Genomic DNA, 67,205 nt, shown 5'->3' on the forward strand with positions numbered 1-67,205 from the left:
ACACATGATAATGCATGATGTACCACACATCAATGTCCAACAATTTTCAACTTTCATTTTCTTCCCTCTCTTCAAATCTCAGCCACTCATTTTTTTTCTCTCATCCATAAATCATTTTTATTTCTCTAACTCATTCAAAATCTTTTATCTCAAAAACCGTACATCGATAAATTATAAAAGTTATATGAGTATTCTTAAAATTTCATGCTCTTTCATTAGAGACGTCATTCGATATACTTGCGTCGAATTTTTAAATCCGAGGGTGAAACTCGTACGGCAAAGGCATTTGGCTATCACACTCTATGACTTATCACCTCATATGACCTATCACACTCTATGACCTTTCACCCCCACCATCTCACCACCACAATGCGTGAGTACTTTACTCTCGTTTAAATTAATGAATAAAAGAGATAGATAGTTTGAATAAATATGGCTGAAAAGTATTTTAGGGATATAGTTAAGAATGTGTTGAAAATTAAGGTTATTTTAGGTATTTTAAAGGTCATTAGTTGAAAAGAGGGAAGAGTAGTTTGTTTTATAATAGAGTGTATAGATATAGATATGGGTGAGATTGGGTCGGTTTGTGTAGGTTTTGCCTTAAAACTGAAACACAAACCAAAAGTAGTCGGTTTTTGAAAACTAGAAACCATTCGATTCGGTTTTTGTTCAGTTTGGTTTTTTGTTTTTTCATTTCGGTTAATTTGGGTCGGTTTTGGTTTTTTTTTTTTTTTTATATAATTTTTTTTACTTGTACTACTAACTTGAGACTAGGATGTTATTTTAGTCGGAATTGGTGTTGGAATAGGATAACCGACATTGACAAAAGACTCCAAAAATAATACATTTACGTGCTTCATCAATATCAATTACAGATTATTGGAGAAAAAAATATTGACACACTCATGGTTTATGTTTTATGCGTCTTTTCCTCCAAATGAATTAAATTTCATTTTTTAATAAACATGTTATATACAGTATGAAACGAACAAGACTCGAAAACCAATTAAAACGGAAAAGTTGGAATTTTTTTTTTTTTTACACACAGACTAATACTCCACAAACTAGTCTACAACAGACTAATACTCCACAAATTAGTCTACAACATTCTAATACTCCAAAAACTAGTCTACAACAGACTAATACTCCACAAACTAGTCTACAACAGACTAATACTCCATATACTTCTGCACAAACCCATTTCGACCCAAAAATTCATTTCCACATATTAACAACTAGTAAAACTAATCACAAACACATTTACAAACTTGCTAAAACCTACCACAATACAACTAATCCATCAACAACCAGAATTCGAAAAGCATTTGACCAAGCATAACCATAAACAAATGTACCAAGACATGACCATGAACAACCAAATATACCAAGAGCCAAAGTCAAGAGGGATTACTAAAGTATCTATACAAAATGATCCATTCTTCATGAATGGCTATACCTTCAAGTCTTCCAAAGAAACCTTAACTTCAAACTCAAATCAACAAACCTAGTTTCTTCTTCCGGAACCACCTATCAAAATGGTAAACAACTAAAAAGTAAGCGAATGCTTAGTGAATAAACTTGCATACAAATATATATACGAAGGAGGGAAAAAACACAAAAGACTATCGCATGTAGCCAATGATACCGTCATATCATCACTTGCATACTCACTTTTCCGCTAACAAAACATACATGGATCCATATACGCTAAACAATAATCTCAAGAGGTTCTTAGGCCTCAAAGGTTCTTAGGCCTTTATCTCATCTCAACTATGGGGTTCTTAGACCCCGACCTCAAATTAGGCCCTAACGCCGAATCGATTACCACACATGGAATCCACCATCGTATGGTAATTGACCCACCGCACATATAAGAGTATGCAAGAGTACTCACCTCCTCCGCGACTAACAACAATCAAGAATGCCACAACAAGTGCAAAGCTTTCAACCTAACAAATCAACACAATATACATAAGACTTTATTCACAAAACTTGGCTAGCTCACATAGCCACTAACAATTCACTAGCATTCCTATCCATTCAACTCATTCTCTTTGAGTTGGCTCAAACCCAATTTCTTTTACAAAACTCTACCTTTCAAAATGATCAATCACAATTATCTATCATTTTGCTAAAAATCTCATTTTACCACCATCATGTGGCCAATTCATCTTTTTGCTCAAAAATATCAAATTCTCATTTTAATCATAAGGATCACTAACAACTCAATCATTAGCCTTCCTAAACCCAAAACCCAACCCATTTGTCATTGAGTCACATTTACATCAACAAAGCCATTAGGTAGTTCAACCTACCATTTTCATCAATATTTCAATAGCTGGTGAAAACTCAACTTTCTCATTAATCAAAATCATCACATCAACTTATCAAATTCATAATCTTACTCAACAAATAACTCAATGACAAACTAGGTTATCTAAGGAATTGGGGAAAAATTACCATTATCCAATATCTATCAAAAACCCCCCAAATTGGTTCTCTCCATTGACCCTAAATCAAAAAAAAGATAAAATCTAGTTTAGGAGAAATCAATACCTCACAACAAGGAGCTAAAACAAGACTTAGATGAAAAATTCTTATCCCCTCCTTTTTCTCCCTTGAATTTTCGGCCACCACTATCACCACCACAAACCCTAACTTTTTAATTTAGGTTGATTATCATTGTTATTTGGAAGAATTTGATTAATTAAGATAAACACTCTTGAAGAATTGAAATCACACTACTAATCTCCTTCCTTTTTCCTTCTTGGATTTGACCATACACCACCACCACACACACTATTAATTTCAATCTTTTCAATTTGAAGATGAAAGGAAGATTATTGTTAGTTGTTGTATAATGATTCTAAAATTAAGTTGAAATGGGGTATGAATTGAAAGGGAATTTAGATAAGAAGGTAGGAGGAATCAATGAATGAAAAAGAGAAAATGAGTGAGTCATAACAAGTACATGGCTGGCACTCCTCCTGAGTGCCACGCTTCAAAACACTTTTTGTGGGTATTTTACCCGCTATCCGCTAAAGTTCCAACTAAATTAACCCCCGACTCAAAAATAAAATACTAGGAACTTAATTTAATGTCAAAACTACAAAGAGGGGTTAATTTATTTATCTTTAAAATATTGGGGTGTTACACAGTATGAGAAAAAAGAGAATTTGACAAAGGTTGGAACGATCATTTTGAAAGATATTAATCAAGAGAAAGATAAATCTAATGGAATTATACAATGTTAGAGTAATATTGACATCACAATTCACAACTATACTACAACATTAAAAATATAAACTAAAAGAAAAATATATAACATCGGTTCAGTTCGGTTTTTGGCATATGAAACCGAAACCCAAACCCAAACCGATCTGTTCAGTTTTTAAAAAAACCAAAACCAAATCAATGGATTTTACTCGGTTTTTGGTTTTATCTATTCAGTTTTTTCGGTTTTTGGTTTTTCGGTTCTTGCTCACCCCTAGATATAGATATTCATTACTATATGAAGATTTACATAAAGGACCTTGTAAATTCTTCGTATTACTTATCTACACCTTATAATTTCATCAACCCCCAAACCAAAGGCTGAACCAATCAACCAAAGCTTAAACCCTAACCGCTGCTTCAATAACGATTCTGTATTTTGGGTATGTAAATTCATCCTTTAAAAAAACTGCTTGATAAGTTAGAATTAATTACTGTAATACTTCATTTATCCAGCATTAAATATTTACTTTTTAACTTCTTTTTTTTTGTGTGTGTGTTTTATATAAAAATTCGATCTTTTTTGTTCAGGTAACTTTTACTTAGGCCAGTGATGTCAGTTGCAGATTCATCACCAGCATTAGAGATTTTAGGTAGCTTTTTTATTTTTATTTTTACAGTGCTGTTATTAATAGTTTTATGATTAGAGAATACATTTTTTTGAGCCTGAAAATCATACTGCTTATGATGTATTCATATTTCTATTCAACTTGCAATGTTATAGAAGACGAAACTTCTCGGTTGATAAGCTAGGCGTTTTAGTTGAACACGATTTATTCGACTATTTTTATTGTAACTTAAGCGAGGTGGTGGGGGACATGGATTAGAATCCCAGTCTCATGTGGCTGTGTTCCTTTTACGTTATTTAGCTCTCCCATGTTGGTTGTTGGACCGGTCGGTGGGGGTTGCTGATGAGTCGGATACCCTTTTTAGTTTAGTACAAACAGGGTCGTCCGTGAGTTTTTGGAGACCATATGCAAAGTTACAAGAAATACGCGAATAAAATTTTTGAGGCCTAAAAGTTATGTTGTTATATTTTAGTTGAATTACAATTGGACTACAAGCTACTAATATTTTGACCCATTAATCAGTATTTGTTGGGAATTTATCTTTCTCGATTAGATACAGTAGCGTTCTACCTCCACAATGCAACAACGGAAGCAATATAACAATTTGTGTAGGATCGTGTGTTCTTATGTAGTTAGAGGGTGACAGGGAAAGGTCCCGGCAATCTGGAGTCCCTAGATTGTGCACATGTCACACAAATCATTTTAGATAACTACTTTTGTTTGCTTACTTATATTTAGTATGCTGCTTTTGTTTTTGTCACTTATTCTGTTATTGAATCTTGTTTTGGTTACCATTTTTCTCAGTTAGAGAGCCAGCGGGTTTTTCTATATGGAACGGGCCCCCTTTTAGTAATAATCAGCCTAGTATAAAGCTCGATAAAGTTCCCTGTACGAGTGCAAAATTTAGCGATGATGGATCCAGACTCATGGTGATAAAGTCCGAGTCTTCTATTAGCATCTTTGATTGTAAAACCTTGAAAGAAATAAGAGCTTTTGAGTCCCCCAACATTCTTGCCGCTGCTTTATCTCCATGTGGGACTTATCTTCAGACCTTCCAGAAAGCGGCGTCACCACAAGAAAAAAATGTCACGTTATGGAAGGTAGAGACAGGAGAATTAGTTTATTCTTTGTCTCAGAAGAACATTACTAAGGCAACATGGTAAACTTTTGTGCTTCTTATTTTGGATTCTAAGTCATGAACAACTTCACTTGTGATTGACGTAAATTTTATTCAGGCCAACAATCAGATTTAACTCTGATGAAGCAGTTGCTTCTCGTATGGCAACAAATGAGCTTCAGTTCTTTGATGCTGCTGATTTTTCCAAAGGCATTGTACACAAGATTAGAGTTCCTGGAATAGCTTCAGCAGAGCTATCTAAGAATCCAGGATCCCATGTGGCTGCGTTTGTTCCAGAATCCAAGGTTTGTGTCTAGCATAGTCGCATGCATTCAGAATTATGATTTTTTAAGCTTCTATAGACCGGGGCTTCAACTATTGATGTTTTTCATTAAACATTGTTATCTGCAGGGAATGCCTGGTAGTGTTCAGATATATGCTTGTGCTCCCGGTTCCCAGACTGAACCCATTACTCGAAGGAATTTCTTCCGGTGTTCATCAGTGCAACTACATTGGAACCTCGGTTCGACAGGGCTTCTGGTTGTGGTGCAGGCAGATGTTGATAAAACCAACCAGAGTTACTATGGAGAAACAAAGCTAAATTACTTGACATTAGATGGCTCTTATGACGGGCTGGTATCACTACGTAAGTTTGTAGTATATCTTATAGACAGAATGTAACATCCCATTTAGGATATGTCAAGCAAATAATGAATTTATATGTGATGGATTGCTGATTAATTTTGTGCAGGTAAAGAAGGACCTGTACATGATGTTCAATGGTCGAGCTCGGGAAAAGAGTTTGCAGTTGTTTATGGAAGTATCCTTCTCTATTATTCTAAGCTACTTGTGTATCTGATTTTCTGATTATTGCGATTTGATATCATCATATTGCAATAATCATAAATTTCTATCTTTGGATAAGCAGGTACATCTTTGATGATCTAATTATGTAAGGATCAAACAACATTTTCAGTTGAGCTTTATTTAAGAGTTCACAAGATCCCAAAATATCATAGGCTGCCAATTACTTGCAAAATTGCGAGTATATAATAATTACAACTTGAAACAGCAGAAGCCCATTTATCACTATCCTACAACCCTAACAGTTGATACCTGAATATAATTTTTAACGTCCCATAATCATTTCCAAATACAACTACAAATCGGAAATTGAGGATCATGTTTTACGTGTTTCACCAATCTTTATCCTAAATTTTCTCTTATTCTCTTTTTTTGTGTTAATCATATGTAACCACCTCCCATTGTCACAGTATCTTAAATGTTGGAAGTACTATGTCGGGTTACAGCATCTTTAATGTTGCATATTGCCATTTCTACCACTTTTGTGTTTCCTTGACACACCACAGCTATGCCGGCAATGGCAACAATATTTGACAAGAAGTGCAAACCTCTGATGGAGCTTGGGGAAGGCCCTTACAATACCATTCGTTGGAACCCAAAGGGAAGGAGTATCCTTTAAAAATATAGTTGTGTTATCTTTTGTTGATTTCCGAGAACTTATGATGCATTTTGCTTCGAGAGCTTGTTGGCCTTAATCCGTTTGTTCTACAGTTATATTAGTGGCAGGTTATGGCAACTTACCTGGTTATATGGTATGTTTACTAGATGGTTTATCAGTCTTTAAATTCTTGGGATTTCATGAGTATTGCTATATTTTCACTTGGGAAAGTTGCACAAACTAGTAAAATACTAGCATAAATGTTCCACCTAGGTCAGTGTACTTGGTTAGTTTTTAATTTTGTAATTAAAGACATATTTTGATGAAAAGTATGTTTTTGTGTTATTTCTATTTTACAAGAATGTGTCAAAGTCTTCCTTGTTAACTTAGTTGCACATGGAAGGCATTTGTTTTCTAAGACAAAGATAACCAAAAAAGTATACTTTTAATGACCAAATCTGAAGAAAATTATGTACACTGATCCAAGTGGAACATTTATCTAAAGTATTATGGAAAGATAACAAGGTAAAATTGCATATGCCCCCATTATCATTATTTACAAATCTAGTGTTCAGCCTACCCAATTTTTTTATTTGTTACTGTTGAAGGGTGATATTCGACCAGTAATCAAACATTTTACTTGTACCATTCACCAAATCAAATATTGGAATTTTGTTGGCATATCCTCTATGCGTATATACTGGATTATGGCATTCCACAAGGATATTGAATATATTCCTGCACTGGCAACTTTATGATGGAATAATGCTGAATGATAGTTAACATCAAGGGATGCATGCAATAGATCTCCTATACTCTTTTTCCTTGTTTTAACGTGCATGCCTCTGGTACTTAGGTTTCTGACTTTAGATGAAACTTATGTTTAAATGCGACATTTGGTCCTGTTGTTGATATCTTATAATTTATGTCCTGCTTTTTTTTTTCTTTTTTTTTTTTTTGCTTTGTAAGGTATGAGTTGATTATAACCAACACAATTTGGAAATTTAGTATGTTGCAAGTCCTGATCACTATTCTTCATGATTATTACCACAAGGGTGGTAAAGACTTGGTCTCTAAGGGTGAAAACACCTGAAGGTCCTAAGTACGAAGCCTAGCAGCAAAAAAATGTACCCCTATGTTGACTCCGGATCACCATAAGTCCATAACAGGAGGTTGCCCTAGGATTAGTTGGCTTAAAAATGTACCCCTATGATGCCGAGGTTTAATACAATATATGTATGATCGCTTCTGGTTATGTAACCAACTAACTTATAATAAAATTTTTAGGCATTTTGGGACTACGTCGACAAAAAGCAACTTGGGACCACCAAGTCTGAATGGTCAGTGACCAGTGAATGGTCCCCTGATGGACGCTATTTCTTGACCGCCACAACAGCTCCAAGGCTGCAAGTTGACAATGGGTATGTATCTGATGACCAGTATTTTGCAACTATAGAAAGCCATTTGAAAGTTTATTACAGCAGTAGTAACGAGTTTTGCTGCTTTTTAATCACCGAAAGTGGAATTTCATCTAGAGAGTTCAATTTCAAAAGCCAGTAATAAATGTCGTAATTCTTTTGTTACTGTTCATTTTATCTTAACTTCATTCAACATGAAGTTTGCATCTATCAAAAATTTAAATCTACATAATAACCATTTGATTTTTTAATGGCTACTGTGGTCGTTAGTTTGATTTGTATATTCAAGATGAAATTTATGAAATCAATACTACTACAGTACTGGGTGACTTAGTATCTATTCTAATTCAATCTGCTAATGCTTTTATGGTCGTAGGATAAGAATTTTCCATTACAATGGAAAATCATGCTTCAAGAAAAAGTTTGATAAACTGTATCAGGTAAGTTTGTTTGGTTATTATATCCATCTATGTCTGCAAACTTTTGCTTTTTTCTAACTCTTCTGAAGTAACAGGTTGATTGGAAAGCAGAGTCAGCTGATAAATTTGGCGAAATTGAAGAACTTGTCAAGTCTGTTGGCTCATTAACAGTTGAAAGCAAACCACAAGGTTCCGTATGCGTATATTTTTATATTCTTTATTCGCAGCCCGAATGTTTGCAAGAACTGAAAAGTTAATAATTTATATTATCATTCAGGACAAGGGTCAAAATCTTCCCAGACCCCTGTGAAACCGATCAATCCTCCTGTTCAGAAGAAACCTGCTGCATATAAACCACCTCATGCAAAGGCTGCAGCTGCCAAAGAGGCAGAGGTTTGACTCAATACATTTAATTTAAAGTGTAACTTAACATCATGAAACTGTAGTTTAACAATTGTAGTTTAGTGGAAATGGCAAATTAACCCATTTACTTGGTAAAAAAATGATATGAATCTGTAGGAAGAAAATGGGCCTAATGGGTCCAAATGTTTAAGGGCTGAATGGGTCAAGGGTTAAGTGTCGTTCTAATAATTAATTATAGTAATGTCTTGGTGAGCAAGTTAGGTCATGTCTAGTGGTACTTTAAATAAGGCGACAGCCAATTGTTTAGGGTATGGGAGAATATTATAATTGTTCTTAGGAACTAGGGGCCACTGGGGCATTAATCCAGATTATCTATCTCTTTTCTTGTTCTTTCTTTATTGAATAGTAAAAGGGACAAGAAGTGTTTTGGGGCAACCAAATTTTACTCTGACCGCACCCACCAATACTAAAGTTAGCTATTTTCACCGTTACTTGTTCCGTTCATTTGACTGCTCTAAATTGTAGTATGTAGCAAGACAGTATCTCATAGTCCGTCCTAAAATAAGTGAATTGAATATGATCTTTAATGGTTTGAGCAGCAAATATATAAAACTTTTTATTGTATATATTTGGACCTTTGTGGTATTTCTGACCTGATGGTATTTCTTTACGCAGCTCTTTGGGGGAATCAGCCCTTCAGCGTAAGTACTTTATTACTAAGTAATATCATTTATCTATTTTTCATTAAAAATTGGCAAGACATTGATGCTTCTCCCTGTATATAATACGCCGGTTCTCTAACATTATTCTATAATTCATGCAGAGAAATGAGCAAGAATGCATTAAAAAACAAGAAAAAGAGGGAAAAACAGAGGGAGAAGAAGGCTGCTGAAGCTGGTTCTGCTGCAGACTAAAAACAGAACAAAGGGTTTTGTATCATTAATTTGAGATACGTAAGTCTTCTTATCTTAGGGCATTTGGACAATTAGCGATCACAAATCTCAGTTGCCAGCTTCAGATTTGTCACTTCTGGCTCTTCAGAACAAGTTTTTTTTTTGGTTATTTAGAATGATCTAGGAACACTGTGTTTTGACCTGAGCTCAAACATGCTACATATACCAATATACCAATACATTTATATAATAACTCTTTTGGCAAAAACTTTATTAAAAATGCAACTAACAAGGCGCTAGCTGCAAACAGTTACATAAACAAAGTAATCTAGATAGAAACAATACAACTAATCTAGACTCATCTCAAAACATTAACTGTGAGGATCACAAAAGGAGTGAAAAAACTCGTGCCAATTACCAAGACACGAGAAAAACTCCCAACCAAACAAAGGCCGAGCCACCGGTTTTCACTTCGTGTTTTTTTGATGTAATTCCATAGTTTTAGAATAACTCTTGTTCTGATTTGTTAGAAAACATAGTTTTAAAAGATTAAGGAATTATAATTTTTTCTTAATTATTTGCAATATCTTGAAGTTTTAGAATTGTGGAGTATTAAATACAAAAATATGGTCCTTGGGATTTAGCCCAACCGAACATTTAATGCCCCTTATGTCTTTCAGCCAAATATTGGTCACGGGTTCAAAACCCTTGAAAGGCATATTCGGAAGTTCTTGCCAATGAGGTGGGGCATGGGGGTTTTCTCTAGCATTTAGCTAGTTTCCTCCAGACGGTAGTGTGACTTTCACCGCCAGTCATTCCCTCAGATTGACTGTGCTGGTGACGTGGTCCATCTCTACCGGACGATGAAGAGGCATGCCGCTGAGTCCAATCACCTCTGCTGTTCAGAAAAAAGAAGAAATGAAGCTTGGATTCTTAAAGAATTCCAGCTAATCATTTTAAATAGAATTGCGGAGTAATTTAGGCAAGTTTTATACATTTTAATAAATCATATTCTTCAACTATAAGCCTGTTCAAGATATCAACTCAAATGGTAGTGACCTGTTGCTTGCAGTGGCTCTCTCGAGTCCAGATCCCAAGATGGATCACAAACCTGCTGATTTGCTCCATTGCGGTGCTCTTACATAACTTTATTCCATCTCCTAGTATTTAATATGGCAAAATGAAGCATCAAATGCTCCAAAGCACTTCAAAGGGTCAATATGACTTCTTACCTGAAAAAGCTTGGAACTTTCACCAACTTAGTGGTCAAAAACTTGTATCAGAAGTGGAGGCCGGGATAAATATCGGCCTCATGTCTATAGTTGGCGGTAGCAAGATCTAGCTTCTATAGTTTCTGTGTCAGTCCCATATATGGAGCGAGGCCTAAAGGCTGACATACGTTCCGTAAAAACCTTTCGTCTATAAAGCCAAAGTCATATTCCGGTCGGAGTTATTTCTGGAATGTAGTGTTCTAATGAAAATACGTTAAAAAGAACAGCTCTGATCAGTCTTGATTAAATGCTAGTCCTTGCAAGCTATATACTTTGTAAACTCTAAATTAACATGTGGGTTTTTTAAAAGTTCTTTTTGCATTTTTAGAAGGGGCAGTCCAATAAATAAATGTCAAAAATTGAACTTGCGATTCACCACAACTGTCACTGGGAGGCAAAAGTTGAATGTACTTTTCGGTGGAGGGAAGGGGGGCCATAGGGTTTCGATAGGCGTAGCTAAGGCCAACATTGTAGAGAATATTTGGTTATGAATTGTTTGCGATATGATTCCTCATGATAATCAAAAGTTGAAACATAAGCTTGAAGCTTGGAGGGAATACCAATTATGTATAGAGAAAAAATGTAAAGAGAAGGAAAACGATAGAAAGAGGGATCCATGGATCAAATATCCTTGATATCTAAAGAATTGGGAATTAATTCATTTGTATGGTCCATACTCCATAGCCTTACAAATTGAATCTTAGAATCATAAGAATTAACAGAAAAGTTCATTTTCGATTATACATGACTATTTATTCAAGCTTTCTGCTAGATGGTCTGTTAATGTGCATGATATTAGCTTGAAAATGTCACAAGTCTTGAAGACTTGTGCGAACACTCAAAATCTAATATCATGTTTTTGAGTGTTGGCACAATTCTTCAAGGAGCAAATATCCAACCCGAATGTCATTAACTGTTAGATATTCTATGATAACATTACAAACATGTATTAGCGTAACATATTCTTGTGTTCTCTAATAAAATGAGAACCTTAAGCCATTTTCTTAATAGAAGACAAGAGGAATAATGGAGGGAGGAATCTTAGACTTTGAACAAAAAAAATAAAGAATGTTTTAGCCAATCAAACACCACAATTCCCACTTTCTTCATAATTACGAGTAATAAATATCATCTACAACCAACACCATTAGTTGCAAAAATATTCTCACAATGAATAAACAATAACTTGGTAAATATCCATCTTTTTCCATGCTATAAATGCATGAACATTCTCTTGTTGAAAGACACAAACAAAGAGGGATGGATGCATTTAGAAAAGTAGAAGAAGATGACGATAGGGACATTAGCTTGAAAGATTTGTCTAAGAAGCTACAAGATTTTGCAAAGGCTAGGGATTGGGAAAAGTATCATACTCCGAGGAATTTACTCCTTGCCATGGTATTTCCTTAGTCTTTATTTGTGTTTTTAACTTCTAAGAAGTTTGGAAGTGCATAATTTTGGATTTTACTTTGAACAACTCTATAGCGCACACACTAAAAGGTCTATAGCTCTCCTTATGTATAACATTTTATTGTATGTTAAGTAGTGATTGTCGAATTTGCAAGACAAGTCATCTAAAACAAAGTCAAAATTCCATTTTTCTTTTCCCCACTCGTATTATACATATGCATAACGTGAATATGACATTTTTTAATTTGTTTGATTACATGAATAAAGTTATTTTTTTAATGCATATGGCAGATTGGTGAAGTAGGGGAATTATCAGAGATATTTCAGTGGAAAGGAGAGGTGGAAAAAGGATTAGAAAATTGGGAAGAATCAGAGAAAGAACATTTGGGAGAAGAACTATCAGATGTACTTTTGTACCTTATTAGATTAGCTGATATATGTGGCATTGATCTTACCAATGCTGCTCTTAACAAAATCCTTAAAAATTCCATTAAATATCCACCTCCTGACCCGCTTTTCATCACTAAAGGGGAACAATCATCAAATTCATAATCAAATTGACCTCATTTCTTGTTTTCATGTTTTGTGCAAAGTGCACACCAAGTTTTGTTTTCAATGTTTACGCATGAATAAGTTATGTATGGATTATCTGTTTCTTAGATGTAGACGACATCTTACTAATCTATTGTTGTATATGGTGCCAGTTAGTGTATGTATAATGGCCAGTGATTTTTACACGTACAATATTTATTAACACACGGAAACTACATGTAAAAAGACAATAATAGCCTTTCATGATATTTTAGTGTTTCATAGTTTATGCGACCGCAAATGGGCACATACCCATTACGTATACATGTGTAAAACGAACTGTTATCTGCCGGTTAATTACAAATTTTTCATGTTATCATCTTTTTTAGATGCCCATATTTTCATATTACAACCTTACGAGTATTTAAGGCGCACAAAGTTTGTATATTATAATCTTTGGCCCAATAGATGTCATATTAAAACCAGTTTCCAAGGTTAAGTTTGGATTGTTAAATGTTTTTCAAAGTAATAGAATTTGATAGAATGAAATATGATGGAATCACATTTAGGTAAAATTGAATCTGACTTCTACACTATGTTTGGTATGCAAACTTTTTCCAAAAAGCATGATGCACATATTGAAAATGACATAACTAACCTTTTTCTTAAAAAATAAAATAAGCAAACCTAGCCCCAACATCACTTTTATATGAAGTGATTCATCATTATAATCCACTCTCATTTTTTTCAAATTTTATCTTTTTTCCCCATCCATCGAGCAACAAACAAGTAAGTCAAATGATTAGTCACCATGGCCTATCTTTATGGCTTACAGTTGTTGTTTTGAGATACTGTAATTGAGAGTGAAGGAGGTTGGCCGGTTGGAATCACAGTGTTGGTGTGTACAACTTCCCCTTTTTTACTTTATGTTTAAGTTGTGCAGTGTTTAAGGTTGGAATCACACGACTCTTTTTTTGGACAACACACGTGTGGTAGTGGTGGATGGTGGTAGTTTTAGAGGAAGGTTGGGCAGAGGTTGACCGGAAGCTGCAGTGGTAAATAGAGATGAAGAAAATGTTATTTGTAAGGATAATGTGATCTTTTGTAGTACCTAAGTCTTGATGGAATTAAAATGCATTACTCCCAACCAAAGAATTAGATTCATACAAAGAAATAAATGTTTACGTGAATTGAAATCCTTCATATTTTAGCAACTAAACAAGTAAACGAAATGGAATCAGATTTCAATTGCGCCTAGTTCATTCAAAATCCGTGAAACAAATGTGCCATTAGGTTTCATTTCTTTCCTTTCTACTATTATCTTCTCCTATATTTCCTTTTGTCTGTTTTTTCTCTTCTTTCCCTCTTCTTCAAATTAGCACCGCCACCACACACACACACATATATATTTAACAAAGTCACCACAGCCTCTTCCTCTATTGTCGACGACTGATCAAAAAACATAAGGTTTTGCTCAGGCAAAACAGAAGATGTATATACGTTTTAGGTCAGAATCGAAAAATTATGACCGTTGACTGTTGAACGACATCGACCGATTTTAGTCTAAGTCACTTTGACTCAAACTGGCATTGTAGTGATAAACTTATAGTTTATCAGTGAATTATTGAAGTAAACAGCTTACAACAAAAAAATCATTGTTCCACCGTCATCAGATCTGCTAAAAAAATTCAAGATCTGGCCGGCGATCAAAGATGGTTTCTACTCATAAAGCCCAAGTCAAAAGAAGTCCATGAACCAGAACCTCCGGTTCTCGGTTAGAACGCCGGTTACCGACTAGGTGCCGGGTCACGGCCCGATCGGTCCAACCGGTCGGTCCAGTCCGGCCAAGAAAAACATTGGATTTTAGGCTATAATACAATACATTTTCAAACATTTACCTATGTTCGTTTGACATACCAATTTAAGTAAATATATGAACATGAGAAAGGAAAATGTGATGAAAATTCCAAGATCAGCGAATTTACGTGCATTTTTTAGCAGGATAACATTATTATCTTTTAAAAAATATGTTTTTCTTATTGATGACTGAACGCAAAGAGATTATGAAACCGTCCACATTTAATATAGTCCAAGTGCACATGTGTCACTGCATATACGATGTATCTAGAATAAGAGTAAACTTATACAATTATTATCTTAGTTATGTCTATAAAACAACTTTTATCACTGACCTAGCTGCGGTTCACCTTTCTTGGGGTGGCAAATGCTGGGAACCTACCTTGTCCTTGCCATGACCATACTTGCACTTAGAACTCGCCTAACGTGAATAATTATCAAGATTGCTTTTTTCAAGCTTGAATTTGCCATATTGAACGATAACAGAGGTTGGACACTGCCCCATAACTGCTTAAACCGTCTTGTGTTTACTATATGAGGTTTGAATGTCTAAGTCAATCATATAAACTATGTCTTTGTATTCAAGTTGTAAGAATCAGCCTATAGAACCGAAATGGAATCAAATTCCAATTTCACCAAAATTCTTCACAACCCGCAAACGAAATGCAGCTAAATGTAAGAGTAAGTAAGTAACAGCCCGTCGTTTAGAGTTTTTGGGTCTCAATATAACAATGTATAAGGGTTGAGATATTGACAATTTTATTCCTATTTACAGTAAATAAAAAAAAACATAATTCCAAACTCTATTTAAGACTAAACAAAAAGGGTTTTGCTAAACGAAGCCGTAAGAACTTTGCATTAATTAGTTGTATACTTACCTTAAATTTAGGAGTGAGTTTTTAATATAGAAATGTACCGTATTTTTATGAACGTTAAATGAAACCTGAAAGGTTTTTTTTTAGCATTTTCCAAAAGGAAAAATGGGGACTTTGGCCACCAAGATAGAACCTTTTGAGCTACGCAAAGGTGTTGTCAAGTCAACCATCCAAACCGCCCGCTTAAATTGTCATCCCCTTGTTTCCAAATCAAGTGAAGACATGAACGTTCTTATTGAATCTGGCAGGATGGTTTTCTGAATCTGTGACACGATTTTGCAAAAATTAAACACTTAAATCAGGTACGCCCTTTTTCTAACGCCCTATGTGCGATCGCCGATCTGTACTACTTTTTACCGCGTTCGTAGATCGTGGGGGGTTTAGCGTTTTCTGTGACTATCTCTCACAATCAATCCCCATATCTATATAATACACACACACACACACACACACACATATATATATATATTACTGTAGCAATAATTAAATTATATACAATAATAATATAAATAGTTAGAAGAAATGGGGAAAAACGATTTTTTAACACCAAAAGCAATAGCAAACAAAATCAAAGCAAAAGGGTTACAAAAGCTTAGATGGTATTGTCAAATGTGTCAAAAACAATGTAGAGATGAAAATGGATTCAAGTGTCATTGTATGAGTGAAAGTCACCAAAGACAGATGGAGGTTTTCGGCCAAAACCCGAATAGGATAGTCGAGGGATATACCGAGGAGTTCGAGAGCATGTTTTTGGAACATATGAAGAGGAGTCATAGGTTTAGTCGAGTAGCCGCGACTGTTGTTTATAATGAGTATATTAATGATAGACATCATGTGCATATGAATTCGACGCAGTGGGCTACGTTGACTGAGTTTGTTAAGTATTTGGGGAAGACGGGGAAGTGTAAGGTTGAGGAGACGCCGAAAGGGTGGTTTATGACTTATATTGATAGGGATTCGGAGACCCTTTTTAAGGAAAAGATGAAAAGTAAGCGGGCCAAAGCGGATATTGTTGATGAAGAGAAACAAGAGAGGGAGATTAGGAGGCAGATTGAACGTGCTGAGCAAGGGAATGGGGGTGTAGGGGATGTGGGTTTGCAGAGTGACGAAGCGAGGTTGTTGGTGAGAGATGAGAATGCGAGTGAGAAGAGAGTTAAGTTGAGTATCGGTGAGAAGAAGAGTGTTGGGAAAGAGAAGGGTGAAGGGGGTTCGAGATTTGTATTTGAGGAAGTGGATGATGTGCAGAAGAAGGTGAAGGATAAGAAGGGGAAGACGGGTGGTGGGTCGGCATTGGATGAGTTGATAAGGGAAGAAGAGAAGGCGAAAGAGAGGAGTAACCGGAAAGATTATTGGTTATTTGAAGGGATCGTTGTGAAGGTGATGAGTAAAGATTTGGCAGAGAAAGGGTATTATAAGCAGAAGGGTGTTGTTCGAAAGGTGATTGATAAGTATGTCGGGGAGATTGAGATGGTTGAGAGTAAGCATAAGCTGAGGGTGGATCAAGAAGAGCTTGAGACAGTTATTCCGCAAATTGGTGGGGTTGTGAAGATCGTGAACGGTGCGTACCGTGGGTCGGATGCGAGGTTGGTGTCTGTAAATACAGAGAAATTTTGTGCCAAAGTGCAGATTGAGAAGGGTATTTACGATGGGAGAGTTATCCAGGTGATTGAATATGAAGATATATGCAAACTTGCTCAGTGAAAGTATTGTCTCTAGCAGGTAAAGCCTCATAAGATTATTTGATGTTTGCTTGATTAAGTTATTTGTTTCTTGTCACAAACTATTAGGGATTGTTTTTATCGGTTTTTATTGTTGATTGTAAGTCTTCTATATCAACATGTTCATAAGCATATGATTTTCTAGTATATTAATAGCCGTGGGTTTGAATAGAGAGGAATGCATTAAGCATAAAAATTTTAGTAATTCAGTTATCCCTTTTTGATCTTGAGTGTGCATTGCTGACATAGTTACTTACATCAGCATTTATGTGACTGTGCTAATGTTAATTTATACTAACGGTTCAGGTCTTGATATTTGTTCACTTTGCAAATTATGTCGATTAATACATACCATAATAGTATAATACCTTCACCTCATTCATCATAACTTATTCTAGACATCTATAGTCTGTGACTTTCAAGAAACTTGGGAAAACTATGGCTTATTTGTGACAACTCAATCTTCACCTCAATACTTTGTGTACCTGTTGATATATGGAATTTGGATATTATTGTGTCTTATAGGAGTTGCAGATGATTTAGATAGAGACGTATGACTGACAATATAAGTTAAAAGATGAAGAATTTTGTTCAAACAAAGACTCTGAAGATGGAGAGATGTTCAAAAAAAGAGGAGATCCTATGCAGGTGCCATCCTCTTTCCGGTAGGGGTACCGACAACAGTATTGTCATTTATAATTTCCCAGTTGTTGCACTTGTCACTCACTACAAAATAGTAACTTCTTTCCTATTAATGTGAGTAACTGTAAACTCTATGTTAGTGAAAAGGAGCACGAGACTGTTATCTAGGTTTCATTTCACATAGACGATTGTAGCTTTGAGTTTTGATTTCTACGGAGTTGTTGCGTCTTATTCATCCAGGGAAATGAACCTAGTTTTTGTATTCCATACCAATTGTCAGATGTTAATACTTATGATTTAAACATTAAGGAGTAGTCGCCTAGTTGGTTATTCTCATGAAGATTGTGTTTATGATTGTTTTAGAGTTTATTGATTGTGTCACCGCTATTGGTAGTCCTGAAATAATTGAAAGTCATTTAAGAGTACAGTTTCAGAATAGTTTGTTTATTTAAAAATGTATTTTTGTGCACCCGCAAGTCGTAAATCAGTGCCATGGAAATGAAGAATCTGATTTATCTGTAGTGCTTGGATATTTAGAGGCCAAGAATTGGGTCTTTCTAGAAACTAAGATTGTCCTAGTTTTTATACTGAAGAGCTTCTCTAAGGCAAATGATCTTTTGCTTAGGTAATTAATGAGCTTTTTAGTAGAATTGTTAACTTGTGGTCATTAATACCTTGAGCCAGTTTACCCAGGGAATTGAGTTAACTTCTGTACAAGTGATTCAATGATTAATGATCTAGTGGTTGGATAAATGTAGAAGGTATGCTTGAGCTGGTACTTGCTTGTTATTGAAATTATTTTTGTTTATCGTAAATTCGTAATCTTCATTTAAGTTTGAATTGTTGCAGTTCACTTGTATACAATCTCTCTTAGGTTGGTGTTGAGTGTCGGAGTGACCGGTGAGAAGCAATCAAAATCACAAACAACCGTTAGCGTATTGCATCTTTTATGTTTAGTAAAACTCCTTGCGGAATAGGTGGAACACTTCTTATTTGGCTTTTGAATAGATAGCTTGACTCAATGAAAAACGATATTTTGAATTAATTTGGATATAAACCCTTGACTCCTGACTAGATCGAGACTGGGATTTTGAGAGTATATATTGCTGCATAAAGTTTATGAATAATATTATGTAAACTAATCAAGAGAGAATATAAGGACTTAAAAGAATAGTGTGATAGTGGATTAGGGAGTGACGAAACTTGAAACAAGTTCAAGCAAAGAGAGGTTCAGAAATGTACGGCCACTCTGCGAGAGGCAGGACAATTGCCCGTTGTAAATGCTTTCAAAGTGTTCAACAATGGTGATGGGCATTGATAGATCTGATACACAACTTGTTTTGTAACACCTAATCCCTTCAACACCGTATACGAATTCAATAGGAATGTAGTTTCATGCTGTTTATTAACTTTTTTTTATCCAAAGCTGTTAAACTCGGCAATGAAGGGGGTAATGAGGAAAGTCACCCAAAATTTTAAACTGCAATCTTGAAGAAAAGAGGCTTTAGAGGCTCCCCAATGGTTCGTTATTTGGCTCGTTGACACACAGGGACGAGTCCACACCGTTGGGTGGGACTCGTTCCCCTCTCGTCCGCCTCACTCGTCCGGTGGATTAGTCCCTGCAGGGACGAACGTTTCTCTTTTTTTTTTTGAATGCAACGGATAGTTGCAAGTTTCTAACATTGGCAAAACAGGTCCCTTAATGTCACCTTTGTATCAATTTGGTTCTTAGAAGTGTCACCTTTAGTCCCTTTAACGGCTACTTATTTTGTAAAAATCGAAGACATTTTATTATCAGAACACATTTTATTATCAAACGACATTACATGATTAAAAGACATAATTAAAGAACAAATTACATGATTAAAACACGAAATACATAATAACGTTTCGGTTACTCGTCATCATCTTTGACTGACATTTTCCCGAAGCCACGATTAGCATGTTCGTTCAGCCACCACTTGTCGTGTTGGGGGCATTTGACTTCCCACGTTGATTTGTCTTCTCCGCAGTTGTCGTGGTACGATTCGGCCCAAGTGCATTGGTCACCCAACGTGTGACCGGCCTGAAAAATATCATCGACCACCCTCATGACCTTCTTGCTCTCATCCTGCAGAAACAATGAATATGTCTCTTCGTGTTTTGAGACCTTGCGGCCTGGTGCTTGTAATGCCTCAACCTGCTGCTCGCATTGTCGCATTTTCTCTCGTAGGTAACCGATGACCCCAGTGATCTCAGTTTGAAGGAGGGTGTCCTCTTTGATATCAACCATGATTCTTGTTTTCATTTCATTTTCGGTCAGACGAGGTCGGTGAACATTCCTTTTTGATGATAAGGACGCCATTAACTTAGAAAGAGTGAGTGGGTTTGTAGAAGAATGAAACCAAATTGTGCTATGGCTTGATATTTATAGAATGAAACTGAAGTGTAAATATTTTTGAAATTTTGGCCGTTGGAGGGACTGTAAGTGTAAATTATTTTGTTTTTTGAACGTTGGGGGAGCGTCATTTAGTTTACCTATAAATACTGGCCTCTTTGATCAAACATTTCTGATAAAATCACAAACATCTAAATGACTTCTTCATCAAGACCCCCTATCCAAATACTAGCCTCTTTTATGCGTGTTTTTGTTTTATTTTTAAATAAATTGTGCACTGTTTCAAGTACTGTAATGTTTATTTTATAAATAAATTGTGTAATGTTTTTATGTGTGAATAAAGTGTTTTTTATTTGGGTATGTTTTAGTTTGTTATACTTTCAGAGGGTTAAAAGTGTAAAATTTGGATAAATTTGTAGAATTAAATAATTGGTGGGTCCAAGACTAGTCTTTGATGGATGAGTCCATTGGGTGTATTTTGGGGGGATTAGTCCTTGGAGTGTTTTTTACTAATGTGGCGCTGACAGGGACTAGTCTTTGGTGAATTAATGCTTACCATTGGGGAGTCTCTTAGTACGATAGGACAGGTTATTGTACAAACAGTTAAAGGGATTGATTTACATCTTTCCAGGCAAGATAAATTGTCTACTTGTTGGTTACAAGTTTCTGTGGGGGCATTTTCTTTGAAATGGAATTTGCCTAGCCAGTTTTTAAGGAGTAATGCCTTAATCGAACATCAAAAATATATATTTGAATAATCTTTTAATACAAACTTTTCCAGACTTCTTATATATATGAGTTTTGTTAATGACAGCCCTTAGGGCTGTCAGTATTAGTTAATTTGATGCATTAAAATTTGTACTTTGACATGCGAAAATTCAGGGGGGCGGTTATTGATATATAAAGTACTACTCTTTATGCATGTAATAAGCTGTTAATGACAACCCTTAGGGCTGTCATTATCATTTTCCTATATATATACACACACACTAAATTTTAGACTCGTATCAAATAAATGCTTTTATAATATTATCAATACAAAAATTAGTATATGGAACAAAAAAAAAAATAAAAATACTTATACGTTAAAATGTAAAAGTTATTTAAAAAAAATTGAGATATTAAAATGTAAATAATGAATGCTAAATTATATCAAGGTTTTTCTTTCATACAAACTCTCTAAACAAGCATTATTTTAACCTTGATTACACAATTAACTAAATTCTTGTTGATGTGTTGCAAAAAATAAATTTTATCAAGGCTAGATACAATTTGTGAATATTTAAAGCATAATTTATCCAAATTTATCGGTTTATTTAAAATAATAGTCAATCCAAATTTGTGAATACAATCTTAGTTTAATCACATGTTGAAATTTTGGAAATACATTAATATATATTACTGTATGAAATGGTGTATATGATATATATCTAGATTTTAATGAGAATACATATATTGAAAATTAATTATTCAATTGATAATGTCGTTAGTTTTGTTATATATTTATAATTTATTTTTTTAACAAGCTATTGTCAATAAGTCTTACAACAAAAATAATATAAAATAAAAATGTTAATATGAATATTAATTCATATTAATTTAAATGTTATAAACTCTCTAACTTTTAACTATATTTTGTTATTAGATGGACATTATGCAATAAAGTATTAATTATTTTTAAATTGAGTTAAAGTATATATTTGATGATGAAAAAACAAAATGTGTAATTAATTGTTTTTAAATTGAGTTAAAGTGTAAATTGATGATGGAAAATCAAAAAGTGTAAATTGATTATTTATAAATTAGGTTAAAGTGTAATTTGGTGATAAAAATCAAATAGTGTAAATAAATTTAGACATGTGTTGATTTAATTAATTTTGAAAAACTGTGGGTTGTGATTGATCAATTGAGGTTAAGGTAATTGTATGTATATATTAAGATTAAGATATATATATTTATATATATCAACTTGGGTTTGGAAGTACGAAATGTACACCTGTTAAGTGAATAATATCCCGGACCCAAAAGATTGTTGATAATAATATAATCATATAAAAACTTATTTTGATTGCATGATATATATCCGCATTCAAAACATGAAATGATTTTTTCATTTATACATGCAGACATATTTAAATGTTGAAAAGCAATAATTAACTTTGAAAATAGATTCGAAAATAATTGTAGCGTGCTTGAATAGAAATGTTTGCACATACAATTCATTTCTATAATTTCACACGGAATGTCATGGTGTCATTTTCATTTTTCAGTTCACATACAAAAAGTCATATTTGATGACTATGCCATCAAATGCTAATATTAGAGCTTGTCATAATATATATATATATATATATATATATATATATATATATATATATATATATATATATATATATATGCATATATGCATGAGCTATATGGAAGAAAAACGAGTAACAACATATAAGGTGTGAACTTTTATTCTCTCTTTGAATATAACAATATTTTGGGTATCTCAAAAAGAGAGGATACAAAACACAAAATACTCCGTAGCGAACAGGTACTAAATTTTTGCCAAAATCTAGAACATTATTCTTTGTGTTATCCCAAAACAATATTCGTGTACCCAGACAGATAGGGTCGAACGGTTGTTTTCGGAAAGTAATATCACGATACAAAAGGATATCCGGTCATTGATTTCATACACCGGCGATTTATTTCTAACTCTTGTTATAGTTTCCTCTAAAGGATCACAGACACAAGAAGGAGAAATAGATCAAGTTTCCCAGCAGTTACTACTTTGTACCGCATTTGGGAACGCGCACGTAGATCGTGGGGTGTTTAGCGTTTTCTGTGACTATCTCTCACAATCAATCGCAATATCTATATAATATATATCACTGTAGTATTAACTAATTATACGATAATAATAATAATAATAATAGTTAGAAGAAATGAAGAAAACCGGGTTACAAAAGGAGTCGGCCGGGAGCATGTTGAAGGAACACCTGATGGGGGGTATAGGGGAAATGGCTGGCGAAGCGAGGATGTTGGAGAGAGTTGAGAATGAGAGTGAGAAGAAGAGTGTTGGGAAAGACAAGGATGAGAAGAAAGTGAAGGATAAGAAGGGGAAAACCTCGTAATTATTGGTTAATGAAGTTCTTTTTTTCTTGTAACAAAGTATTAGGGATTGTTTTTAATTTTTTTGTATCAGTTTTTATTGTTGATTGTATTTTGAAGTCTGCTATATTCTAGTAATTCAGTAATCCCTTTTTGATCTTGAGTGTGTATTGCTTACATAGTTAGCATTTGTGCGACTGTGTTAATGTTAATGTTTTTATACTAGCAAATGGTTCAAGTCTTGATATTTGTTCACTTTGCAAATTATGTTGACTAATATCTTCACCTCATTTATCATAACTTATTCGAGGCATTATTTTATTGTCTGTGACTTTTAAGAAACTCGGGAAAACTAATAAATAGTTCATTTGTGACAACTCAATCTTTGCCTCAATTTTTGTATACACCTGTTGATGTTTGGATAAAATTGTGTGTTATAGGAGTTATATTTGCAGATGATTTAGCTGGAGATATATTATAGACGATTGAAGCTAAAAGATGAAGACTTTCGATCAAACAAAGACTTTTAAGATGGAAAGACGTTCAATCAAAGAGGAGATCCTATGCGGGGGCTATTCCTCTTTCCGGTATGGATATCGACAATAGTTATGTCATTTTAATTTTCCAGCTGTTGCACATGTCACTCACTACAAAATAGCAACCTCTTTGCTATTAATGTGGGTAACTGTAAATTGTAGCTTTGAGTTTTGATTTCTATGCAATTGATGCTTTTTATTATTCCAGGGTAATGAATCAAGTTTCTGTATTCCTTATGAATTGTCAGATGTTAATACTTATGATTTAAATATTTAGTAGTTGGTTATTCTCATGAAATTAGTGTTTATGATTGTTTTAGAATTTATTGATTGGGTGACTTGGGTCTTTCTAGAAACTAAGATTGTCCTAGTTTTTAGTAGAATTTTTAACTTGTGGCTGTTAATACCTAGAGCCAGTTTACTCAGGGAATTGAGTTTGTACAAGTGATTTAATGATTAACGATCTAGTGATTGGGTAAATGTAGAAGTTATACTTGGGCTAGTACTTGCTAGTTATTGAATATAATTTTGTTTACCGTAATTGTTACAATTTCCTTATATACAATCTCTCTTAGGTTGATGTTGAGTATGAAGGTGACCGGTGAGAAACAAACAAAATCACAAACAATCCTTACTTGTTTAGTCAAACTGCTTGCAAAATAGGTGGAACACTTCTTATTTGGATTTTGAATAGATAGCTTGACTCCATGAAAAACGATATTTTGAATCCATTTGGCTATAAACCCCTGACTCCGGAGTAGATTGAGGCTGGGATTTGAGAGTATATATAGCTGCATAAAGTTTATAAATAATTTAAGGTAAGCTAATCAAAATAGAGAATATAAGGACTTAAAAATAGTGTGATGGTGGATCAGGGGAGTGAGGAAATCAGAAACAAGTTCGAGCAAGAGAGGTTCAGAAATGTACGTACTATCTGCACGAGGCAGGACAACTGCCCGTTGTAAATGCTTTCGAAGTGTTCAACAATGGTGATGGGCATTGATAGATCTGATACACAACTCTGTTTAGCAACACCTAATCCCTTCAACGTCGTATTAGAATTCAATAGGAATGTATATTCATGCTGTTTATTAACTTTTTTTGTTCCAAAGCTTTTAAACTCTGCAATGAAGGGGTAATGAGGTCAGTCACCCAAAATTCTAAACTGCAATCTTGGAGAAAAGATGCTTCAGTACAATAGAACATCTTATTGCACAAACAGTTAAAGGGATTGATTTACATCTTTCCGGGCAAGATAAATTGTCTACTTGTTGGTTACGTATTTCTGTGGGGGCATTTTCTTTAAACTTGAATTTGCTTAGCCAGTTTTAAAGGAGTAATGCAACATCAAAAATATATATTTGAATAATACTATAGTATGAACTCTTCCAGAGTTCTTAGATATATATCAACTTGGTTTCATCCTTACCTGATTTTGTTTGTTAATTTATAGCTTATATCTGGAAATGAAAATGCAAGCAACAATCAGAACCTGTAACAACAGTAACTACTCAAATTCCAGGGTAGAGATCCAAAAATGGTGGAAACTTAGAACCTCTGGTTATTGCAACTGCTGAACTGCAATACCTAGAAATTGTGGCAAAACGGGTAGGTAGGTAACGGGCCAAAAAATGACTAGTACCAAACTGGGTAAGAGTTTATACGGGTTAAAGTGTGTCTGGTTGGCTACTTTCTTCCATCTTGACACGGCAACCAGTTTGACTCACCCATTTTATTTTCTTTCTATGTTTTGTCTTGTCGATGAGAAGAAATTACGTTTGGCATGGGTTCTCTAAGATTACGTTTTCTATGTTATGTATAGAGTCTTCAAGTTATGTTGATCTCTGTTAGTTTATTATAATCTCTTCAATTCATGTTGCCCATGCCTCCTTGTTCAAGAAATCCAGGCTTATTGCTTTCAAGCTTCGTTCTGTTCGTTCCTATATATATTGTGATTTTCTGGTTGTTGGGCAAGCAATCGTTAATCTCAATTATCGGGGATAACTAGCGTGTGGTTGTTTGGCGTACAACCTTAGGTAAACGACTATCAAAATTATCATCTAGTGGCTATATCTGTTTTTCTGCTGAAGGATAGACCCTTATATGATTACTGTGATCTCACATGTTATATTGAAAATGTATGTAGTTTAAAGAACGTACAAGTACCAAAAGTTGTGAAATTGAAATGTTATCGGCAGACTATGGTGTAGTACCACCATTATGTCATTTTAAAGCCTCAAAGGTACTACTTAACTTTGTTAGAATCGGTGGTTGTTGCCAGTTTAATCTATATTTTGGCAAAATTAGGTACAGCCATCTCGTGTTTTATATCATTTCAGTAACTCCAAAAGGGCCTGCTGTTCAAGTGTTCATTTTTTTTTGGTTGGTCCTCGTCAGTTTTTTCCATCATTTTCTCAGAACTGCTCGATTAGTTTTTGGACTGTTTGCATCGACTCCTGATTTGAAAAGTAGATGGAGCCTAAGCTTCATTGTCTGTGGAGATGTATATGAGCATCTGTGCTAGTATTAATTATAAACTTTTGGCTCTCAATAGCACTGTATTAGTTTATGGCCTCTGCAGAATCCTTTTTAAACCTGTGCACATGGTTTGTGACTCTCTGGTTACAGATTGTTGGATCTTTGACGATATTTAGTTTTCGTTGTAGAGAGAACACCCATAAACATGCATCTTGGAACTATCAATCAGAATTGATGATTTAAACTGTGGTGACTTGAGATTACTGGATAATATTCAAAAAATGGATTGACTACCACTGCTGGGTTTGAGTTTGGCATTATAAAATATGGGAACTTGGTTGTGATTTCAGTTTGTTAAGTTTACTTCAATGCTGTACAACTCTGTTTTTTGTATAATTTGATATGGTTATATAGTACAACTTGCCCATTATGACCCATTAGAGTTAAAATACCCATTTGACCCGATAGTGATTCAAAAAAAAAAAAACAAAACAAATTTACATAATAGTATACTTACAATGAAATATACTTAGCTGACCCATCTCATGATCACCAAGTAGCCATCTGCAGACCGCAAAGCACCAAAACAATAATGCAAGGAAATGGAACACCATGTTAAAACCAACACATTACTCCCCCATTATATTGAAGCCACCTTTTTTACATCCTTCTGATCATGCTGTACCCGCAATACTGAAGTGGAAATCCTTCAGCATTATTGTGACCCAAGTCTGCAGAACAGATTAACCCAAATCACGACACGTCGAGGTAGCCATTTGTATCGCCCTTACAATGACCCATTCCATCACTAGAAAATAGAATGAGAACAGTTACAGGTGTCCAAGCGCTTATTAGATTCACTGTTTAAACATTCTACAAGCACACAAGATGCAGACGACTTCCGTAAAGGTCAAGTTCAGTTTCCACATATGCCATATGAACCATTACTGGTTTGAGAGGCATATCATGACCCCCTACCCGCAACTATAAATAACCAAATTGATCCTCTTTCACATTGGACTGAACTTCTGCATCCAACCTCCTTCCAACCCACAGCAGCCGGAAATGACTTTTAGGGGAGGTTTATGACAGCATCTGACTTGACACGTATACTCCATGTTATAGCCCAAAGAAGCACTACCGAATTGTGTACAGTATAGATGGTTCCCATCTGGATCACATATCAGGAGCCAAAGCTCGTGGCAGCTAAACTTGTTTCGTCAACCAAATAAAAGACAAATATTTTAGTAAAACAGACACACAAGATATAACGAGTTAAAAGAGGATTCTGTGTTTTAAGAGTTTGATGGCTAGGAATAAAGAGTTGCCTCTCGACAGCTTGTAAATATGTATACCTTGACTAATGTAATCATATTAGCTTCCTCATCAAAGCTCGATTAAAACGTGTAATTAGAGTCTAACACTCTAATTAGCATTGTGAATAAAAACAAAAACATAAACCTTAATTTTTAAAGACAAATGGTCCCGTAGCTCAGTTGGTTAGAGCGTTGGTCTTATGAGCCGAAGGTCGCGGGTTCGAGCCCCGCCGGGACCAAAAAATTAGGAGATTGATATTTTAGTCTTTTACTAGCCATCTGAAGTCATCATCTGATCCAAATCCATTTTTATTTTTAGCTTATCACATAACAAACATCATAGTATCAGACTAACATATTCAAAAATTAGACAGAAATCCATTTAATTTGTTTTTATCACACAAGTACACAGCAACATCACAATTACACTTTTAAAACTTATAGATATGATATTTTGTATTATAATAATTAAAATTGCTCATTATATCTTCACAACCAAGTTCGGTAAAAAAAAACAAGATAATTGACCAATTATTAGCTTACACCAATTTTTTTCGAACATTCAGTCGACATATGACATTGGGGAAACCTCACCGTATAATGGTGAAGTTTTGCACGTACCATTGACAATGGGATGTTGACAATGGGCCGTTATAGATATTCGGATGAAAAAACCCAAGACTTGTCATCCCTAAAGATCAAACTCAAGACTTTATATAAAACTTGGAAGATCTGTAACCAATTGAACTAGTCATCAACTCATTGTTGGCTTAACCACTTAATTACTACTAAAAACATATAGACGCAAATAAGAATAAATATAAAACAATATAAAGTCGTCATCAATGATAACACACGAGTGTATATTTTAATACACGGATTTATATAATAATGATATTATCATGTGGTATTTTTAGTGGCTATCGATGATCATCGTTCGAAATTTCTAATGTCGATTGTTTATTTATTTGCCCATATGACATTTTTATAAGCGTATTTATCATGTTGATCATTAGGGGTAACCATAGGTCGATTTGGGTTGGTTTTTTCCTAAACCTGAAACTTGAATATAAAAATAAAACCATTGGAGTCGGTTTTGGTTCGGTTTGATTTATCGGTTTTTCTGTTCGGTTTGGTTTCGGTTTTTTAAAAAAATATTTTTTTATGTATTATGTTATAAATTTAACTTTCAATTATTAAAAAAAAAATATGATATGTATAAACTAAAATATACGTATGTTTGCTAATTGTATCTTTTAAGTGTTATTATCAATATAATCTTTGATAAAAACAAATTGATTATATTGTTCATTTTTATCTAAAACATACAATTTATATAGATATATATCCTAGAAAGGCAAAAACTTTAATTACATTAACTTATTTACTAGTTATAAGTAATAAATATACATGTAATAAGATATAAATATAAAATAAGTTAAAATAAATTATGTTCGGTTCAATTTGATTTGATTTTTGATCGGTTTTTATGCATATGAAACCGAAACCTGAAACCAATCCATTCGGTTTTTAGAAAATGAAAACCAAACCAATCGGTTTCGTTCAAGTTTCGCTTTTGTCAGTTCGGCTTCGCTTTTTGTTTTTCCAGTTCGATTTTTGCTAACCCCTAATATTGATAATGTTGTCCCATAATGGAGGCTTATTTTTCCCCAAATGTTGATTTTTATAAACGTATTTTTATAAATTTTCGCTTGATTGGATATATATATCTTTCCTGACTTTACATATCCCGGCTTGATAGTATCCATATCTACTCCATATAAAGAAAAAATAACCCCCATTTTAAGCATATTAAGCATTTTTAAATTTTTTTTTCATAATACCCTAATTACCCTAACAAATCAAACACAAAATCATGTCACTCTCTCTCAGACATACACTGATATACACACATCGACACCCCCACCGCCACCAATCCTTGCTAACACCGCCTCCGTCGTCGTCATTGAGTCCCCTCCACCGCTATCACCGCCACTACGACCTGTCATCGCTGCCGCCGCCATCATTTTACCGCCACATTGTGCAAGTAGCTTTCTATATAGATAAATATAGTTATTATAATTAACTAACTATTATTCTATTGTAATTATATATGGATTTATACATCATTTAATATACAACTCTAACTTTAATTTTATTTAGATTATTTGTATTTCATTTTATCAACTTTTATATAGTTTTTTTAATTTGAAGTTATAAGAAAATTTTTGTTACATTATATACATTTATTAGTTCATTTTATAAATAAATCATTATCCCGCGTAATACGCGAGATGAACATATTCAACTAATGACATTTTAATGTTTTATAATACTATATACATGCATAAGTATCGAAAAAACGTATCAAATATTTATATGAATATCTATGAATCAATAACTCTTTACATATGATACTGAAAATTTAAATATATTTTTGAATGGAAAGAATGTAGAAAGTAGATGTGAATTATTACTCCATTCTCGCATTGAAAACGATTGTGGAATATTTCAAATAAGTGATATAAAAAACACTATAGCGATCACTTTCGATGAACGCCCCTAAAATGATGTAATATCACTACGACAAATAAGTTGAATATCCACACATATATATCATATATCCACAGTTAAATGTGACACAGATTAATAGTTAGTGTAGATTAATATTGTGTGATAAATTAAATATGAAAGTTCACCCCTAAAATTGTAGAAATTTAAAAGTCAACACGTCTTGACATTGATAAATTTATACAACTTTTAAGTGTGGACTATTGTAGTTTATCATATCTATTTTTATACACTGAAAAGTGTGGATTTTTAAATATAATATAGTTTTACATACTTATCAGTGTAAAAACTTCTATAATTTGTTTAAAGCCAGCTAATTACATAAATAATTGTTATATATTTGTAGTGTATATGCAATAAGTGTCTAATTATATAAATACACGTAATGACCATACATCTAATAAAATATAAGAGACAATCTTCAAAATACAAATTCTTGTAAAAAGTTAGACCATACATCTACTACTAAGTAAATGTTTGTTTGTTTTTCTTAAATGGTTGAACTTATTAGTTTATTAAACTTTTATAAGAAATACTATCAGTTTTGAGAAATTAACATAGATATGTTTCATTGGGATGTATATGTGTTTTGTCTATTTCTTATCCATCATTGAAGTTAAAATTTTGATAAAGTTTAAAAATTTTGAGTTTCTTTCTTATGAATATAAATATAATTACGTAAATACTCATCATAGGATATCAATATTAATGAAAATACAATTATACAGAATATATATACTAATATGGTTAAATCCAACAATTATAAAAATAACAAATAAGATTATAATATGAATTAATCAAAAGAAAGATTGACTATTAAATATTGATATAGAAAAAAAATAGCATGCGTTTATAAAGGATAAATCATAGTTCTATTAAGTTAGTGAATTTAGGATATAAATTTAAAAAAGTAGGTGATATAGAACTTTGTTCATTTGAGTCTTAAATTTTCTTTGGAAACTAGGGGACAAATCTTGGTCAATGGATTATCCCCTCAAAAATAAATCCCGACCCTTGATATCCTTCCCCTTCCTCGTCGTCACCTTCCCCCCAACACACACACACACAAAATCTGCCTCTTTCTCTCCCCGCTTTTCCAGCGACGGGATCTTGAACCACCGCCGTCTCCATCTTTATCTCTGACCGGCGACAGCGACCAACTCCTCCTCCTCCTTCTCCGGCGATACAACCGTCGGAAAATGCAACAAACTTCGCCGGAAAACTTCAAACGCCAATATATCATTCGTTCCTTCGAATTAGAACATCACACTTCTACCAAAACACTCACAATCACACTGCGAACAAACCTTGACCAGAAATTAATCCGATCTATACTCGCCGGAAAACTTGAAAAACTCACCGGAAAAATTAAAAACACTATAGCTGTGTTGTTTCTTCGAATTAATGCATGAAACTTGTACCAAAACACAGTTTTTGAGCTTGCCGGAAAAATCAGTGTCGCCGAAAAAATCAGAATTCACCATCTCTTGGATCGCCGCCCATCAAATCCATACCATTCCCATATGCGTCCCTTGACGGTCAGTTTAGAACGGATAAGGGCCTCTGGCCCGTTCCGTATCCACCCGAAAACGAAATTGATTAGCCGGAGAAGTCGCTGGAGAAGATTCGACGGCGTTAGTGTCTTAGTGATTACCAATCAAGCTTGATTTAGCTTGACCAATCAAATATGATTAGAAAATATCGCCGGAGTAATTCACCGAAGTAATTCGCCAGAGTAATCAATCAAGCTTGATTGGCTTGACCAATCAAATATGATTGGACAATGTCGCTGGAGTAACCAATCAAGCTTGATTAGCTAGACCAATCAAATATGATTGCACAGTCGCCGGAGTAATTCACCGGAGTAACCAATCATGTTTGATGGGATTTTGATGATGGTTGATCCAAGGGCTGAGATTAGTCCCTTGGTTTCCATCATTTTTAAAGGATCCATATGAATTCAACCCAGGTGATATAAGCAAAACAATCCAAGGGTTGAAATTCAAATTTGACTTTCATCTAAAGGCTACGATTTTTTTAGGAATGAATTTAGGATGTTGTTTTATAATTATAGGTAGATGACAATGTCGTGAACTTTCTGTGCATATTACACTAGTCAAAATCTAGTTTATCTTCTAAGATCAAAATTCTTGATTTACATATTATTATGGTATATATACACTAGAAACATATATGGAGTATATAATGAAATTATCATATAATAAATTAGTATTTCAATTTAGTTATATATGTAGACATTTCAATGGTTTGTTTTCAATTTATATTTACTCCAACTAATGGCAATGTGATAATTTATCATGGTTTATTTTTATTTATAAATAAGAAAATACAAATGTATTGAAAGTCGTGAGAAAAAAAATTCTTTTCATTGACTACATCAACTTCACATGGATCATGCATTGGCTAGGACAATTACAATAAAAAGGAAAGATATGAACTTTAGTAATTTTTTTGTGTTTATTTATTTCAATTTTATTGGTTAAATAAATTTTTGATGGATAATTAAAATATAAAAAGAAGTTTTTATTAGCTAGAAGAGCTTTACATATTCTTTAACTGTCAAACTCTTATTAATATCATAATTTACATACAAATTAGATTAATTAGAGAGTGAAAATAATGATAAATTTACAATACTTTTTACTCAATTATAACAAATATACATGTTATGATATACATTATTGTGAATGACTAAAAATTATTATATTCTATGAATAAACTAAGTCCTCTAAAATCATACTTTAATAATAAACTTTAATAGTCCTTAGATTGCTTTCCATTTAATGTTAAATTTCTGTCCGTTGGATTAGTTTTAACCAATAAAATTAAAATAAATAAATACAAAAGTAGTTACCCATAATTTTCATTCTATTTTGGTGATTCAAATGAAATTGTTTTGGCTAAAGAAACTTTGTGTTTCTAATTTTGTTGATATCGCTACAACCAATGAAATTAAAACAAATAAAAATAGTTATCAGAATTTCTGATATATTTTTAAATTTGATAATACATGTAAATTTTTTGGAGAAAGTTTTTAAAAAATAATTTGATCCCCATTAAAACTAACTTTCTTTTTTGGAGAGTTTACGGCTTAAGTACAAAAAGTCAAGAACTGATTTGGTATCAAGAAAATCCTGTTAACTTTAGGTAGATGCATGGGATGGTGGAAAGTGGTCAAAGAGCCTAAACATTTGGCATTCAGATGCGACTAATTTGTTAGAGCAATATGGCTGGTTAACGGGCAATGGTGCAAGTTCAATTCTCTATGTTGTGTTGATTATGTAAGTACTATATATAATGGCTTAGTCAAGTCAGTTAGCAATAACGAAAAGAAAAAGAGATGGTTGGATGGAGTTATAACAACGACAGTTTGGTGTATATGGCTTGCAAGAAATGACGTTATTTTTTATAACAAACCACCTGATATTGTTGTAGAAGTAGATGATTCTTGATAAAGGTCCTATTTGCGAATAACTAGTCGGACAAAGTGTAATCTTGTATAGTATAACAGAAGTATGGTATGAACGGGATATAAGACTAATGGGAATTGAACATTAGGAGAATGTCTCTCTTCCAATCAAATATTGTCACATGTTATCCAATCATTATGAGGGGCATTCCCCCCATTCCCTTGGATTGGGGAATGCCTTTTAGGGGCATTTCACTTTTTTTTTATAATTAATACGAGTATAATTTATATTATATATATTATTATAAACTAAACTTTATATTTTTTTTAATAAAGTTATTTTCATTAAAACTACTTAATAAAAATTAAACTACAAATACATATATTTTCGGTTTAAACAAAATATATATATATATATATATATATTTGGGAAAAGTGAGTATGGGTTGTTCCCCATCTAAGTTTAGATGGGGAACCCCTCACACACAAATATTTTAATAATATTTGTATTTTAAACAAATGATGGGGCCCCCATGATATTCATGGATTAAAAAAACAAATTGTGAAGGGTTCTCCATCTAAGCTTAGATGAGAGACAACCTCATACTCATTTCCCTATATATATATATATATATATATATGGAAGCCTTAAAATAAGAACCCTTAAATTTATAGGAACCATGAAAACCATTTGAAACCATTAGATCTAACTAATCAAGGGTGTATAATGATTAATGGCAATGATGTAATTTATGATAAACTAATAAATGAGAGAACAAAATAAAACGCGTCCGGGGTTATGAGTGTCAAATCACAAATGATTATTAATACATATTCAAATCAAATTATATCAGATCATTAAATATAAAATGCCTTCAAATTAGGATTTTCAAATTCAAATATTCAATCCATTTTCCTACAAACTCGTGACGACCAAAGGAAGTGATATTATTGAAACCTTATTAAAAATGAAAAAAAGCACAAAGACACGTTATATCAATCTATATGCATTTGATTACATGAGCTCAGTGTCATACTCGAACAAGAATTTTATTTTCATTTTTTTCCGCGTTATTCATATACGGAGTATGAATTTGTTTGTCTCATATTAATCATCTTGGTTTGCTCTATGATTTTTGTGGTAAAACTTGAATGCATGTTTCCATCATATATGATGTTATTAGTTTTGTGATTACGTTGTTCATTTATGATTATTTGTTCACACGTAATTACTTTGTTTAAGAATGTGATTACTTTGTTCAAATGCCGTACAATGTGGCTATCAAATGTTCATATGTGATTAGGATGGACCGAGTACTCATATGGTTTTTCCGCAAGTGATTATATTGTAACATCCTGAACTTTTTATTAAACGGTTGACTTGAGTCATTAAGTCAACAATACGTGTCTGTTAAGCCTATAAATAATTTAATGACTATATGTGTTTAATGTGTTATACGTGTAAAGCTTTAGTGCCTTAATGATTGATGTGTTAAATTGTTTAAGATATGTTTTATATGCCTTTTGACGTGCTTGAAGTGTTTAATGGGTTGTATGTATTCTCCATAAGTGTTTTGAGCTAAAAATGAGTCGTTTGGAAGCTTAGGGACTAGTTTTGACTTAGGGTTAAACTCAAAAACGGGTTAAGGGTCTTGTAACCTATCATTAGACTCATAATACAGAGATTATACTCTTCCTTTGAAGCCCTAGTTGTCCCCTTGGTTCCATAGCATTCTATTGTTCGATTTCATCGTTATTCAGTTGATTCGAGAGTGTTTTGATCAAGTTTTTGCATCCTCTTTGTAATCTCCAGGTATCCAAGGTATAATAACATTGATTTTATGTCCTTTCAATCATATAATCATATCCATAACTGGTCTAGGTTATTGGAAGATCAATTGATGTCAAAAAAACGTGTGTTTTGATCGATTCGGTAACCTAAAACGTTTGTTATTGTGATGCAAATCAAGAAAGGATTAATCAATGATTTCATTGCATCATTATGGTCTTAAAATGGTGAATTTTGAGGTGCAAAAGTCGTTCATAAGGTTTGGGGTCATTTGGGGTGTGTTTGGTTAAGTTTTGAAGGTTAAACAATGAGGTTTGTGCAGATTCGGGGCTAGCTGCTACGCAACTAGAAAACAGTGACATATAGCTACGACGCAACTTGGTAGTTGCGACACAATAGCGACAGAATTTTCAAATGGCCATAACTTTTGAACCGTAACTCCGTTTTTGACAAATAAGCTATCCACGGAATCGTGAGAGAGTCTACTTTCTAATGGAAATGCTTTTAAAAGATGATGATGATGTCAAGTTTCCAGAAAGGTTAATTTAGTGAGTGAATGTCGAGTTCCGTCGAGTCATGTAAGCCCTTAAGTATTAAATGAACCTCCGATGCATCAAGCATTGTCATGAGTCATGTATATAGGTATTTGGACTTGAGTCATGACCATAAGTAAGTGAGTACTTGTTAGCTCATTATGTTGTCTAATGATTATAGGTAGTCGGGAATACTTGCAAAGCTCGGTAACTTACGTTATCATTTGTTGTACGCTTCTACGAGGTAAGATACATGACTTTTCTCACGCTGGAGGCACAACAAAATGTGGTTTTCTATAAATAACCTCTTAATCGGATTATCTTATGTGTGTTGGGTTTTCCGGGTTATGCGGGAGGTTATGTGGTAATATATGCATGTTGAAATGATTTATGTTGATATGATGACGTTTAAAGTAGAAGTATATATGTGCATATGAAGCATGATGCTTATAATGACGTTGCTATGATATGTTTAAGATATGTGTTGTTGATAATGTCGTTGATATGCCTTAATGTTGATATGTGATGGCTTGTATGTGGGACTTAAGTATGACATGTCTAGTTCACTAGACACACGTGGAAATTGCTATGAGTTGTGCACGTTAGTGGGATTAAACGTTAAAGTAGATGTGGGATTACTTAGGTAATGAATATACCTAATGTTAAAGTAAAGTGTGAAATGTGGGAAATCGTTCTAGCATTAGTGTTAGTGCGTAAAAGTAAGAAAGATAAATACGTGGGAAATGCTATAGCTAAATATGTGAGATTGACGTGGGAAGTGTTAAGCTTAACCCGTACTAGTTGTAATGCTAGTGCGTAAGACGTGGGAAATCATACTAGTTGTAATGCTAGTGCGTAAGACGTGGGAAATCGTGCTAGATGTAATGCTAGTGCGTAAGACGTGGGTAATCGTGCTAGATGTAATGCTAGTGCGTAAGACGTGGGAAATCGTGCTAGTTGTAATGCTAGTGCGTAAGACGTGGGAAATCGTGCTAGATGTAAAGCTAGTGCGTAATATGTAAAGATGTAAGACGTGAGAATAAGTCGATTAAGATAGACATATGAATATGTGAGAAAGATGTACATGTAATTTAAGACGTGGGATTACAAGGTGATGTGGGATTTAATAAGATGTGTTGAGACGTGTGATAAGAACGATGCATAGACACAATTAGGAGTATATGTCCTACATGTGCTATGCATATATGTGCGATATGGTTATGTGTGATATGTAAGACGTAAGATGAAGTCGATTAAGCTGATTAAGATGATAATAAGATATGTGTGGAAGAAGTATATGTGCTTTACATTGTGAGACCATCATGTGACGTGGGAATATGTGCTAATATGAATACGTGTGACAAGTTTATGCGTGATTTGCCAAGATATGATATGAAGTTACGTTTAAGTGGTAAGTCTATGTTGATATGATATAAGATACTCATTAAGATGTGGGTATATGATAATATGATGTATATGTTGATATGAAATGAAATGTGATGCAATGTGGAAAAAGGGAAGTATGGGTTGATCTATGATAATTGTGAATGAAGTGTAATGTGATCATGTTTTGATAAGTATTATGAAAGTAAAATGAAGAACGTTTTATCAAAACTTAGCTAATTTTATTAGCTAACACTTGCTTTTATGAAAATGTTGTGTCCTCCAGGATAAGCAGGTTTGAGCTAGGAAAGGATTAGCTCGGTGAGATGGGTAGATGCAATAAAGAAGACTAGCATAGTTTGTTGTATGCTTAGACTTCCCCTTTTAGCCTTATGTCTTGGCTACTTTCGTTCATGATTTATGAACATGTATTAATGATGACATTTATGTTGGTGCCATAACTTGGATTTCATTTATATTGTTTTGATGATGCACGTTAGTAACACCATTTTATAAAGGTACCATCCGGTTACGGATGGAGCAGTTTTAAGGTGATCCTTTTCCGCTACTTTTTAAACGTCGTTTGGCAAAGTTTTTGAAATCCAGGTTCTTAAAACAACGGGTGTTACATAATACAAACGAATTCGTATATGAGTAATGCGAGTTTGTTCGTATCTGATTATCTGTTCAAACGTGATTAGTTTGTCAAATGTGATTATATTGTTCATAAGTGATTAATATAAGACTATGTTCATCTGTGATTATTTGTTCACACGTGGTTAATTTGATCAAATGCGATGCGGGTATCAAATGTTCATATATGTGTAATTATTTGTTCACACGTGATTAATTTGTTCAAATGTTATTGCTATCAATGTTCATAGGCGATGGAGAATTTTTTCAAAAATATAACATAAAAAATGTTCTCACATATAGACAAACAGATTCATATATGTGAAATGCAGGTCTGTTCAAATGCAATGCGACTAACGGAATGCAAAGAGACTTGCATAATCTTCAAATGGTTCAATGTCATGGTCTCCACCATTAATAAATGATACAAATCATCAACGTCCAAATTATCATGTAGTTGGGTTTCGGATTCACTACCATTCACCATGATTTCATTACGATAAAATATGTATCATTCACGTGAGTTTTCAAATTCACTGCCGTTCATCATATTTTATGAATGGAATTTAATTGATAATTGGCTAGTATTTTGTGTTTTTACTTTTTAGTTGTGAGCCTATGAGATTGGATGGGGATATGAAAACAGTGATATTGAGGGAAATAAGGGAAATCTGATACATTATGTAACTGATAGAGAAAATTATGGGGCTATTTTTCGTTTTTAATAGTTATTAATATAATGATGGATTAATGAAGTAAAGTACAAGATTACCCTTTTTATTATCAGTTATAAAAAAAGTTCTTAAAGTTCCTACGAAAAGAGGGGTTCTCAAACTAAGGAATCCCTATATATATATATATATATATATATATATATACTTCCGATTTAAAAAAAAAGATAAACAAGAATACATACACACACACACACACACATATATATATATATTCGGTTTATATCACAAAAATAAACAAGAATTTACCAAACATGTCGCCTGGTGTTTGACCCAAACCCGACGGAGATCCAAAACTGAAAGCATCTTGTTGAATCCACAACGTACTTTGTTTGGCGGAGTCATGGGTGATCCGATGTTCATGCCACCAACTATTTGAATAAAATATGTATTATTATGAAGATTGGGATCATTTAAATCTGGTTAGATGACTTGTCGTTGGGTGTTTTGCGAGTTTTGGTTCGAAACCGGGCTAAAACCCCACTGGTTGGGAAACATTTTGAGAATTAATGGAGGTGCGTGATATGGGTTTTTGAAAGAAAAAGATAGAGATAGAAGATTGATAGATAGATATTGTTATGGGTGAAATTTCTGGTTTCAATAGCCTCAAGGTCCAAAATATTGACATCTCAAGATCTTGAAATATTACTTATTAATATTGTGCTAACGATATGTTTCAGATATTATTGTTATTTCCACATGAGATAAGTGTGCAGATTCTGGAATATTCGACATGGAGCCAAGAAGAATACCTCTAACGGTATAAATTGAATTTTATACATGGATAAACTCATCAACATGCAAAGAAGACTTAGTCTGCCAAGATAATCGGACTTTAAGTTGATTTCAACATGAGAAGAAAAGCTTCAACGATCACTTGACTGAGCAAGATCCTCCACAACGTTCAAGTACTGAAGACCAGGAAGATCCCTACAAGATCGCATAGTTAGTTAGATCTTAGGTCAATATAAAGAATGAGGCTGATCGATCATAGGCATCATATCTATTACTTACTGCTCATTACTCACTTGTATTCACGCATACTACTCTCATCGTTCTCATCTCCATTCTATCACTTAGATACATCGATCAACCGAATTCCACCCTTGTAATCATTTAAACAATCATTAATATGAGAACAAAGGCAGGGACGATTGTTTCCTCCCGGGGTTTTTATGCCGGCAATCCTCAAAGAATTAAGGGTTTTTCCTCATCAACAAATACCGGTGTTCTTGTTCTTTACTCTTTACTTTTATCGTATTATTTTCTAGATCTTTACTTTTATCTTGTTAATTACTATATCTAATACTCCCTCCGTCCCACTAAAGTTGTCTACTTTTAAATTTTCAAAGTCAAACTCTACGAACTTTGATCATATATATTTTTAGTTGTGTTATATAATAGTTGATGAAAGCTATACCAATGAAACACACATCTAAAACACAATCAATCCATATAATTTTCATCAAATATTACATAACACAAACAAAAATATTTATAGTCAAAGTTCGTAAAGTTTGACCTTGAAAATAATAAATTGGACAACTTTAGTGGGACGGAGGGAGTATATAATTAGCATTATATTTTGTTATGATCTTTGTTAATTTGCGAATTCAATTGACCTTCTTCCTTGTTTAGTCGACATAATCTTTTATCAAGATCTTTTATTTTACGCATATTTGAAACTCAACATATTTTACAAACCCTTAACCTCATAAACGAAAGTTTGGTTACATTATTGATTTAAGTCTTCATCATAGATTATCTTAGGTAATTTTTGACCAAAACAGATATGTTTTATTATGTATATATATATATATATGAAGCCATGAAGGTAATATATAAATTAGAAAAAAAAATATTTTACTCTCTTTTTCACACTTCTGATGCAGTCATAGGTTTGAACTTCACAAAATTTCCAAAACGCATAACGCGTTCGAAATGAGCCAGGGTACGCGATTTAAGGAGGCGCAACACCTCCCAGGGCCGATATGAGGCGTTCCAGAAACGTTCCGGAAGAAAAAAAAAACAAAAAATAACGGGCAACTGATCAGTCTAAGTCGCATTAATGATCAGGTTTCTCCAAATTGATTTTCTTGTTGCAATAGATGATCTTGTATCTTTTTCTTCTAGACCCGTAGCAACAATCGTTGCTAGAAATTCAACCCCATCGCCATGGAAGTAGGAAATCTGAATAATATAGTCGGTAGATTATGTGTCAAACATTGTTGCTAGGTAATGTTTTGGATTTGAAGATGGATATTATATATTTTGTTTGTTTCAATTTGTTTTAAAGGATGATGTATAAAAAAAAGATTTATATATGGCGAAAGTATAGGTAGTGCATGTCATACCGATGTTAGGTACCGTTGTACAGAGGATTTAACATATACATTTGATATATTTTAAAGGGCAAAATTGATTTTCCACCATGTTGGTGAAAAGGTATAATGTTTCTAAAAAAGTAAAAAAAACACTACTCCAAAAGTTTTTTAAAAAAAGGGCTGTAAAACAAGCTCACGAACGCACCCAACAATTCCATCGGTGTAACAACACCTATTACCACTCCATTAGCTTCACCAATACAAAAGGGGTGGGTCTAGAGTTTACGACCATACCGATGTCCACCCATGTTGAATTTCGTATGATACTCCAAGTGGCGGAGCCAGGAATCAATGTTTTTGACTCATTGTAGAAGGTCGTACTATATAAACTTCGAAAAATATTTGGTCGAGCTATAGAAAATCCGTTACGTTTACGCCTATTGGGGGAGGCTTGGCACCACCCAGCCCCCCTTTGTCTCCGCCTCTCGTACTCTTGTGTTGTGGTGACATGACAACAAATATATCATTTATATCACTTATGACAACAAATATTTTTTACACTATTAAATTACACCTACGATACGTACAATCTTTTCGTACCATTTTAGTTCTAATCCAAATATAATTTGTACAGTTTATTGACTTTATCTAAATACATGACTTTTTATGACAACCATATAAGGAATAAAGTTTAGAAGCCAAAAAGACAAATATAAGACATACAAATTACTCTCTTCATCATCGAAATTGTTGTTTTCAACCAGACAACTTTTGGTTTCATTGCTTACGATAACAACCATTTTTAAGAAACTTTCTTATACCCTTTGGTAATTTTGGTCATGTTATATATCTAGTAAAGAAGTACATCCATAAACCAATGTGAGAAGGTTTTATTCCTTTTGAAAATTCTACTTTTTGGTATTCAATTTAGGTATATTTCACTCTCCATTTAAGAATTAGAGTTTAACCTCCCATATTTATTTATTCGCTTTTAAACTTTTTTTCCCCCTCGATCCTTAATGTATTCTCTATGTAGCACCGAAACGGATATGGTAAAAGGGCACGGAAACAATACAGGAACAGGGAACAGCAAAACTAAAAAATTTAGGATACGGGTGCGGCAAACATACGGCAATAAAAAACTAGAAAAAATAATAATATATTGATATTATATAGAGAGAGACTTGAGACTTGAGAGATAATGCATGCTTGATGGTGACCGCTTGACCAGTGATCACATATTAAATTTTTACTAATTAATTTTGGAATAGAAAAAGCGTGATGATGATCTCAATTGTATAATGTAGTTAGTTGTGTTTAAGGTATGCATAGTTGTAAGATGACAGTCGTTTTTGGAATTGAAAAAGCTAATTGAAACTCTAATATATATTAATTAGATACGATATGCAAGCTTAACAGAAACGTGTCGGTATATATGGAAACTTCAAGGAAACGTTTCGTACGAGTTTCCGTTCCCATGAAGTTTCCGAAACGGGTACGCCTACCTGTTTGGAGTTTCGATGCATCATAGTGGGTTATTTTAACATTTGCTCATAACCAAACATTTGTATTAATAAATATAAACTCATTCAATATGTGTTAATAAGTACAAAAATTAAGGAGAGATACTCTAAAGTTATCTAAACTTTGAAAAGTAAAATTGATGAATTTTTAATTCTTAAATTAAAATTAAAGGTTAAAATTTAATAATAAATTTTAATTTAAACCTTTAGCTTTAATTTTAATTCATCGATTAAAATTATGCCGACTTACTCACTTACCGTTACCTTTTAACTTGAGGGAATTTCTAACCCAAAATTTCCACTTAGGAAAAACGATTTTCATATTTTAATGAATCACGACTTAAATTAATGTGATTCGTACGTGCATTTTTCCCATTGTATCATATTTTAGTTATTAGAGGTGATATGTTCATAATAATCCGAATTCATATACTATGATAATGCATTCGTACGTTATATACTATGAGAGTAATAATAATTTTACTAGTTTTTGTTACTATATGTGAAAATAGTTTTTTGTTTTATTTGAAGTTAATAATATAATTGTCTAATTTTTTTCTCCCCTGTTCTACCCTTAAATAAAAATTAGATATCACTAGCACGGTACCCGCGCGATGCGTCGGTAGTCGTGGCCGCGACGGTGTGATGTTTGGGTGACGGTTGGTGATGGAGCAACGTTGAGTTGTGTATATAATTGATGTAAAGGATTAATGGACGTATTTTAAAACATAAAGGTTTGATAGTGTAATTTAATTATTAATGTTAAGAAGGCAGTGTATGTGAAAGTATTTTAAGGGGTGCCAAGTAAAAATATTACATATTTTTTCAACATTACCAAAAATAAAAAGACTATTCTTTTTATAATATAGTATAGATTACTATCATACATTTTCCTTAAATTATATGACATACAATTATCTCCATATATGCAATTATATATGGGAAATGCATAAAAAAACTTATACCTTTCATATTAAAAGTCTGTCTCTAATTTTTATGATAAATATATAAACAATTAATACACCTTAAACACAGACCTAAAGGCTGTATTTAGCAAACCCATTATATTATATTTATATATTCCAAAACTTGTAGGTAGTCAGGTAGAGGAAGTAATTTAAATTTTGTTAAGACAACTAAGAAACGAGGATGATTAACTAATAAGCAATTATTTAATTAATTGAATTAATATATAATTTCAACTTTTGATCATTTCAAAATTGAATATAAAACTTCTAGAGAGAGAAGGAACCTTATGAAAGAGAAACAGGTTCCTCTATTTGACCATCTACCTCTTTTTAAGTTTCCAACTCATTGCTTTGTTTTTCTTTCAACTCCCACCCAAAAATCATAATAATCATAATTCATCAAAACCCATTTTCCACCTGAAAAAACACAAAACAAAACCAAAAAAAAAATATATATATATATAACATTTTCATTCATAATCATTTCATGATGTCTGTGTTGTTGCTGAAAGATGAAAGAAGCAAACAAGTTTTAAGAGGGATAAAAACTGTCTTGTTTTTAATAACTATGATCATATCATTTTTAATCTTTTCTGCACCTATACTTGTTGCGATTGCTGATACCATTGTTCCAACAGCTTTGTTATCAGCCTCAATTTCATCACCTGTCTCTACTTATCAAAATAATTTTTCCTTAATACATTCCATATCCTCTCATTTATACAATTATGATTTTCGATACTCCCTCATCGATATTCCTCTCATCTCTATTATCCGATCCGGCATCATCTTATGTAAGCAACAAAACACTTTATATATGTAAATTGTTTATGAACTATGAATTTGTAAATCTTTTGTTATAAGTTAATTTGTAATATAGTTTTTTTTAAAGAGTTGACTTACTATGTTCTGAATATTTTATTTTGGAAATTATGTGTAGGTGTTTATGGATTATGTGACGGCCCAGGGTTATCAAATGGGCCGTACTTAGGAATAACGACAGTATGTTCAGTACTGTCGTTATTGTTTGTGTCGTTAAAGGCATCATATGTGTTTGTTAATGGACGTGGAAGCGTTGAAGCGATCGAATTGGCGTTGTTTGTGTGTTCGGTTACATTGGCAGTTGGTCATATCGTGGTAGCGTACCGGACTAGTTGTAGAGAACGACGAAAGCTATTGGTCTACAAAATTGATGTCGAAGCTGTAAGTCAAAAAATGTCTACTCATTATTCTTAACAAATTTGAAATGTCTATGTCTAGGAATTGTTTTGGACATATATGCATGTGTAACGTAATTAAAACATATAAGGCATGGAAACTGATGTATTAATAATGATTATTTAAGAAGATTATTACTCCTATTACTACTTAAAAGTTTAGATTACAACTTTAGAAGTGTGCGCATTTTAAAATTCAAAAAAAGTTTGCTAAATACAGCTTTTAGGGATATGTTTAAGTTGCATAAATTGTTTGTATATTTACCATAAAAATCAGGGGCGAGCTTTAAATATAGAAGGTACAAATTTTTGTATGCACGTTAAATGCAGCCCTTAGGACTGTATTTAGCATTCCCTTTATAAAACTAAAGTATAATTAATACTGTAATTTTTTTATTTGAATAATTTGGATAAATATAAAGACACAATGCAAATTACGTTGGGGGTGGGACCCTGCTGCTTGGACGTTTTTCGTTTGCCCTTTTTGACTTTTTCTAATGAATATTTTAGAGTCATAAAAGGAATGTTTACTTTATTAGTATTTTATTATTTTCTTCTACTTGTGTTTTATTCCAATATAATGTTTATACATTTTCGTTACAGTATATAACAAAAAGTTTAAATCATAAAATTTAGTTGATTGGTGACCTTGAGTACTGTTAAGTCATAAATCATATGCATTTTTCTTGTATTATTCGTGTTTTTTAAATTGTTCGTTATTTTAAATGAAAATTTTTTAGTTGGTATATTTTTTCCATTCCGGATACAAATGTGTAAGTTTAACTTTAACTCAAACTAAAAGATAATAAAAAATATAATATTGTAAAAATAATGGTAAAGTACGCGATGAATAATTCTAGATTACAACTTGATAATTTTTATCCATTGACTTGTTTGAATTATCCAAATGACGGAATTTTTGGGAAATAAAGAAAAGTTAGATAACGGGAAAATCAAATTGGCTCAGATCAACGGATATGATAGATATTTCAAATGAAATGATTAATCTGTCTAAATTAATAGTCTAAAATTTTTTATAATTATTAGACTAAGGGGGTGTTTGTTATTGCTAAAATGTTAAAATGTTTATAGCTAAAATAAACAATAAATAATAGTACTTAGATATCGCTTGAAAGTATATATATATTTTTTTTAAGAGCGAGTGAGTGGTTAGCATTCGAGACAACACAATGAAATTTAATTGGGCAGTATGCAGAACTTTGACTAGGAATGTCTGGGATGAAACATTAAACTTTCAAAAAAAAATCTAATAATACACTTATACAAATGTAGAAAGTGAAATTTGAACCTGCTGAATATCCTCAAGATCTATGATAAGCTACCAATCCATTGGGGTTGTTGAAAGTATGTTCTTATTACTAAAAAAATGATTATATGAAAGTAATTAACTTTCTAGTAAAATAATTAAGAATTAAACCCACGGTTGAATATTAAGACTAAATAATCGGTGCGTGCCATATCGCACCAAAAAGGAGTTATGCATGACCACTTAGTGGCATGATTATGTTGTACTACATATTTTATAGAAGATATCTATACTCCTCAAGTCCTTATTAAAGATTATATACCACCTTTAAAATGGAAAGTATTACCAAAATGTCACATGTGAAATTATCAAAATGTCGTTAATAAACACCCCATCATAGAAGGTTTTTATAAATTACCAAATTTGCCCTTATCTATACTCCTTATTAAAGATTATACACCCCCCTCAAAATGGAAAGTGTTACCAAAATGTTACATGTGAAATTACCAAAATGTCCTTAATAAACACCCCACCATGGAAGGGTTTTATAAATTACCAAATTTGCCCTTAATGAATTAATTTACATCCTAAACCCTTATGTTGCTAATTTACATTCTAAGTCCTTATCTTAATTATAAAGTAGTTCTATTATCTTAACATCAACTTACACCACTCGACACCAATTGTCGATGTCATCACCAAGCGTCACCAACCCCACTATACCGTCGTCGCCGTTACCACCGCCGCATTGCGCGAGTAACATGCTCGTATAGATATACACAAACAGTTGTAAGCCACTTTTTTTTTTATAATTTTCTAATTAGTTATATCCATTTTATAATCAGAATTGCAAACACATTATATAAATAGTGATCATATATGGTTGGGAATTGATATTAATACCATATTTTTTTAATAAATAATAATTCTATCACATTTGTACATTATTGGTTTATACAATCAACTAAAAAATTTGTACAATGTGATAAAATATTAGGTTGATTTTTAGGCACATAAATTAAGTTAATTAAACATTTTTCTTATTGGATAATAAAATCGTGATACGAATATCACAATAGTACGTCACATTTATTCTAAATTGTAGGGCTTTCCTATCAATAGTTCTAAAACGTGTACATATCTAAATGCCAAACACAAGAAAATAAGAAATCAAAATCATACTATATAAGTAGTTATAAAAGTTCTTTGGCATCATATAAATACGAATGTCCATTCGATATCTATATTTAACAATATATATATATATATATAGGGGAGCCATATATATATATAACGTTTATCATTTATTCACTAGACCCCAATGAATAATACATGAAAGGGACTAGTTAAGGCCTGCCCATTGTTCTGCCAACTGCAACAAATAATGTGGTTAAGCCAAGAAAAAGAATGTCCAAGTTGTAGGCATAAAAATTCAAAACTTTTGATTTTGACTCTACAAGTAACATGCTTGGTTTTCTTTTACTTCACCTAATGCCTGGTTTAAACAATTCTTTTGTAATAAGATTGATCATGACCCAACAACAAAGTTTCTTCCCCACCATTCCTTTTAGTGCAACATATCATCACATTCTATCTATCAAAATTATAATATGGTTATGTTTAAAATTAATTACTTTTTGCTAAGGTGAGGTAAGTCTACATGGTAGAAGCTCTTGCGGGATATGAGTAAATTTAGGATTATCTGAGGTAAAATAAGAATTGAGTAGATTTGCTATTAAAAAAGCAATTTCTATTTATCTCAGAATATAATTAACTTACACATTGAAAACATTGTGACGAAAGCTTTCAATGCTACCCTAATAATCGAATTTAGGGAGTGTACTAATAAGTTATCACTACTAGCTTTTCCTCATCATATTAGTTTTCTTGTTAGCTTTTCTTTATAGACTCGCTTTTGTATTAATCGTATAACTTTTGGGACGATTCAATAAGCTTTTATTTATGTATTTTTCTTATGTAATTGCAACAACATATACAATGAGGAATATAACAATAAGATTATATGGCATTTGCAGGTATCCGCATTTAAAAATGGGTTTCAAAGGTACTCCAAGATTCTTAATGATGCAAGGGTCAAAGTGAAACTGCAAAACTAAAAGGAGAATCACATAACAGTTACCATTTTAACCGATGGGAGCTAACACTATTTTATTTTCTCTTTTTCCATATCCACCCCAATTTTCCACATCAAAGTTACAGGTACCATATCTTTTCCTTGTCACGTTATTCATTAATTTCATCAACAATCACTTTCTTTGTACCAAAATGTAATTATCACGAAACAATAACACCGATACTCAATCCTATCCAGGTCTTAAAATAAACAGATAGAATGTAAACAGTCATAATTATTATACCGCGACTGATTCCACAATAACCTAAACATAATCCAAATATAAACACTGTTCCATTGTATGGTGGTTGGCACATTGACTCCACATGCCTTGGAAACTTGTACACTAAAACTCAACAATGCATGAGAAACCTGTCCTTGCAAGTCATGAACATGGAAATTGAGTTAAAAGTGGACCTTAAGAGAAACCCCACATGCATGATTAAGTTGTACCTTATCAGTATATATGCAGAAAACAGTTGTACAATTCTGTAAAAAAAAAAAGATCTAAAGGGAATCTTTTTCTTTCCTCACCCCTTTCCTGTCATTTTATTATTTCAGTCATGACCATGTGCACCATTTTCGCAACCTGCTTTTGCCCTTGACTTGGTGCACAACGTGTTGTGATGTTTCAATTATTTTTCATGGACCATTTTTCAGTTACGCTCATTTTTCTAGGTAGTCAGATTCTCTAGTTTTATGAGAGAAAAAGTCTAACTATCATAAAATCAAATAATATAATACTACAGGAAATGATCCCTATACAACACCTTTTAGTCATACACAACATTGTATACATTATACAGTTGTACAGTACAACCATATAATGCATATATTTGTTGAAATTTGTGTTTGCGGTATATATTCGGCTCAAAATTATATATGGACTCGTTTCTTTTTTTAATTCTGTGATGAGTGTATTAAGTGGCTGAATGCATTAAGAATATCTATATGTATTACTAGTAGTATCATGATACCTAAGCGATGATACGGGTAAAATATTTTTTATCGTTTTCAAATTTTCAACGGTATCAAATGATTTTTTAATAGCCCGCAACGATTTTATTCATATGTTAGCTATTGCCAAACACTTTAACCGTTATTTGGATTGTAAAATGACTAAAATCACAATAAGATGTACGCACTCCTAAAACAAGTTATTAATACAATAATCGTTTTGCAGGTACTCCAAAAGGATATTTGCTACTTGGTGAGAGATATTCAACATTGATTTTTGGCCATTTGTAAATATAGGTTATCGGGTTATTATGAGCTGTTGTATAGACGGGGATTTTTGAACGAATAGGAAGAACAAGTATCGCATGTGATCTGTCTCTGAAAATTACAAATCATGTATATATATCTTCATGTTTGTTGGTTTATTTAACGTATTTATTTGTTTAGCATCAAATTCCATGTGCATTTTGGATGTTTTAAAGCCTTGTTTTTGTCTATAACATTGTTCTCTCTTGTCTTTAACAAGAAAAAGTAAAGACAAATTTTAATTCTGTGTTTGTATTGTCTTGGCAAGGTGTTTGGACAACAACGGGCACACTCATGTATGGTGTGTTGGAGTGTGATCATGTTAAATAATAAATGCATGTCCGGAAATAATTCAAGCCTACGGGGTCACACGAAATGACACGGTAACTATATATTATTAGTTAGTATGATAAAGTATTTTATTAATTAATTTGATCACGAAATGATTAATTAAACTAAATTAAAAGATTAATTGTATTTAATTAATTAAAAAGAGGATTGAATGTGAAATTAGGAAATTAGAGTTGGAGGACCTTGATTAACTTGATTAACAAGGCTTTTAGGACAAGGCTTTTAGGGGTCACCAAGTCATAAAATCCTAAATATATTCCTATATATAGAGTGCTTAATTCAAAGGGTTTAGACATTCATTCACATAAGAAAACTCCGAACCAAGAACCATCTAAGGTTTCTTCGTTTTGTGCTATTCAAAATCCATGTGGAACTTCAATAATTAATAGTTAGCATTAATTGTTCATTGGTTTGTTTTGTTGACAACCATCTAAGTTTCGGTTCATGGGTTTTTCGGCTATAAGGGATTTAAACAAAAGGTTGTTTGGTTCGTGATTGGGGTACTAGCACACGGTATAGAGGTGTCTAGTGTGTGATCATAGAGGGTTTTACTTTAAACCCTAAATAATAATAATAATCTTATTAATAGTATTATTGGAAGCTTTGCGCAAAGGTACACGTTTCGATTCTCTCTTTGTTAACTAATAGTATTACACATACATACATTAATAGACGTCCCTTCCGCACATCCTCGTGTCTCCCATATATAGTCCCATATATCAATGCAGCGTCCGGACCTACTGACCCCAAGCGAATGCGAGATTCCAATCCCCAGACCCTCCTAAGATGGATTAAGATCCCATCGATAGGGACTTAAAGTCGGAACAACTTAAGGGTTAAGTTAGAGGGATCTAAACCCTTTGATTGAAATCAAAGACCATCAATTAAAGCTCTCATTCTTTAGGATTCCGATCCTCGTTTTGTTTTCCAAACCAAATAGTTGATTGAATGGAATTTGAATTCTGATCTACCAACCAATTAAACATGAGATGAAATGAAATTTAAATTATAGTTGTACTAGATTACGGGAAATTTTGCAAACCAAACTATAGCCCTTTAGACATTTCATTAAGCTCTTTAAAAAGGATAAAATAATAACACGTACCTAGTCTAAAAATTAAACGTGAGTTAATGAACAAAGCTACAAGATGATGAAATATAATTGTAAAAGTTACCTAATTTTGACAAACGCACTATAACTTCTTTGCACATGCCACTAAAACGTTAAACGAACACGGATTTGACTAGTCGTATATGTTTGTTTAACTATAAAGTAACAAATTAAACGAACACAAACGTTATGTGAAACAATTTCACTAACTTTTATAAAACGTTATGTTCGTTTACAATCTAAGTTTACATACTTGCATATATACATTCTTTAACGCCAAAAAGTATTACGCACACGTACATTCATTGTCCCAAATCCCAATGTATTATGGATATACACATTGACAGTCTTAGCCCAAACTCATTGTGAAAGGCCCAAATGTGCGGCCTGTCCTTCAAGAAATAAGCCCATATCTGAAAGCAACATGTACAGTAATAGACCCAAATGGTTATTCACTCATTTGTCTTTCAACAAATAAGCCCGTATCTGAAAGCAATAGGCCCATTTATACCAACATGTAAACATACTCCCTTGTTTCAGCAAGATAGTCTTGCCTCACTTCCTTTTTACTCCTTTAAACCTTATTTTCATATAAATATGAATAAATAATAAATACAACACGATCCATGAGTGTATAACATTCTAAACTTATACATACAGTTTTTCAATATCATTGCCATTAGAAGCTCAAAACTATACTCTAATCGAGCTTTTCCTTCTCTAGGCTTCACAATACTTAAACTACTTTACTACGACGTTCGACGAATATAGGATATCGCTTTTGAGTCCTTGTTGTGGGGAAAAACACCAATTTATCTTCTTCAGCAGGCTCCCAACTATGAGGAAAAAATGTAGCAAAATTTTAGGTTTGTTTGAAAGAATAATTACGAAGGAAAAAATGAAAAAACAGAATTTTTTTTTTTTACCTAAAGCGAGTAACGAGATGATGAAGAAAAACAGAAAGTGCAACTCTAGCTAGCTCATACCCAGGGCATCTCCTTGGCCCTCCTCCAAATGGCATGAAGTGTGTTGGATCCAAAGGTTTCTGTTTATAAGAATAGTACCAAAAATGCATAAATATAAACGTCGTGCTATTTGATTTTGTTGATCATAAATAATAAATATGACTAATTTGTGCATTTAAAATCAGAAATATGACATTATATAAATACATTATAATAACATTCTAGCAAGTTTTTAACAACCTGCCATCTCCATGGATCAAAAATGCGTGCATTTTTGAAATAATCTTGACCAAGATGCACAGCTCGGAGCGACGTGAACACTTTTGATCCTTTCGGTAATCTATAACCTTTAATGTCAACATCTGTCATCGTCCTCCTGAATACACCACTAATTATGTTGGAGACTCTCAACGTTTCGTTAATGACCTGAAAATATGACGGATTTTAAAAGTTGAAATACATTAGTATCTGTTTTTCGAATCAAAAAGATATCTTCAAAATGTTTTTGTGAATATCTACTTACACATTGTGTAAATGGCATGGATTTGTAGTCTTCCCATTCGAGAGACACCGATTCACCCTTTTTTGCCCTGATTTCCTCGTGTTCTTTCTGTAAATAATTAATGGTAAATGGCTAAACAATGAAAGAAAATGAATATGAAAATGCTTTTGTTTAATGAACTTTGAACAAAATGCTTAAAGATTAGAAAAAACAAAAACACGAACTTTACAAATTGTGACCACAAAATGAGAAGTCCTAATTAACTATCCTGTTTACACTATTATTGGTAAAACAACATTTCTATATAACATTTTTCTAACTGTATTCTTAAACTACTGTATATCAAGGATTAAACTTTAAATAATTAAGGCGCGTTTGGTTCACAGAATTTGATGGAATTTGATAAAACTGAAATTGAATTCCATTCATTAGTGCGTTTGATTGTTCAAAGAAGGAAGAATCACATTCCGTAGGAATGTAAACATTCCATCATTTGATGGAATCTCCATTCCTCAGGGATGGAGGAAGGAATTTCATTCCTTCACACACTTGAATTTGCAAAAAATCAAAAACATTCTGTCAAATTCCATTCTTTTAAATTCCAATTCCTTTGATAGATTTCATTCTTTCCAAAAACATTCTATGAACCAAACGCGCCCTACTGTTTGGAACCTCCACACATGGAGACCCATCGTAACACAGACATGTAGCTAACTCTTCTATAAAAAATTAGTTAAAACCCCTAATAAATCCACTCCATAAATAATGAAATTCAAATCCACGCGAATCCTTTTAAGTTCAAACATCTTATCACTGACCAACAATCTCATTGACTAGTAGCACAAACATCATTGTGTCTTTACTATATATCAAAAAAGTCATATTAAAACCTTTAGCGTTCTTGAGTATATTTATAGATAGTAATTTGTAATACTATTTCCGTAATATATACACATACAAAGCATATGGTTAATGTATATGTCTAATTAAATATGTACATAGATAATTGTATATGTTTAATTAAATATGTACATAATTCGTTAAAAAACAATTTTGTCATACATGATACAATTGTACCATGCATAGTTATTTCAAACCTAAGTTGATTATTAGAGGGTATCGACTATTGGTGGTGGTGCTGGTGGTGGTGGAGGCACCAAATAGTATAATTTATTAACGTAAAGTTTATAGTGCATTTATTTTAAACGATAAGTTTATATATGATGTAAATATACAAGGTTATCTCCAATGCTAAGTACGTCCATACGTCCTTGCACTCCACATCATATCCTTATAAATCCTTACGAATCTTTCAAATCTTATAACTTATCTCCAACTATATAAACATCCTTATATATCATTTTACCTTCAATAAAACAAAAATATATTAGGTAAGGACAAGTAAGGACATGTCCTTAGGTAGGGAGATACTTCGAAAAATCCTTAGTGTTAGACAAACTTCAATGACAAATGATATCTAAAGACACCCAATGACACCCTATTGGAGAAGCCTAAAAAAGATTAATTTCAAATACTTTCTACGAAATTCTTATCGTACCGTCAATCCGTCATGTTGTTCTCTTTTGGTTTGCTCTAAAAAAATAGTTATTAATTCAAATCAAAGGCTTAACTTTTTTCCTGAATAACTTAGAATAAATAAATGAACATCCGTTTTATTTTATAACACCATTTTGTCGAATGTAGATTATTCATCAACATATAGGTCAATGTAGAGGTAAGGTGTTACGCCGTCCGATGAAAGGGAATGATAAATGTACCTTGAGTTTCGGTCCACACGATCCCCTTTTTATTTTAATTTATATATAGTCTACTTTTTGTTCAACGTGTAGGTGCACACCAGATCTCTGTCATGTTTCTACTCTATTTTGACTTTGACTTGTACTCATTATTCTTTTCAATTACGAGCATGGTATCTGCATAATATGACGACGGTGATGAGGACGGCAGTCTAGTGGTGTCGGTGACGGTATTATTGGTGGTGATGGTGACGGTGTCATTTGGTGTAGGTTTATGTAAACGTGATAGACTGATAATAGAAGATCTAAAAAGATAAGGATTTAAAATGTTAATTATTAAACTAAAGGTTTAGGGTATACATTAATTCATTAAGAACAAATTTGGTAACTTATAAAAACTTTTTTCATATTGGGTGTTTATTAAGGTCAATTTAGTACTTTAGTATAACATATTTTATTTATAAAATGGTTGAATAATTTTTATAAAAGAGTATAGATTTTTACTTTGCTTATTAATTGGCATAAATTTTGACACGAACCTCCAAAATAATGCGATATGGTCGTAAGTCGTAACGTATTTCGCATTTGAGCTTAATAGATTTTAGAGCAGAGCAATAGTAATGGAGTAACCTCTATACGCCGTAGATGATAAGACTTCGACTACACTATGTGTAACCATTACAAGCTCAAAGTCTTTTTGGTGCATGTTCAAGTTGGACGGATCCACGTTGAACTTATGCAACGTCCTTTCCTTCTTCTTTTCTTTTTTAATTGTTTTTGATTTCATAAAGTGGTTGATGAGTGATCCAATTTTAGTTGGAAGTCTTATCTTTTAATATAAAATTATGGTGTGATATAGTTATTGTTACGAATGTGGTGTGGTTACTGGGTCGTATTATTTTATATATACTTAGTCTTGTAAATTTAAATATTATATATCTAATTTTAAAGTATATAAAAAGTTTTTTCTGAAATAAAGATCAACTAGTTTCATGTGGATCTCATTATTTCGGTTTTCCAAAGAATTTTCTTCCTATGTGGTATTCGTTCAATAAAGATACATTTTATTAAAAGTCAGCTACTACAGGTGATTTAGAAATGAACCCACAGACTAATTATTCCGAGAGAATTGAACCTAAGATTTATGAAAAGAAGTAAAAATACATCTATCACTTAAGTTGAAGTTTTTTTCTTTGAACAATACTAGTTGAGTTTGAATTTTTTTTTTTTTTTGAACATTAGTTGAGTTGAATTAACTTGCAATAATAAAGATACATTATTTATTTGTATTTAATGCTTTACAAAAATACATTTCATCTTAATTAATCATCATTAATACTACTTATTCTGTATCGATGTTTATTATACTTCAATTTAAATTTTTTTATTAGAAATTTGGGCTCAAACAGAAAAGAAAAATTTGGACTCAATGAGATTGTTTCTTTATATAACTAATTTTAATTTCAAAAGAAACCTAGCTATATGATAAAACTCAAGCCTCTGATGCTGAGAGCAATTTTACCATATCAAAATTTAACCCAAAACCCCATCGTCTCAAATCTAGTAAGTGTTAATTCATTAATAGGTCATATATAAAATAGTTATTTTTTTAAAAAGCGAAAAGGAAAATAAAATAATTTATCACCAATTGGTTATGCCCAACCATCGCCATCAAAACTTAACTAGCAATAACTACATGACACCGATGGCTATAAAATACAACACCGTTTCTTTTTCTTCCTCGTTACAAATAGTAACCATGACAAAACGCTACCGACGCCTATTTCTACTTACAAAACTAGTCTTTCTATCTTTTATATTAAAAGGGTTAACAAACTTTATTTTCTCAAATTATACATTCAATCTAAACTAGTGTACTTGTGTCTACGTATAAAAAGGAAACTAGGAAACTTACATGTGGCTTATGTCGTTTGTCAATTTTTTCCTTTTTTCATTCTTCTTGTAAAAGAAACAAATTTGCTCCAAGTAACACTACTATTTTACCATCAATTAGACTCTATCTATATCTCGTTTATATGTAGTTCATATTTTAAAGTTAAGAGAATGAGAAAGAACGGAAAAAGTTAATTTGATGGTATAAGCACGAGTGGATTTGGACTCGTGCAAGGAGAGCAAATATACTAGTGTGATGGAAAAAAAAAAGCAGGGAGAAAGGATCGAACCTTTAGTTGAGCAAGAGCCAGGGGCGTGTCGGTGAGAAACTTAACGGCAAGAGTCATGGTGGTTGATGTGGTGTCGTAGCCAGCAACTAGTAAAGACACCAAGAAATCAACGATTTCATCATCCGAAAAGCCAACACCATCACCATCACTATCGAACAATGCAGCTAACATGTCATTCTTTTTCATTCTTCTTTCCCGTTCTCTTCGCCTCTCCCTCACAACCAAACTAAACTCCTCGGCTACCCTTTTTCTTGCCTTGAATTATACATAAAATTTGTGGTAATTCATCAATAAATTTATAAAATTTGATAACTTTCTTACATTAAATAATATGCCTTTTACATATGGCGAAAGTATATACAAGTATACAACTATATAGTGGTGTTTACATTGCCTCTTATACAACAAATTTATACTTATTTTGTCTTAAGATAATAATAATATAATAATAATAATAATAATAATAATAATAATAATAATAATAATAATAATAATAATAATAATAATAATAATAATAATATAATAATAATATCACCATAAGTTTTAATCCATTTAGGAGTATCATATAATTAATATACTATTTTTATGGTAAATTGTATAATTAAGTCGGTGATTCATAATATTGTGCCATATGAATAAAAACCTGTGACCCAAAAGGACAAACTAGATAAATGTATCACCCTACATGTATATAATGCAAGTACATATACATAATCTACTTTAGCCAGTCTATAATCATCACTAATATAGACTTCTAAGTTCTAATTCGGAAAGATGTGATTATTGGCCGGGACACATAATTTTACGAAACTGTGATTTAGATACTTAGTATATATCTTGATAGTGGTAGGATAGTTTTTCAGTGAAAACAACCTTAAAATAAGAACAACGCAAAAACGCTCAAATTGATGCATTGTAGGTACACCCTTCAATTACATTGATCCACTAAAACTGACAAAAAAATTTTAATTAAATTTATGTATTTATTTTGATGAATATACATTCACGATAGATGTAAAAAACATGATTTTTTCGATTTTGACAGATAAATGTGTTGTTAAAAACTCACTATAAAAAAATTTTCATTTGTCCACACTTTTAGTGGAGTATGAACAAATTAAAAATTTTGTCACGTTTTTTTGTGTGTAAAAATATATAGAAATAAAAGTGTGTGGAAATTTCTTCACACTAAAAAGTGTGTAGAATTAAAAGTTCACACTTTTTAGTGTGAACTTTCATAATTATTTTGTCACACAAAATAATTATGAAAGTTAACACTAAAAAGTGTGAACTTTTAATTTTACACACTTTTTAAACTTTTAATTCTACACACTTTTTAGTGTGAAGAAATTTCCACCCCCTTTATTTTTATATATTGTAACACATAAAAAAACGTGACAAATTTTTTAAAAGCGTGGACAAATGAAATTTTTTTTGTAGTGACTCGATGATAATTAGTTATTTATTATGTTGATTTTATGCACTTATAATGTATCAAAATGAAGTTTTTTTTATATTCTCGTATTGTTCGGGTATTCACACTCATAATAGTAACCTTGGATATTTGGATGGATAGTAAAATTGATAAGATTGATGAAGACATTGTATGGAAATGAAACAAAAGAAAAAAGGTTCCAATGTATAATCGCTTGACAGATATTTTCTCCGTTTCAATAAAAGTGTGATGTTTTTATTTTTAAAATCTAAATTTTATAACTTTGAACTTAATTAAATTTGTTTGAGTTTGATAACCCTTAATTAAAGTTATATAAAATATTGTGTTTTAAAAGTGTTTTCATCAGTATAACTTTTATCAAGTTTTATATAACACAAAACATATATATTTAAGGTCAAAGTTTACAAGTAAAGACTTTGATTAGAAAGTGGGCACATTTAATGGGACGAAGGAAGTAATTTACATATGCATAAAGGAACTACAAAACTCGACATGGAAAATGAAATTGCATCTTGCGCGTTCAGTCTCAAAGATACCTGAATAGCGCGGCGATAAGTGATGGAGAAAATCGGAGAAGGAATGCAAAAGAATCCTTCAATGACTCGCATGTATATCTTCCTTAAATTCTCCGTCCATTCACAGGGGTCGATACTCAATAGTTGCTTCAATGTTAATTCGAACGTTATCTGTATAGTTTACATGTCATTAGTTCATATTGATAAATGATAATGCATTGATTTATAAAATATACTAACTTTATTGAGTGAGATGTCAATCTTTATAACACTATTATTGTTATAGTATTTATGTATTTTGTGGATAACTTAATTGATCCAAATCAAATCTAGAATAATGATGCCCATAACACTTTTGAGTGAACACATGGAATGGAATAGATGGAAGGTTCCTAGCATAATGCTCTCACTACATAAGATCATAATTAACATTGACACATTACACATGCACATGATGTTATTATTCATTCTCATGTATCCATCTCTTTATAAGTTTATATATACACTGTTTGAAATTAAATTAAAAAGCATACCTAACACTTACTAATGAAATATAAATATTGAAACGTTCATAACGAATAAACTAATATATTACGATTTACGAATGAGTTATTATTCTAATACTTCGAAAAGAGTGAAAGACTTTGATTCTATGAAGATCCTGAGTTTAGACTTTAAACCCGAACATTGATGTTGAATCATTAAGTTGGAGATGACTAATTATTGATAGGAAATGATATTTTTAGAATAAACTTTAACCATCTACAATAATTTTTGCATAATACAGTTATACTGCATGATAAATTTTATATCTTTATTATAAATGGTTAAAACTTATTTTATATACGAGTATAACATTTGAATTTTAAATAAATAAAACTTAAACTATATACTCTATAAGCTGTGATATAACTGTTTATAATTTCAAAACCTTTTAGCATGTGATACATGAATGTTTTTCTTTAGACGGATTGACCCATGGTCCGCCATGTAAATATATATATAGGACCAATAAATGATCAAAGTACGTACAACTTAAAAAGCTATCATACCATTATCGTTTTTACATATTTATTTTTTTGCTGTGAGCAATATATTTAAAAATTCATATGATTAATAATGTTCAAAAATACTTCGTACTTATTAAAAAACAATTTAACTCGCTTCGTTTCTGAGTCAACTCTTAGTTGAAACAAAACTTACAAATAATAAATGGCACATTAATATTATTTCCCTACGGTTATCCAATTCCCAAATTAGTTTGTTTTCCGGAATGATAGAGTTTTTAACTTAGATATATACGATTTAGCCTAATCTTACATGACATTTTGTGACCATTATCCTGGTAACCTCAAAATATTTCTAAGAAGCTTTTCGACTTGAAACGTATCACGAAAAAACATGACAACTAACCAATCGCCTTCCAATAATACACAACATCCAAAATATGATGCGTACACCAAAAAATATGCATATAGGGACTATAATGTTTTACTATACGTATGTGGAGGTGTTGAGTATTGTAAAATAAATATTAAAGTAAAACGAATATGATAAGATCTTGACTATGATTATGGTTAAATAGATTCATGAAGATTCACGAAACAACTGATGCATGATGATTTTATAATGCACGATAATTTTCAATAAAGAAAAACCTATTGTTTTATTTATTTTACATTAATATTTGTTTTATTTTACCTAAAACCTATATATGTATATGTATATTCACAAAATAAAATGCGTACATCAAAAAGTTTAACATTAAAATCATGTCACATATACTTAAAAACTATATATATATATAACCATACATCAAATTTTGGTTTAGAAATCACTCCACATACCATCATATATATCATCACATAATCATCATAATATCATCATATATAAGTAAAAATAAACTTAAAAAACGTACCTTCTTGGCTTCCTCCATGAGTAAAACACAACCGGTCCAAGAATCCAAGTTAAGCCGAACCAACCGGTCTATATCAACCAACAAATGGTCTTTAATAATTGTTGCATTAGCAAAACTCATAATTAATGAATGCATTCTTCTATGAAGACATCCTCTCATTAACAACAAAGAATGTCTCCCAACCAAGTTTGATATCGAACCGGGATAGCTTGACTCAAACAACCTTCCTTCATTTTGCAAAATGAACCGGTTTATTTCCGGGTCAGCAGAAAATATGGTTCGTTCTCCAAACACATGTGTAGTAAAAACCGTCCCATATTTTTTAACCCGTGAATCAATAAATGGTTCCGGGTTTTGGGTCTTGTATGCGGATATGAGTTGGAGTGTTTCTCCTATAAATGGTAACCCAACGTTTCCGGGTGGTAGTCGGGTTATCCGGCGAGTGGTGGAGCGGAAGAGAAAGAAGGTGATGATAGTAAAGAGACAGATTGTGAAAATAATAGATAGGAAAATATAGTCCATGGTTATGGTTATTTCATAAGTTCAAGTTTTGCGGTGTGTATTCTTTGAGTTTATATAGTGTGACTGGTGCCTTTATTTTGTGTTATTTGTTTTGTAGTATTTTAAAGGAAAATTTTCGTTTGACACCTAATATATATATGACCATTGGGTAAGATTTATATCAAAAATTCACTACAAATATGTCCACACTTTCAGTGAATGTGAACAAATTAAAAATTTTGTCACGCTTTTTGTGTGTAAAAATATATATAAATAAAGTGTGTAAAAATAAAAGTTCACACTTTTAAGTGTAAGCTTTCGTAATTATTTTATAACGTCTCATTTGTTCACGTTAACTTTTTAGTTACCGTGGACAAATGAGGTGTTACAAAATATATATAAAAGTTCACACTACACACTTTTTATTCTGGAGAAAATTCTACACACTTTCATTTCTACATATTTTTACACATATAAAAGCGTTACAAAATTTTTAATTTATTCACGCTAACTAAAAGTGTGAACAAATGCAACATTGTTTGTAGTGATTGCATAGTCAATATATTTTTTTTCTCCAACTATTTATCATGACATATGCGTATATCAAACTTTTATGCATATTTATAAATGAGGGTTGTGAATATGTGGCTGTTATATATCTAATTTGAGTATACAATTTCTCATATGTTAATTTTTAAATTTATAAAAAACAATGGAGGTGTATTATTTATTAATTAAATAATAAATATTAAAATATTAGTATATGAGAGGGTTTTATACTTAGCTTAGGCACATAATAATCACACACTCAGTTATCAAATCAATCACGCTTATCAATTTCATTTAAAAATAGTCTTCTGATTTAGCTACTTTTGCATATTTCATACCTCTTTTTAATTAAACCGAATAGACCAGAAATAAAAGCTATATAAAAAATGAATAAAGAGGATTTTTTCATATTTATCTAATTTTTTTTTAAATTGATGTATTGACATTCTCACCTAATGGGAATATGATCGAAGGTAAGGTGATACTCTAGAGGTTATTCAGTGATCTAAATTCATCGTTTAAAAAAAATAATATACATAATATACTATAGTTATATATCATGCACTTAATGATATTAATTTTTTTTTTAAATATAACATATGTAGTTATGATCAATATATCGTAAATTTTCAATTACATTAATGAACGTTTTAATTTCTTAATTATTTTGAAAATACAAACTTCAATAAATAAACCATAAACACTGGTTAACAAAACCTTAACTATATGTAGAATACAATACAGTAAAAGTAACTTCCAATATCGTCTTTTACGGGTTTTAGGTCCCAATACCATATTCAATGGTGTGTGGGGAGGTTGAAATGTAGACAACTTTACCCTTACTATACCAAAGGTAGAGATGTTGCTTCCAGGTTCTTCCAAAGGTAGAAAAAGACCTCCAGTCTTGCTGGGCATGAGGATCGAACCCTTGACCTCCGTCTTTAAAGGCAAGGACTTCAACCACTGATCCAACCCAGTTGGTTTATAAAATACAATATAATGTGATAAAATAATGTAATATAATAACTTATGAACCATAAAAGTGATTAGTTATATTACTAACTTTTTTACTAAAAGACAAAAATAATTATATTACTACTATAAACCAGTATTAAGACGTTAGAGGTCGAGATACAACATCTAGAAATACAACAAAGTATACAATCTATGCTTTCTTAGAATTTTACTGCTAAGGTCAAAAAATGGTTTGAAAAAACTTATGTCAATTACAAAATATGAGACATAAAAAAACCCCATTGACGAAGGTTAATCCATCAGTTTTCACTTCGTGGTGTTGTTGGTGCGACCCCAAACAAGTTATAAGGAAACAAGACAAACCAAAACAAAATGAACAGATTAGAGACTAAACGGTCGCTCCATCCAAGAATATTTTACTAACTTCACTTATGCAACATTTTTCGCGATTTCATAAGATTTTAAATTGATGCTATTATGTTTAAAGCTATTATGTTCATTGGTGGTGGCATATATGAAAGACAAGAAATAATATAACTCATAACGACCTCAAGGAAAGTGGAAGCGAGCTGTTTAACTCCATTACTACCTCGGCATTCCTTTGGCTTGGTAATCGATGTCATAATTTTCATGGTCGTGGGAAGATTTGAGTGTTTTTTCAAGGCCTGCTAGATGTTTGTAAAGGAGGTTCTGAGCGTTTTTTGCATGGTCATTTTATCAATTTGTATTTTCTTCTAGTTGTATATTTGTTAGTGTCTTGCTAGTAGTTCATTAATAAAGATATTATGTCGTTTCAAAGAAATTTTGATGACAACTAAACCATATTAATGTTATTTATTAACAAGAATAGCAAATAATTAAACACCGTTAATTACTTTTTCTTCTGCTATCTCATTTCTTTGTTAAAGGAGTAATAATATTTGGTTCTAAGATATTTGTTTTTCATCTGGGAGCCACCTTTATGTAACTTTTTTAAGTATTTTGATAAAGTCTTGTACAGTAGCTCAAATATAAAAGATAATAGATGAAATTATGTATCTATACAGCTTTATAAAATAAATTTTCTCTCCCCCTTTTAACATTTTATCTTAAAAAAATCCAAAATACATTTAATTTTAACACATTCTCAATTCACATACTACATCTACCCAAAATATCTCCAAAATATTTTCCAACCATATCTACTCAAATCATCTTTCTCATTAATTTAATAATTTAAATATTTTCACCTAACCCATAAAATAACTACACTACTGTTTACACCAATAACTTTTATATTAATAACTACACCGTTACCGTCACCACCGTTACAATCACCACACGTCGCCGCCGTGGTGTACATACCAAACTGTCAAAGGATGATCCAGTTTTATTTTTATTATTATTATTATTATTATTATTATTATTATTATTATTATGTTGTTGTTGTTGTTGTTGTTGTTTCAATTTTTTTAAAAAAAATCAATTAATTAGTTGTCATTTAAGATGGTCTTTTTTTTCCCAAATAAAAGGTGGCCAAATTGTTATATTTTAGCCAAAGAAAAGAAAGGCTAAATTGTCTTTTCTTTGATATTATATATCATCTTTCAACTATTAATGCTATTAATGGAGGAAGCACACGAGTGGTTTATATGTGAAAAGAAAGTAACAGAGGTGTCCATAGGTGATAAGGATGGAGGTGCGATTTTGATGTCGGGATAATTTGGAATTTAGGGTAATGACATTAACTTCAATTATATATATTTTTCTCTTAATATTATTTAATCACAACTAAATATGGAACAGAAAACTAGCAATATAAACAATTTATGATATAGAGAATTAGAGAAAAACTAGCAAATGGATATCTATCTTTTTCCTGGTTTTTGCTAAATAAAGCCCTAATAGTTTTAATTTCGTTAAGATGCATTAATTAGTTGTACACTTACCACAAAAATCAGGGGGCGGACATTTAATGTAGAATTGTATTACCTTTTTAAGCACGTTAAGTTAAGCCCTAAGGGCTTCATTTAACATTTTCCTTATCTTTATTATATATACTAAAAACAATTGCTCTAACTTCAATGGACCAATCACAAGTTTCATTTTCTTCAAATTAATTAAATCAATACATGTCTTAATTAATTTACACTTTTAACCATCTATTAAAAATTTACTATATTATTGTTTAATGTTTATCTAATAATAAAATATAGCACATTCGGATTAATAAGAATTAATATTTATATCAATATTTTATTTTATATTATTAGTTTGTAAGCAAATTAATTGTAATATTGTTATTTTTAATAATTGTAATCAAACTATAATTAATTTAGCATTCAACATTAAGATTCTTTTAAATATATTTTTACATTTACATATAAGTATTTTTTGTTAATATACTAATTCTTATATTGATGATGTTGTAAACCCGTGTATTTGACACGAGTCTAAAATCTAGTATATTTATTAAAACAGTAGAAACCGAATGATTCTAGAGCCTCTAAAAACTAAACCTATTTTATAATATTGCCACATAGGATTATAACATATGTGGCATTCTCATACATTTTTTACAATATTCTAGTTTTAACTATACAACTAGTGTTATATCCGGCCGTTGGTCAGGGATGACCAAATGTTTTTTTAAAAAAACAAAACGAATATACTAAAGCCAAAAAAAAAAAAAAGATAACAAAAAAAAAAAGAATACAAAATTAACTAAAATGAAAAAGTTATAAAAAAAATCCAAATATTACATGTGAAAAAGGTATAAAAATCAAATGTTTAAAAATAAAAACGAATATATAATGCAACAAAAAAAATAAAAATAAAAAGGATAAAAGAGAAAAATATATAGCATTTGAATAAAAATATAGCATTTTAAAAAGTAATAAAAGAACAAAATGTAAAGTGTAGAAAAAAGTATAAAAAAACAAATGTTAAAAAGGATTAGAAAAATAAAATTTATATAAGGTTAGGGGTAAAAATAATAAAAAAAAAAAAGAAACATAAGGGGCAGAAAAAGGAAAAAGGAAAAAAGAAAGGGGCAAAAAAGAAACAGGAAAAAAAGAGGCTAAATGAAAAACCAAAAAAAAAAAGCCTGCAAGGGTTAGGGTTTCAAACTCACAACCTTACAACCCACAGGCGCGCGCAAACCACTTCGCCATACAACACCTTTGTTTCTTATTTGATAAGTATGATATTTAACTTAATCCTGTATATAAAGACAAAAAAAAAACACTGTTCACGCCAGTTTAGTTTAAATAGGTTATAATATAAAAGAAAATAATACAATAAAAAAACAAAATATCAAATATTATGCATATCTTTATTACTTTATAAAGCAAAAGACTATTCCTATTTTTAGAAAGTTCTGCCTTTGAAATACCGAAAGTGCCTTGGACATTTTATGTTTTTAATGAATTAATTTACACTTCAACCCTTATCTTCTAAAATATTTTCACTATTACCTTTACATCAACCTACAATCCTACACCATTTCACACCGCTACCACCACCAATAATACCATCACCGACAACACAAAACCGCCATCTCTGCTAACGCCGCCGCATTACGCGGGTACCATTCTCGTATATTTTAAACAAAATCCCGGAGTCTATGTTTTTCATTAATTGGCTCCAACATAATATATGTCAAATATAAATCCTCTACTATATTAGAAAAAGGTTTGTCATTCACATTGATTGTCTTCCATCGAGCAACTAGCACAAAAACTTGATTTGTTCATATAAGTTTTTGGAAATAAACAAGACTTTTGTGAAATACCAACAACTCTTTAATGGAAGTCCTCCCATATGATTGCTCATAAGGTACATGAATGTCTATTGTGGTTTATTTCTTTCTTTTGTAGTTTATACTTCATATTCTCATATTTGTTTTTTTTATATCAAAAATTCAACTTAAGTAATAACTATAAAAAAAAAATATTACTAATCATATATTTGGGTCTACAGATTGTATCACTAGATCGAAACTGAATTTGATGTTTCCTTTGTTATTGAGGTAATTGCTTATACTATTTATGTAACATCCGTTATTTTGACCCGTTTGACTTTGTATGTATTTTGACTAACAATCTTGATTAATGAATATGATTGGGTTCATTTTGTGATTTAATAACAAGTATTATGCCTTGCGGGTCGGTTGACCACTTATTAGCGACGTGATACGAGGCGATACAAACGACACTTAATCAAACTAGTCATTTGAGAATCCGGTCGACCCATGGTCATGACCCATGACCCACAAGACTTACCCAACCCTATCCCCACCCTTTCCTTATCCATCCTAACTATATCTTTCTCTCTCTTCAAGAACCCTTGCAAGAAATATAATAAATATACTCACACTCTTTCTAATTAACTTCTTCAATTAATGTGTTTTAGACAAGAATTAGACTAGAATAATCATCATCATCATTATATCAAAATTTGGAACTTAAGGTGCAAGAAATCTCCAATTAAAGCTCAAATTCGGATTTCTCTTTTGGGAGGCGATTTTGGTAAGTTAATATCAAATATTCATCATTTCAGGGTGTTTAACACTTGTCTAAGTCAAAGCTTGGGAAATTCGATCAGTATTAGGCCAAAAGTTGTTTCAAATTGAAATTAGGGTTTTAATGAGCAAAATTAGGTTAAGGATGAAGTTTGAGTTTAATCGATGTTATGAACTGATTTTGGTTGATGGGTTGTGTTTATTTAAGCGTATTTATGTTCCTAAACGAGTTACCAAACTTCCATAGTCGGCTAAAAGTCCAAAAACGAGTTTAAAATGGTTTTGGGTCATCTTTTAGCAACAAAAATCTGTTGTTGTTCAAACTGGGCCAAAATTAGCGTCTGGCACACCATTTGTGGTGTGTCTTATGTTGGGCAGTAGTTGCATGAGCGTCCCTTACATCGGAGATGGCATGGCTTATGGTGGATGATGGCAGGGTGGCGTCTCATACAGTATTACCACCGTATGAGACGGTGGTTTCTTTTAGCTTTACGCCAAACCCTTCTGACTTACGTTGGATTATGGAGACCT

The 67,205-nt window shown here is 32.2% G+C and overlaps 5 protein-coding genes, 1 long non-coding RNA gene and 1 other non-coding gene across 9 annotated transcripts; 5 read left to right on the plus strand and 2 right to left on the minus strand.

The window, feature by feature from the left end:
* Window positions 1–3,561: 3,561 nt before the first annotated feature.
* Window positions 3,562–12,576, plus strand: LOC122587142 (eukaryotic translation initiation factor 2A). 2 transcript variants are annotated; one of them, XM_043759231.1, is made up of 15 exons: window positions 3,562–3,656; window positions 3,805–3,866; window positions 4,647–5,001; window positions 5,078–5,264; window positions 5,371–5,605; window positions 5,711–5,779; window positions 6,330–6,431; window positions 6,535–6,575; window positions 7,709–7,842; window positions 8,216–8,279; window positions 8,354–8,447; window positions 8,536–8,651; window positions 9,297–9,322; window positions 9,445–9,574; window positions 12,487–12,576. In XM_043759231.1, exons 2-14 carry the CDS (start codon window positions 3,827–3,829, stop codon window positions 9,533–9,535), a joined length of 1,554 nt encoding a protein of 517 aa, XP_043615166.1. In that variant the 5' UTR covers window positions 3,562–3,656; window positions 3,805–3,826; the 3' UTR covers window positions 9,536–9,574; window positions 12,487–12,576. The 2 variants fall into 2 exon arrangements, with proteins under 2 accessions (XP_043615166.1, XP_043615165.1); XM_043759230.1 differs by lacking the exon at window positions 12,487–12,576 and having other exon boundaries at window positions 9,445–9,782.
* On the plus strand, window positions 11,659–12,774 carry LOC122587143 (dCTP pyrophosphatase 1-like). The gene is made up of 2 exons (XM_043759233.1): window positions 11,659–12,183; window positions 12,487–12,774. The coding sequence occupies exons 1-2, from the start codon at window positions 12,004–12,006 to the stop codon at window positions 12,745–12,747; spliced, it is 441 nt and encodes a 146-aa protein (XP_043615168.1). The 5' UTR covers window positions 11,659–12,003; the 3' UTR covers window positions 12,748–12,774.
* Window positions 12,775–15,927: 3,153 nt separating this feature from the next.
* On the plus strand, window positions 15,928–24,032 carry LOC122588676 (KIN17-like protein). Of its 2 annotated transcripts, none has more exons than XM_043760845.1 (2): window positions 15,928–17,177; window positions 23,735–24,032. In XM_043760845.1, exon 1 carries the CDS (start codon window positions 15,981–15,983, stop codon window positions 17,157–17,159), a length of 1,179 nt encoding a protein of 392 aa, XP_043616780.1. In that variant the 5' UTR covers window positions 15,928–15,980; the 3' UTR covers window positions 17,160–17,177; window positions 23,735–24,032. The 2 variants fall into 2 exon arrangements, with proteins under 2 accessions (XP_043616780.1, XP_043616778.1); XM_043760843.1 differs by lacking the exon at window positions 23,735–24,032 and adding an exon at window positions 17,702–18,148.
* Window positions 24,033–24,432: 400 nt separating this feature from the next.
* Window positions 24,433–27,587, minus strand: LOC122586330. The gene is made up of 3 exons (XR_006321955.1): window positions 26,826–27,587; window positions 24,762–24,952; window positions 24,433–24,621 (listed from the first exon to the last, which is right to left on the minus strand). It is a non-coding gene; the product is annotated as an uncharacterized LOC122586330 (long non-coding RNA).
* A 202-nt stretch (window positions 27,588–27,789) lies between these two features.
* TRNAI-UAU lies at window positions 27,790–27,863 on the plus strand. The gene has a single exon. It is a non-coding gene; the product is annotated as a tRNA-Ile (tRNA).
* Window positions 27,864–43,905: 16,042 nt separating this feature from the next.
* LOC122588567 lies at window positions 43,906–49,530 on the plus strand. The gene is made up of 4 exons (XM_043760706.1): window positions 43,906–44,303; window positions 44,450–44,712; window positions 48,030–48,213; window positions 49,311–49,530. Exons 1-3 carry the CDS (start codon window positions 43,997–43,999, stop codon window positions 48,108–48,110), a joined length of 651 nt encoding a protein of 216 aa, XP_043616641.1. The 5' UTR covers window positions 43,906–43,996; the 3' UTR covers window positions 48,111–48,213; window positions 49,311–49,530.
* A 1,885-nt stretch (window positions 49,531–51,415) lies between these two features.
* On the minus strand, window positions 51,416–60,706 carry LOC122586969 (cytochrome P450 90A1-like). Its single transcript, XM_043759019.1, has 7 exons — window positions 60,149–60,706; window positions 58,252–58,401; window positions 56,260–56,514; window positions 52,341–52,427; window positions 52,058–52,243; window positions 51,779–51,897; window positions 51,416–51,688 (listed from the first exon to the last, which is right to left on the minus strand). Exons 1-7 carry the CDS (start codon window positions 60,668–60,670, stop codon window positions 51,589–51,591), a joined length of 1,419 nt encoding a protein of 472 aa, XP_043614954.1. The 5' UTR covers window positions 60,671–60,706; the 3' UTR covers window positions 51,416–51,588.
* Window positions 60,707–67,205: the final 6,499 nt, after the last annotated feature.

The sequence above is a fragment of the Erigeron canadensis genome, chromosome 2, assembly GCF_010389155.1.
Source record: "Erigeron canadensis isolate Cc75 chromosome 2, C_canadensis_v1, whole genome shotgun sequence".
NCBI lineage: Eukaryota > Viridiplantae > Streptophyta > Magnoliopsida > Asterales > Asteraceae > Erigeron > Erigeron canadensis.

Coding starts and splice junctions, on each gene's coding strand:
- LOC122588567 (XM_043760706.1), top strand. CDS start 43,997: ATGATGTCTGTGTTGTTGCTGAAAGATGAAAGAAGCAAACAAGTTTTA. Junction 44,304..44,449: donor CCGATCCGGCATCATCTTAT/GTAAGCAACAAA, acceptor AATTATGTGTAG/GTGTTTATGGATTATGTGAC. Junction 44,713..48,029: donor ACAAAATTGATGTCGAAGCT/GTAAGTCAAAAA, acceptor TGGCATTTGCAG/GTATCCGCATTTAAAAATGG.
- LOC122587143 (XM_043759233.1), top strand. CDS start 12,004: ATGCATGAACATTCTCTTGTTGAAAGACACAAACAAAGAGGGATGGAT. Junction 12,184..12,486: donor GGAATTTACTCCTTGCCATG/GTATTTCCTTAG, acceptor TGCATATGGCAG/ATTGGTGAAGTAGGGGAATT.
- LOC122587142 (XM_043759231.1), top strand. CDS start 3,827: ATGTCAGTTGCAGATTCATCACCAGCATTAGAGATTTTAG. Junction 7,843..8,215: donor AGGCTGCAAGTTGACAATGG/GTATGTATCTGA, acceptor TTATGGTCGTAG/GATAAGAATTTTCCATTACA. Junction 8,652..9,296: donor CAGCTGCCAAAGAGGCAGAG/GTTTGACTCAAT, acceptor TTCTTTACGCAG/CTCTTTGGGGGAATCAGCCC.
- LOC122586969 (XM_043759019.1), bottom strand. CDS start 60,670: ATGGACTATATTTTCCTATCTATTATTTTCACAATCTGTCTCTTTACT. Junction 56,515..58,251: donor CTTATCGCCGCGCTATTCAG/GTATCTTTGAGA, acceptor GTATAATTCAAG/GCAAGAAAAAGGGTAGCCGA. Junction 52,428..56,259: donor TGGCTCTTGCTCAACTAAAG/GTTCGATCCTTT, acceptor AATTATTTACAG/AAAGAACACGAGGAAATCAG.
- LOC122588676 (XM_043760845.1), top strand. CDS start 15,981: ATGGGGAAAAACGATTTTTTAACACCAAAAGCAATAGCAAACAAAATC.